Consider the following 72089-nt stretch of genomic DNA (forward strand, 5'->3'; position numbering starts at 1 on the left):
ATAATTATATTCCATAAGTGAAATAAAGATAATTTAAGATAGGTAGAGAAAAATTGTCATTACCTTAGGTCTATGCTAAGGATGTACTATAATGTCCATTAGAAAATAATCCCAAATGGAACCTCTAAGATTCAGGATAAAGGGCAATGAAATAGGGAAATGCAGGTGTAAATCTAAATGAATAGTGGTTATATAAAACCATATTAGTGTCTCTAGTTTAAAATTGCATAAGCTTGAACTACACTGCAAAGGACCTAAGGCTATGGCCCAGAGAGTAAAGAATCTGCCTGTAATGTAGGACATGCAGGTTAAATCTCTGGGTCAGGAAGATCCCCTGGAAATATTGCTTGGGAAATCCTATGGACAGAGGAGACTGGGGAACTACAGTACACGTGATCACAAAAGAGTTGGATGTGACAGCAAAAACAACAAGAAGGCTATTAAAATGTCTAAGAAGAGGTAAAATAATTATTTATCTTAGTCATTACTAGGTCAAGAATGCATGTTGAAATTTTTAGTTATTTAGAATAACTGCTAAAATAATAAAATATTATGTAGTTATGAAGCTAATGTGAAGAAAGCAATGGCACCCCACTCTAGTACTCTTGCCTGGAAAATCCCATGGACGGAGGAGCCTGGTGGGCTGCATGCAGTCCATGGGGTCGCAAAGAATCGGATACGACTGAGCGACTTCCCTTTCACTTTTCACTTTCATGCATTGGAGAAGGAAATGGCAACCCACTCCAGTGCTCTTGCCTGGAGAATCCCAGGGACAGAGGAGCCTAGTGGGCTGCCGTCTATGGGGTCGCACAGAGTCAGACATGACTGAAGCGACTTAGCAGTAGCAGAAGCTAATGAAGGAATTAATTAATGGAATGATAATAATTTAGTGGATAATTCTTTTTCCTTAATTTATTTATTTGTTTATTCATGTTTGGCTGTGCTAGGTCTTCCTTGCTGAGTGCAGGCTCTAGAGCTGAGGCTCATTAGTTGTGGCACACAGGCCTAGCTGCCCTGCATGTGGAATCTTCCCAGACCAGAGACTAAACCAGTGTCAGGCAGATTCTTAACTACTGGACCACCAGGGAAGTCCAAACAGCTAATTCTTAATTAACAGATAATACTCCACAAAATCAATGAAGTAGAAGATTTCATATCAGAATCATTCTTAGACAAAGACAATCAATCTGAGGGTTGCAGGAGTTAAAGCAAGAATTTCAGCCTTATCCTTTCTGGGTATTCAGGGACCCATAAAGTATTGAGGGTGGATATTGGAGTATGAGAATGAATAATTCTAATCTCAAAAATGGAAGTAAGCTCAAATGCCTCCAAGTCAGAGTTTTCTTGTATTCTCCTTTTCCTATCAACTACTTTCACTTGCAGACTAATTTTATTTACTTCTGTCAATTGGTCATTTATTTAAAAACTACTTCAGCTCGCTTGACTTCTTCACAGTTCTTAACAGATTCATTTATCTCAGATGAATATATATAGTTTAGTAGCCCATAATGTAATTTTCTCAGCCTCTTTTTCTAGAAAAAGAACCATGTGGTTTTGTGTGAGGAAGCCACACTAAGGAACTTCATCTTTGTGTAATCTAACTCCCCATTTATTTCAGCTTCAAGTAATGGCCTAATATAAATTTTCAAGGTCCTTTTTGCTCTATTTCTCTCCCTTAACATGTGTTTCTGTAAGAACTAGTTTATTATCTTCATGAGGAACTGATGGTAACTGATTCTTCAAATCATTTTAATAGCTGAGGCTCCAAATATACTTACTATCTTAATTTCTACTTTCAGTGAATTTTCTGCACTAGGATTTTACAGTCTCCAGATATAATTCCTGTGATTGTCTTATTACTGACTACTCTATTTAGGTTGAATGCCTCATCATTGTTCTCTCAAGAGAAAATGTGCGTATCTCACCCTAAGTTTGTTGTAAAGAATATGCTCCACTTCCAAAAGGCCATTATCTTGGGAAAGAGTAGTTTATAATGTTGATAATAGTAATAAACATGGCAGACACTGCAGGTAAAAGCTGAAGGACTCTACAGACCTATATATACTGGAGCAAGAGGTTAGAGGAAGAGACATACAACAGATCATCTAAAGGCTCTGAGAACAAGCTGAGAAGTTAGGACATTTAAAAGCAGCCATATATGTGAGGGCAGAGAAGCCAATGGCACCCCACTCCAGTACTCTTGCTTGGAAAATCCCATGGACGGAGAAGCATGTTAGGCTGCAATCCATGGGGTCGCTAAGAGTCAGACACGACTGAGTGACTTCACTTTCACTTTTCACTTTCATGCATTGGATAAGGAAATGGCAACCCACTCCAGTGTTCTTGCCTGGAGAATCCCAGGGACAGGGGAGCCTGGTGGGCTGCCTTCTCTGGGGTCGCACAGAGTCGGACACGACTGAAGTGACTTAGCATAGCATATATGTGAGGGAATAAAAATCTACACAGAGACTCAGGCAAGATGCAAGTTCAAAAAGGCCTGAGAACCCTGTTTGAGAAAAGCACATTAGGAACTTGTTCAGAAACCAGTGATCTTTAACAAACAGCCACTCTTATCTACTGATCTTGGACTTAAGCTGCAACATACAGCTCTTTAAGGATACCTGGCAACCCCTTAGAAATTTATTTTTCATAGCATTGGTGAAAGGTATATCTTCTGGATCACCTCCCACATGTGTATGAGAGGGCCTTGAATGACAAATCCACTTTAATGTTCTTATCTCCTTAAGCCATTGATATTCCTTCCTCTACATTAAACCAAGGCAGGCCCAGCATTCAAGCTCACTTAGCATGGACTGTTTGTCGAATCTTTGTGTTGTACACCCCAAACTAATATATTGTATGTCAGTTATATCTCAGTGTAAACAAGATCTGTTGAAACTAATAAACTAAATCAGCAAAGTTACAGGATACAAATCAACACACAAAAATCAACTGGGTTTATATACACTAAAAATGAGCTAGTGAATTATGAAAAAATTAAACAATCCCATTTATAATAGCATCAAAAACTAATAAAACACTTAATGATAAACTTAACCAAGGAGGTGAAAAACTTGTACACTGACAACAAATCATTAATGGAAGAAATTAAGAAAGACACAAATGAATGAAAAGACAATCTATGTTTATGGATTGGAAGATTTAATATTGTGGAAATGTCCAAATATTGGGCTTCCCAGGTGGCGCTAATGGTAAAGAACCCACCTGCCGATGCAGGGGACATAAGAGACATGGGTTCAATCTCTGGGTCGGGAAGATACCCTGGGGAGAAGGGAATGGCAACCCACTCCGGCATTCTTACCTGAAAAATCTCCATGGACAGAGGAGCCTGGCGGGCTTTAAGCCATATAGGGTCACAGAGTTGAACACTACTGAAGCAACTTAACATGCACACACAGATGTCCATATTATTCAAACTAATCTGCAGATACAATGCAATTTCTATCAAAACCCGAATGGCCTTTCTTTTTAACAAAAAAATAAATAAACTGAATACTAAAATATGCATAGAACTGCAAGATATCCTGAATAATGTAAGCAATTTTGAGCAAGAAGAACCAGCCTGAAGGTATCACACTCTTTGATTTCAAAACATATTACAAGGCTACAATAGTCAAAATAATATGATACTGGCATATGCAGCAACACAGAGAAGCCTGGAAGACACAATAAGAGAAAGAAGCCAGACAGAAGGACAAATACACATGATTCCACTTACATGAGGTAATGAAAAGAGTCAAATTCATAGAAACAGAGAACAGAATAGTGGTTACCAGAGACTGAGAATGGAGGAAATGGGGAGCTGCTGCTCAATCAGTATAAAATTTTAGTTCTGCAATACAAATAAGTTCTAGAAATCTATTGTAGAGCATTGTCACTATACTTTAAAATTTTTTAAGAGTGTGGATATCATGTTGTGTTCTTATCACAATAAAAATAAATAAAAATGTTCAGAGTGGTTAAAAAAAAAGACAAGTTACTACACCCTATACTGTGATTAACTGAATTTCTATTACTATAGTTCTGTATGGTTAGAATGTATGGAGAAGAGAGGAAAAACCACATGCATACTACCAAAATTCTGACTCCAAAATAGTGTCCACTTTGTCACTATCTATTTCTGTCAACCCTTTAGAAAAAATGACTTCAGAAAACAGATTTTATCAGTTCTTTTTACTTCTGTTAAGTGACACTCCCATAACCATGTCTAAACCATTGCAGATTTTTTTTATCTCTTCAATGAATGAATGCATGCATGAATGTACAAATGGAGCCTGGAGAGGAATAGCATTCTAAAATTGAGTAACTTTTAAGAACCAACCAAGATCTTGGGGAATGGAAAGAAGAGAGGAGTAAGATAGAGAGAGGGGATTAAGTGATACAAATTACTATGTATAAAATAAATAGACTACAAGGATATATAGTAGAGCACAGGGAGTATAGCTGATATTTTATAATAACTATAAATGAAATCTAACCCTTAAAAATTGTGAATCACTATGCTATATACCTGAAGCCTATATAATATTGTAAATCAACTATACCTCAATGAAAAAATAAATGCAAAGAATGTATTTTTATAAAAGAGGAAGAAAAGAATCAACTATGAACAGCTTCAACACCAATGTGAGAGTTGTTGTTGTTACTGTTAAAGCACTAAGTCGTGTCCTACTCTTTACAAACTCATGAAATGCAGCACGCCAGGCTTCTCTGCCCTTCACCATCTCCCAGAATGTGTTCACACTCATGTCCATTGAGTTGATGATGCCATCCAATCATTTCATTCTCTGTCGCCCTGTTCTCCTCTTGTCTTCAATCTTTCCCAGTATCTTTTCTAATGAGTTGGCTTTTCGCATCATGTGGCCAAAATGTTGGAGCTTCAGCTTCAGCATCAGTCCTTCCAATGAATAATCAGGATTGATTTCTCATAGGATCGACTACTATGTAGGAAAGGAAAACTGAATTGAATAGATTTATTTAAAAATGATTATAATCTTTCCAATTTATCGACTGAGTGGGGTAATCTAATGAGAAAAAGTACAGAGTATCTAGAAAAGTAGCAGCACAAAGCTAAATGATATGACAACAGAATATTGTCATGACAACAGAATGATATGACAAGCTATTTAGCATTCAAATCTAATTTTTTTAAACTTTTTACTTGGTATAACCAATTAACAAAGTTGTGATAGTTGCAGGTAAACAGCCAAGGGACTCAGTCATACACATACATGTATCCATTCTCCCCTAAACTCCCTCCCATCCAGGCTGCCACATAACTTTGGGCAGAGTTCCCTGTGCTATAGAGTAGGTCCTTGTTGGCTATCCGCTGGAGTTTGAGATGGACAAATCTAATTTTAATTGATCCAAATTGGGTGGACATTCTCTTCCTTTCCTTCTTCAACCTGCTGAACAAGAGATGTCAAACGTCAGTTGTTTCGAGTGCCTGATTCTGTTAAGTGTTAGATCTATAAACTTGAATAATATTCACAATCCCTAGAAGATTAATTCTCATCATCTGAAAAAATGTAAAACTAAACTGAATAGAAATATGTCCTGAGAACAGTTCAATGTATAAACATATAAAAGTATTAACATATACCTAGCAACTACTACTAATAATAATAATTAGAATAAAAAACATGTATGTTGGGGCTCACAGGACAGAGGGTGATATTTAGAGTAAGCTTGGAAATTAAATTTTAACTAAAGAACCTGCACCCTGATATGGCACAATGCCGAAATTTTCAGAAATGCTACATAGTCATTATCAATGAACCTGTCTTCTTTGTTCACACCTTTATGCATCAGTTGAATACGCTCTTATCAGTTCAATAGTTTATACGTGTGTGGCTGAAACATCACACTGTACAGTACAGAATATTTCCAACCACAGACTTGTTGCTGCTCAAAACAACAGTTAACACTTACACTAGTCTTGATGTGACTATACAGTTCCGGGGAAGAGTTGGAAGGGTCATGGAAAACATGAAAACAGCATGGTTGATTAAAAGAACAAGCAGCAGCTGCAAAATATATTAGGAGTCAAAGCAGTGTACCTGGCCAAGGAGTAGAAGATGAAGTTTAAAGAGGAGAGAAAGAGACCAAAAGTGAGGTGCACAACCCTGGATGTGCGTGATCACTGTTACTTTAACATCATTGTTTGTGTTGTTATCATTCAGGCAGGCAAGTGTGATCACAGGAAATCACACTAGATTCAAAATCATGACAGTCTTTACCCACTAAAAGAGTAGGGTGAAAGAATAAATACCCAAACAAAAGAAAAATAAATAAATAAGTAAAGATGATAATCATAAAGCATTGACTGGCCTGTGGATACTCTAACCACATTTTATATGAGATCTATTTTAACCTAAAAATTCATTTTAATATAATAGAATGCATGCTGCTGCTGCTGCTGCTGCTGCTAAGTCACTTCAGTTGTGTCCGACTCTGTGCGACCCCATAGACGGTAGCCCACCAGGCTTCCCTGTCCCTGGGATTCTTCAAGCAAGAACACTGGAGTGGGTTGCCATTTCCTTCTCCAATGCATGAAAGTGAAAAGTGAAAGGGAAGTTGCTCAGTCGTGTCCAACTCTTAGCGACCCCATGGACTGCAGCCTACCAGGCTCCTCTGTTGGTGGGATTTTCTAGGCAAAAGTACTGGAGTGGGGTGCCATTGCCTTCTCCAAATAGAATGCACAGAGGTAGCATATTCTATAGATGGAAATACTGGAAAATAAAGACACATCAGGAACACCTAAATTGCCATGGGGAAGGGTCTCAATAATACCAAACAAAAGTTATTCTCGTTGCTATTAAATACAATTTTTAAAAAATATTTACCTTAGTAAAAATCTTTATTGTCTGTGTCAATTTCCTCAGCACCACTGAAAAGTGATTGCACTCAATGGAAAGTTTTCAGAACAGGCAACTCACACTAGAAGAAAAGAAAGCTATCATATGACAAAAATTATTCCTGAGATAAAAAGTGAATCACACAACCATGGTTTTGCAGAATATATTAAGAGAATCAACCTATTCTTAGAAATCAGTTGCAAGACTGTGTAGTTAAATGTCAGTTTTAGCAAGAACACAATCTAAAATTTAAAGCTTATTTTACAAATAGAAGTCAAATTTCTAAATTAAAAACATGTTATTCTAATCCAGAGTGACATGAGACATAGCCAACATGAATCACACATAACATCCAACAGAGTCAGAAAATAAAGACAAATCAAAAGACAAACAGTGATTGTTCTCTTACAGACAGTGCTTTCTCATCATTTCTTTAAAGGAAGTATAATGTGTAAAGTCCATGATATCATATGTAAAGCCTGTGAAGAGAAAAGAATTTTAAGATTAATACTTTTTATTAATAAGCATTACATATGAATACATAAATGAATTAGTTCCCAGTGAGGTCATTTGAAAATCAAGTATAATAATATTTGTTCAGCAAAATGTAAAATGGGAAATCTATAATTAGCTTAGTTCAGGCCCTGGAGCCAAACAGATAAAAATGTTTTACTTTACAAAGATATGGATTTTGGCATTGTGGATAAGGGATAAGACACTTGTATCTCTCATGTCAGTATATCAAATAAAGTATTCTCAATTCTTTTTTTGCCAAACATGTTTTCAATACAACACCCCTTCCCACCATTCCTGAACCCTTCTACACATGGTTCCATATTGATAATTTATCTTAGTGATCTTACCCACGTGTCACAATAAAGAAGCTGACATGCAGATTAGACAAGATAGGTTTAATGAATCTCTTCACAAAATAACTGTGTTAACAAGTCACACTTGTGATTGGGTACAAGAAATATCTCTCCCAAAACACTGTGGTCCTTTGTCCTTGGGAGACCTGCTTTCTTCCACCCTGTGTCAGTCACTACCCTTTTTGTCCCCCTCCACTTCCCCTGCTCTGCTCCTAACTCAGGTGCTGTTTCCCACAAAATATATGTCAATTTTCACGCCAACCAAATCCGGTCCAATTCAGTCAGTGGGAGCAAGTGGCTCGACATTTGAAAGGTGGGAAGTGGTGAGAAGCCTGGTGTTCTTGCATCTCTCTCTCTGCTTCAGGCTACATCTCCCACCATGGCTACATCTCCCACCATGGTTACACCAAATGGATTTAACTCCTGCCAAACAGCAACTGCCTCTGCTTCCCAGCCTCCACCAGACACCATCCCACCAACTGGAATTGTGGTCCTGGTTCCCACTAAATGGCTTTGGAGACCCACCTGCTCCCTCATCTCCTCCAGCCCTGGGAATGGTCCCCACTTTCTGTTTTGCTCATCTCTGGGCTGTCTTCTTTCTCCCTGTCTTTTCAGATCTATAACTGCTTTGGAAATATTTTCCTGTATTAAATTCCCTCCATTTAATGATCTGGCCTGGGCTTAGTGTACCTTACTGGACCCTTACCAGTGCTGCTCCCTTCTTCAAATAAGATCCAAACTAATCGACACATCCTTGCTTGCCTGACTAGTCCTCCAGTCTCATTTCCTATCCCTCTTCTCTTCATTCACTCAGCTCTGGTCACAATGCCTTCTTGCTGTTCCTCAAACAAACCATGCCATCTTGCATCTGAAAGCCTTTGCATTGTTTTCATGGCTCCTCCCCAAAATGTTTTGGAGGCTTGCTCCTTCATTTCGTTTATATTTTGTGCAGGTTTCATTCCTGGAAAATCCTCATGGAGCCCTGTACCTATAGTTGTCCTCACTGGGGCAGTGAACTTGCACCGATTTATTTTCCAATCATGACCATCCCCTCAAATCAGACATCCTGTGTCCCACACCTTCTGTTTGAGCTCTATATTTAAAAAATATATATTTATGTATTTATTTGGCTGTATCAGGTCTTTTTTGCAGCACAAGTCATCTTTGTTGTATCATTCAGGGTCTTTGATCGTGGTGCACCAGCTCTCTAGTCATGACACACATGCTCCAGAGTGTGCAGACCGAGGAACGCCATGGCATGTAGGACCTTTGCTCCCTGACCAGACACTGAACCCAGCCCCCTGCAAGACCCTCAGGGAAGTCTGGTTGAGCTTTATATTTGACTAGACAATATTCTTATATAGTTGGAGAAGGGAATGCAACCCACTCCAGTATTCTTGCCTTGAAAATCCCATGGACAGAGGAGCCTGACAAGCTACAGTCCATGGGGTCACAAAGAGTCCGACATGACTGAGTGACTGCGCACATTCTTATATAGTATCTATATTTGTTTGCTATTGCTACAGCAACGAATCACTACAATCTTAGTAAGTAAATGAAAACAACAAAAATTTATTCATAGTTTTGGAGGCTAGAAATCTAAATGAGGGCCAGTGTTAAGATTTCATCAGGACTGGTTTCATCTGCAAGCTTAAAGTCTCATCCTTGTCTCACCCAGCTTTTGTGGCTGCCAGCATTTCTTGAATCGTGGCCACATCACTCCAGTCTCTGTTTCTGCAGCCACATCACTTTCCCCCCTCTCAATGATCACCTGTCAAGGCGCACTCTACTTCCATCCTGAAAGGACACTTGTGATTACATTTAGGACACATCTGGATAATCGAGAATAATCTTCCTATCTCAGGATTCTTAATTTGCAAGCTTAGAGGTGTGGGAACATGGACATTAGCATTATCAGTTGGGCATACATTATCACAAGTAATAGAATTAGCTTCAAAATCATGATTGCTTTTATTTGGAAGAGGAAGGAAGGAGGAAGAAGAGACAGAAAAAAAATGTGAAATAATATGAGGCTGGAAAAGTCTTTAATGAAAGTTAGAATTATATTAGGATGGAGAAATCATTAATGCAAGTCATATATATGATGATATAAATGTTACAATCATATTCTAAATGATATATTTATTCCCCAGAGATTTCTTTTCAAGTGAGTGCATTGAGCAACATATTTTTTAGAAGAAAATACTGGGAAAGAAAATGCATTAACAGGAAAAGCTCCCAAATACTTGGCATACTTTCCACTTCTATTAAAAAAAATAAAATTTTTTGAAAACTTAAATTATTCCCCCTTAGGGAACTAAATTGTAATTGGACAAGAAAGTTATAAGAACAGATATATAGATATTCATGCTAAGCAAAACAGAAAACTAGACTAAGCAAACATGGTAAAAATAATTCTTAAAATAATAAGTGAATGAGACAGGCATGAGTTACAGAACATGTGGAAGGAAACAATCCATTCCTAGCAACCAGCTCTAAAACCTCTGTATTTAAATGGAAGTTTTTGGAAGATTATAGAAAGCTAAGAATTTAAAGCAATAAGATTTTAAAATCCATGTTTGTTATGGGATAAAACCTTAAGAGATGAATAAGAAAACTAACAGACAATAAAAAGGGTTAAAGACAGCACCAGTTCAGGGATTGTGTTAAGTACAAGATACGGTCACACTACTTCTTCTCTCTCTCTCTCTCTGTAGATTTATTTAGAGAGAAACACATTCCACAGACAGAGAGTAGCCATCTCAGAAGGCAAGAGGCCCCAAAATATGGGGTGATTAATTTTTATGGACCGGGTAATTTCAGTGCTTCCCTGATGGCTCAGCAGATAAAGAATCTGCCTGCAAAGCAAGAGACCTGAGTTTGATCCCTAGGTCAGGAAGACCCCCTGAAGGAGGAAATAGCAACGCATTCCAGTTTTTTTGCCTGAAAAAAACCCATGGACAGGGGAATCTGGTGGGCTACCGTCCAAATAGTCATAAAGAGTCAGACACAACTGAATGACCAAGCACACACAATGAATAGGAGAATTTTTCCAACATTTTGGGGAAGGGGCAGGGATTTCCAGGACTTGGTCCAGTGCTCACTTTGTTTCCTTTTATGGTCAGCTTCAGAACTGTCATGGTGCCTGTGGGTATGCCCTTTAGCTTATGCTAATGAATTATAATGAGCATATAAAGAGGCTCAAGGTCTACTGAAAGTTAAATCTTCCGCCATCTTGGACCTAGTTGGTTCTAACTACATTTTCTTTTTCCAGTAATAGACCTAGATATAGATGCCAAATCCCTTATATGTTTTATTTTTGGTTGAAAATACACACACACACACGCATGTATCTTTCTGGGGAAAGCCTCATTCAGTGATCAAATTGCTTTACTAAGAAGAAGGACCAGAAACTATAAAACTCCTAGAGGAGAACATAGGCAAAACACTCTCTGACATACATCACAGCAGGATCCTCTATGACCCACCTCCCAGAATATTGGAAATAAAAGCAAAAAGAAACAAATGGGACCTAATTAACCTTAAAAGCTTCTGCACATCAAAGGAAACTATTAGCAAGGTGAAAAGACAGCCTTCAGAATGGGAGAAAATAATAGCAAATGAAGCAACTGACAAACAACTAATCTCAAAAATATACAAGCAACTCCTACAGCTCAACTCCAGAAAAATAAATGACCCAATCAAAAAATGGGCCAAAGAACTAAATAGACATTTCTCCAAAGAAGACATACAGATGGCTAACAAACACACGAAAAGATGCTCAACATCACTCATTATCAGAGAAATGCAAATCAAAACCACTATGAGGTACCATTTCACACCAGTCAGAATGGCTGCGATCCAAAAGTCTACAAATAATAAATGCTGGAGAGGGTGTGGAGAAAAGGGAACCCTCTTACACTGTTGGTGGAAATGCAAACTAGTACAGCCACTATGGAGAACAGTGTGAGATTCCTTAAAAAACTGGAAATAGAACTGCCTTATGATCCAGCAATCCCACTGCTGGGCATACACACTGAGGAAACCAGAAGGGAAAGAGACACGTGTACCCCAATGTTCATCGCAGCACTGTTTATAATAGCCAGGACATGGAAGCAACCTAGATGTCCATCAGCAGATGAATGGATAAGAAAGCAGTGGTACATATACACAATGGAGTATTACTCAGCCATTAAAAAGAATACATTTGAATCAGTTCTAATGAGGTGGATGAAACTGGAGCCTATTATACAGAGTGAAGTAAGCCAGAAGGAAAAACACCAATACAGTATACTAACGCATATATATGGAATTTAGAAAGATGGTAACAATAACCCGGTGTACGAGACAGCAGAAGAGACACTGATGTATAGAACAGTCTTAAGGACTCTGTGGGAGAGGGAGAGGGTGGGAAGATTTGGGAGAATGGCATTGAAACATGTAAAATATCATGTAAGAAACGAATTGCCAGTCCAGGTTCAATGCAGGATACTGGATGCTTGGGGCTAGTGCACTGGGACGACCCAGAGGGATGGTACGGGGAGGGAGGAAGGAGGAGGGTTCACGATGGGGAACACATGTATACCTGTGGCGGATTCATTTTGATATTTGGCAAAACTAATACAATTATGTAAAGTTTAAAAATAAAATAAAATTAAAAAAAAAAAAAGAAAAGCATTCACATTAAAAAAAAAAAAAAGAAGAAGGAAAGTAGAGTCTTTCTTTCATTTCTTTCATAAATTTTTGAAGAAGCCATACTAAAAATCAAAAACAACTAGATGCCCAAGAATGATATGGGTCATGGTGATCCATTAAATCACAATGGTCAGAATATAAATAATCTCAAAAACTGAGGGCCTGGTACAGAGTAAAGTCGTGTTGCTGGAATTGATTGAGTAAGGTGAAATAGAAACACTATTGCTTAGAAAAGTGCTGACAACAGTGAGGCATCATGGGTACCTCCAAGAAGGGGTCAAGCATCTGATGTAATTAATCTACCAGGAGTAGGAAGGGAGAAATGCCCAGTGCTCTGTGGTCTCCTCCACCAGGAAACAATGGAGTCAACTTTAAGAATCAAAAGTCTGGTACGTAGTAGAAGCCTATGCAATCAGAAGCAGTCCTATACTTTGTGCTAATCTGTGATAACACTGCACCAAAACCCGACTGAATTCCATGAAGATGGTGAAAATGAAGTCATCATTTCTGGAAGTATGACTATAAAAGTAAGGCTGCCAAAGGAGCTCTAAGGTGCAAATATAAAACCTTGCCCACCTTAAGAAAAAAAAATCAGTGGAAATTAATATCAATTTTTGTGTGAAATCTGAACATCACATATAATAACATAGATGAATCACACAAATATTACACTGAAAGAAAAAATGTTTTATACAAAACATAACAAAACAGAATTTGAAATAATTCTTGAAAAAGAATATACAAAATATACTAGAGAAATATCAGAATAGTGGTTGACTTTAAAGAGTGGGTAGGGATCTATTGGAATGAACTTGAGGGAATCTTCTGGGAAAGAGTAATAATCTTCACCTTTTTAGAAAATAATTTAATTTATTCATTTGTTTATTTTTGGCTGCACTGAGTCTTTGTTGCTACGAGCAGACTTTCTCTAGTTGCAGCGAGCAGGGGCTACTTTCTGGTTGCGGTGCAAGGCTTCTCATTGCGGTGGCTTCTCTTGTCGTGGAGCACAGGCTGTAGGGCAAGCAGGCTCAGCAGTTGTGAGCCTTATGGACTTAGTTGCCCTATGGCATGTGGAATCTTCCCAGACCAGCAATCGAACCTGTGTCCCCTACACTGGTAGGATTCTTAACCCCTGGACCACCAGTGAAGACCAATACTCTGCATCTTGATCAGAATTTGCAGCAGACTGTATGATAAACTTATTGAATAGTAACACTAAAATCTGTGCACTTACTGTATGCAAATTATAATTCAAAAGAACAAGAGAATTGTAAACAAATATTGAACTCTAGTGAGTGATATACATGCTATAGTACTCAGGAGGGAAGTGTGCTGATATCTGGAAATTTTGAAATGTATAAAAAATAAGGTGTATCAAGGTGGATAAAAGCATAGGAGACAGATAGGTAATGGAGGAAATATACTCAAATATTAATGGTACAATCTGGGTGATGAATATATCTATGCTTGCTATAAAATTCTATCACCAGTTCTGTTAGTAAATTTTCACAATGTAACAATATGAATGGTAGTGCTTAATTTATTCTGTGGTTCAACAGCTTTTCAGGTTCTTCTTCAAAGGATAATGTTAATATATAGTTCAGGGATATTTGGGGGAAATGTCTATAAATTATGTATGATATTTGCCTGTTTATACTAATAATTCAGTTATATTATTCACTGACTTCTAAACAAGATGAGCTGTAACACGGCATGTCAATGCTTCAGATATTGCCCTTCAACAGTAGGTAATAAAACCATGTATTGTAGCACATGGGCTGCGTTGTTGTAAGTAATTATATAACTTTAAGGGAATCAAGTTGAAGGCATAGGCAGAGCACTCTCTGACATAAATCACAGAAAGATATTTTTGATCCACCTCCTAGAATAATAAAAATAAAAATAAATGGGACCTAATTAAACTTAAAAGCTTTTACAAAGCAAAGGAAGCCATAAAGAAGATGAAAGACAACCCACGGAATGGGCGAAAATATTTGCAATGAAGTGACACACAAGGGATTTATCTCCAAAATATACAAACAGCTCATGCAGCTCAATATCAAAAGAACAAACAACCCAATCAAAAAAATGGGTGGAAGATTTAAACAGGTCTGCCAAAAAAAAAAAAAACACATGAAAAGATGCTCAACATGATGAATTATCAGTTATTCAATTCAATTGTGTCCAACTCTTTTCAAACCCATGGACTGTAGTGCGCCAGGCTTCTCTGTCCTTCACTATCTCTTGAAGTTTGCTCAAACTTATGTCCATTGAGTGGATGATGCCATCCAACCATGTCATCCTCTGTAGCCCCCACTCCTCCTGCCCTCATTCTTTCCCAGCACTAATTATTAGAGAAATGCAAATCAAAACACCAATGAGATATTACTTCACACCAATCAGAATAGCCATCACTAAAAATGTTACAAACAATAAGTGCTGGAGAGGGTGTGGAGAAAAGCGAACCCTCCTATACTGCTGCTGGGAAGGTAAATTGGTGCAGCCACTACGGAGGGTAGTCTGGAGTTTCCTTAAAAAACTAAATATAGAACTACCATCTGCTCCTACAATGTCACTCCTTGCCATATATCAGAGAAAACCATAACTCAAAAAGGAAACTTTAAAAAAAATCCTCATGGAACTACATACCAGAGTACAAAGCTAATAAACTCTGAAAAGTTGCTCTGATCTGCTTTTTTGCTTAGAATGACCATCTAGGAAAGAAATTTTTTGCTTAAAATGACCATCTAGGAAGGGAAATTTTTTTGCTTAGAATGACCATCTAGAAAGGGAAATATTTAAAGAATAAAAGCATAGTCAAGTAAGTATGGAGGAGTGGAAGAAACCGACAAAAGGAGTTTTGACTTATTGAGGGATGCGGAAGTCATTCTGGCTTATGCATAAGTTAACTTGAATTTTATATTAAAGTGAAAGTGTTAGTTGTTCAGACATGTCCGACTCTTTGTGACCCTATGAATTGCAGCCTTCCGGGCTCCTCTGTCCATGGAATTATCCAAGCAAGAATACTGCAATGGGTTGCCATTCCCTGTCCAGGAGATCTTCCAGACTCTGGGATCGAACCCAGGTCTCCCACATTGCAGGCAGATTCTTTGCCATCTGAGCCACCAGGGAAACTAACACCCTATTGGTGGCCTATCAAACATACACTGTACATCTGCTTTAATTATTAAAGAAAAGGACACATTGATCAAAAGTAAAGAATGTCCATGTTAAAAATAAAGATTAAATGCTCCCTTCTGGGGATGCCAATGCTGATCCTCCTTTGATAATAAGACTCTCTTCCTAGGTGCCACAGCCACACTGACCCTCTGCATACATGCTACTCTTTTTTCTTTTTTTGTGAATCCTTGAAGGAACGCTGGGCTTCCCTGGTGGCTCAGAGGGTAAAGCGTCTGCCTGCAATGCTGGAGACCCGGGTTTGATCCCTGGGTTGGAAAGATCCCCTGGAGAAGGAAATGGCAACCCACTCTGGTACTCTTGCCTGGAAAATCCCATGGATGGAAAAGCCTGGTAGGCTACAGTCCATGGGGTCACAAAGAGCCGGACACAACTGAGCAACTTCACTTTCACTTTGAAGGAATGTATCCCTGACTTGCTTGTTGTTCTTTGTTCTAACAAGATATGAAACGATGCTGAAAATCCTGCTTCTCCAGAGAAGTTATTGGAGAGTCTGCCATCCAGATTATAGTCCTCAGTTTGCCTCAAATAAAGCTCTTTTCTGCTCCTATTAGAGATTGTTTATTGGTTATTTTCATCAATGGAAATGCTTGGATTAAGAACAAATACAGCACAGTTGGACCTCTGCACCATAGGTTTTGCATCTTCCAATTCAACTAATCATGAATTTTTAAAAAGCTAGAAATTTCTGAAAAGCAAATCTTGAATTTGCCACACCCAGGCGACTATCTACATAGTACTTACATTGTATTAACAACAACTTATATAGTATTTACATTGTATTAGGTATAAATAACCTAGATAGGACTTATATGTACATTTGTTATATGTAAATAATACACCAAGGTTATTTTTTGTACATAAGCCATACATTTATATGGAGAAGGCAATGGCACCCCAGTCCAGTACTCTTGCTTGGAAAATCCCATGGGTGGAGGAGCCTGGTAGGCTGCAGTCCATGGGGTCGCTTGGAGTCGGACACGACTGAGTGACTTCACTTTCACTTTTCACTTGCATGCATTGGAGAAGGAAATGGCAACCCACTCCAGTGTTCTTGCCTGGAGAATCCCAGGGACAGGGGAGCCTGGTGGGCTACCGTCTATGGGGTCGCACAGAGTCGGACACGACTGAAGCAACTTAGCAGCTATACAAATATTGTAAAATATATGCTAATATTTTATATGAGGACCTTGACACATCTACACAGTTTGGCACCCACCAAGGGTCCTGGGAGCAATCTCCTGTAGATATCAAGGGACGATTATATCTAATTCTGTCATTATCACGTTGCTTCTGCTCTAGTGAAATAAGAACTTTAGTAAAGCATAACTTTTGCTCTTTGCATATAATTTTAGACCAAATCTTATTAAATAAACATAAAAGGGAGCTTATTGTGTCTGTATGTGTAAAAGGTATAGAGGGTTTTAAGACTAAGAGAAGATGAACCACAGCTTGTCATCACTGTTGTTTTAATAATTCTAAAGGCTTTGATACAATTAAAATGAAATAAATACTAATCATTTATTTTTTAAAAATACTATGCAACAGAATAACTTAAAGGAATGAACATTTCACAATTGAGACTTTAAAGCAAAATCCTTTTAAACCACATTGTCACCTGTGGGTCTAATTAGCTATCTCAGAGTCACCATGTTACCAAATAAATTGGACTTTTGGGTAGTAATCAAGCTGAAAACTAATTTTGAAAAAATTATGGAACAATTCTATTTCTTGTGCAGTTATACTAATCTCTACATCTGGTCGTGTTCTATCACTTAACAATATATTTTGACAATTTTATAGACAAAAAAAGCAATACATATATCAGTGACAATAGTGTAAGTTTACATAAGACAACTGTTTAATGTCCAACACAGTCTAACCTTGTCTCATTAACTTTATCTCATAGCGTAATTCAGAAAATATTTAAGGCAATGTCTCCTAAAGTGCATTGGCATATATATTCTAAGTATTACCACAGTGTTATTTCATGAAAAGTCATATAAATGAAAGTATATACACTCAACAAAATTATAGTACATTTATAAAATAGCATTGCAGTATATTTTGAGAACATTCCATTTTTACTAAAGGTGTTCATTTACATATTTTCTCTATAGACCAAGATAGTGACCATTGGCGATTCTATCAAGGTGTAGAATTAGATAAGTGTAATGCTCATCTTTTCTGTGAATTTACAGAATAAATAAGGTGATTCTATTTTTTATTTCTTATTGGAGTATAATTGCTTTACAACAATAGGTCACCACAGAGCATTGAGTAGAGTTCCCTGTGCTGGATAGTAGGTTCTCATTAGTTATCTATTTTATATATGGCAGTGTATATAGGTCAATCCCAATCTCCCAATCCATCCCACTCCCCCTTTCCACCCATCTTGGGGTCCACAGATTTGTTCTCTACCTCTGTGTCTCTAGCTTTGATAATAGGTTTTGCAAGTAGGTTCATCTGGACCATTTTTCTAGATTCCACCCACATATATGTATCAAAAAATAAGGTGATTCTTACAAATGTAAGTCTGTTTAATTTCACAGCTTTCACTTAGATAAACTTCTCTTGATTTGTAAGATAGACAGTTATGTCTTAATACAGGTGTAGGAAGAGAAAACCTAAAACAGAAGAAATGGCATAGTCTTCGTGAAATTGTATAACAAGTAAATACCAGAGAAAAGAAATATAAAACTTTCATTTCATATATAAACACTTAAAACACAATGTACATATAATATAATTGAATCAAATTGAATTTCTATCAGTAGCACAGATAACTAAGATTTTTACAAATTTAAAAGTTATTGATAGATTACTACTACTGCTAAGCCACTTGAGTCCTGTCCAACTCTGTGCAACCCCATAGACGGCAGCCCACCAGGCTCCCCCGTCCCTGGGATTCTCCAGGCGAAAACACTGGAGTGGGTTGCCATTTCCTTCTCCAATGCATGAAAGTGAAAAGTGAAAGGGAAGTCACTCAGTCGTGTCCGACTCTTAGTGACCCCATGGACTGCAGCCTTCCAGGCTCCTCCATCCATGGGATTTTCCAGGCAAGAGTACTGGAGCGGGGTGCCATTGCCTTCTCTGTATTGATAGATTACAGAACCTTAAATATTTCATAAAAACTCAAGTAAGGATGTAAGCGTCTGAGAGGATGGAGAGCAGGCTGATTATCATTGCTTATAGAAGTAGACAGACAACTTAAAAGAGTGAAAAGCCTATGAATAACAAGTATCATCACATTTTTCTGGTGAGGAAAATAAACATTTTTAGTGTCCATAGTGTTTAGGCAGATGGTGGGTAGAATGTAAAAATGCAGGGAGATTTTAAAGCTATATTAATGACCTGGAAGTTGGGTCTTATCGAGCACTATGGTTAGTGAAGAAGTAAGATTTTAATCCATGATCTGTGTTATGAGCTGAATTGTGTCCCATTAAAAATGCATACATTGGGATTCTACCCTCCATTACCCTAGAATATGAGTGTAGATAAGGTATTTCAAGAATTATTTCAGTTAAAAGAGGTCATTAGGGTGGGCCCTAGTCCAATATTGCTGCTGTCCTTACAAGGGGAAATTTGCACATAAACAGGTATAGGGGGAAGACCACCTGTAGACCCACAGAGTAGACAGTCAAGGAGAGAGGCCTCAGAAGAAACCAAAGTGCCAACACCTTGGCCTTGGACTTCTATCCTCTGCATTCAAGAAAATAAATTTCTGCTGTTTAAGCTACTCCATCTGCAGTGCTTTGTTATGAGAGCCCTAGCAAACAGATGATGTGTAAGAAAAATTCTCAGGAGAGGACTTATTAAGGAACTGAGTTATGTTATCTGCTTCTGGAGGCTACAATTCTGAACATGGGATTGGATTTAAGTTACTGTCTCTTTTCCCAATTACCTAAATGTCCATGAAATTGTGTCTCGGGCACCCTTTATTTCTATTATTATGGGCAATTGCAGCAATTAAACCGAGGGCAAAGAAGATTGCATTATGTCAGATAGATACTTACATATCATAAGGCAGAAGTGAATCATTTTCCCACAGCCAGTGCCTGCCAGTTTCATTATAGTAGACTCCAATCCAAAAGAAAGACTTTAAGGAGAAGAAATGCTAGTGATAAACAAATACATGCAAATACAAAGTTCTCGTTATTATCTTTTCATCAACTGCATGAGAGTCCTCTTTAAAAAATTCAACACCGTGTTTATCTTTATTCAATTCATCCTGTCCACAAACTCATTATCATATGCTATATTCCAAAATCATTTTGAGATTTAGCTAATGATACAGCAAGAAACAAAACAAAATTCCCAGTTCTTATGGGAGACATGGAAAATAAATAAATATGAGTAAAAAGATAGTGTGGGTTTGGTGAATAAGGGAGTAAGGTTTTTAAAGGAATGGCAGCAAGGTCTATAAGCAAGACCTTTATAGATGTCTTGAAGATTAATTTTACCCCCAATGTCCAACTCCTGTCTCTTCAGGTGCAGAATGGAGAAAACATCCTCTATCAGAAGAATTCTTACAGTGGATGCTTTAACCCGATGCTGATGTCCATTGGCAGAGTGAGGGAAAGCTCCTCCATCTCCTTGCATCCTGTTCTAGATTGTGAGGCACTGCTCACACATTGCCATTAACTTTCGGGCCACAAAGGCTATACTATCTGGTTGTTGGGCTATATACCAGGTTCTTTTTCCTCTGATTGGGATAGTTCTTGTAATAACTGTCTCCTTCAAAATTCATTCAACATGCATATTTTCTAAATGTCTTTTTTTGAGGGGGTAGAATTCACCTGGGCTAGGAAGCTCCCCTGGAGAAGGGCATGGCAACCCCCTCCAGTATTCTTGCCTAGAGAATCCCATGGACAGAGAAGCCTGGTGGGTTACAGTCCATGGAGTCACAAAGAGTCAGACACAACTGAGCGATTAACATGTTCACATAACATAAAATATATGATTTGAACTATATTTAACTGTACAGTTAATGATGGCACTAAGTACATTCACATTGTTATGAGACTCTCAACCTTCATCTGTCTCCAGAGTTTTGCACCTTCCTAAACCAAAGCAATCAATACAAAGAAATACAGGAAAACAAAGAATGGGAAAGACTAGAGATCTCTTCAAGAAAATTAGAGATACCAAGGGAACATTTCATGCAAGATGGGCTCGATAAAGGACAGAAATGGTATGGACCTAACAGAAGCACAAGATATTAAGAAGAGATGGCAAGAATACACAGAAGAACTGTACAAAAAAGAGCTTCATGACCCAGATAATCACGATGGTGTGAACACTCACCTAGAGCCAGACACGCTGGAATGTGAAGTTAAGTGGGCCTTAGAAAGCATCACTACGAACAAAGCTAGTGGAGGTGATGGAATTCCAGTTGAGCTATTTCAAATCCTGAAAGATGATGCTGTGAAAGTGCTGCACTCAATATGCCAGCAAATTTGGAAAACTCTTCAGTGGCCACAGGACTGGAAAAGTTCGGTTTTCATTCCAATCCCAAAGAAAGGCAATGCCAAAGAATGCTCAAACTACCACACAATTGCACTCATCTCACACGCTAGTAAAGTAATGCTCAAAATTCTCCAAGCCAGGCTTCAGCAATACATGAACTGTGAACTTCCAGATGTTCAAGTTGGTTTTAGAAAAGGCAGAGGAACCAGAGATCATATTGCCAACATCCGCTGGATCATGGAAAAAGCAAGAGAGTTCCAGAAAAACATCTATTTCTGCTTTATTGCCTATGCCAAAGCCTTTGACTGTGTGGATCACAATAAACTGTGGAAAATTCTGAAAGAGATGGGAATACCAGACCACCTGACCTGCCTCTAGAGAAACCTGTATGGCAGGTCAGGAAGCAACAGTTAGAACTGGACATGGAACAACAGACTGGTCCAAATAGGGAAAGGAGTACGTCAAGGATGTATATTGTCACCCTGATTATTTAACATATATGCAGAGTACATCATGAGAAACACTGGGCTGGAAGAAGCACAAGCTGGAATCAAGATTGCTGGGAGAAATATCAATAACCTCAGATATGCAAATGACACCACTTTTATGGCAGAAAGTGAAGAGGAACTAAAAAGCCTCTTGATGAAAGTGAAGGAGGAGAATGAAAAAGTTGGCTTAAAGCTCAACATTCAGAAAACTAAGATCATGGCATCTGGTCCCATCACTTCATGGGAAATAGATGGGGAAATAGTGGAAACAGTGTCAGACTTTATTTTGGGAGGCTCCAAAATCACTGCAGATGGTGATTGCAGCCATGAAATTAAAAGACGCTTACTCTTTGGAAGGAAAGTTATGACTAACCTAGACAGCATATTCAAAATCAGAGTCATTACTTTGCCAACAAAGGTCTGTCTAGTCAAGGCTATGGTTTTTCCTGTGGTCATGTATAGATGTGAGAGCTGGACTGTGAAGAAGGCTGAGTGCCAGAGAATTGATGCTTTAGAACTGTGGTGTTGGAGAAGACTCTTAAGAGTCTCTTGGACTGCAAGGAGATCCAACCAGTCCATTCTAAAGGAAATCAGTCCTGGGTGTTCTTTGGAAGGAATGATGCTAAAGCTGAAAGTCTGGTACTTTGGCCACCTCATGCGAAGAGTTGACTCATTGGAAAATACTCTGATGCTGGGAGGGATTGGGGGCAGGAGGAGAAGGGGACGACAGAGGATGAGATGGCTGGATGGCATCACCAGCTCGATGGATGTGAGTTTAAGTGAACTCCGGGAGTTGGTGATGGACAGGGAGGCCTGGCATGCTGCACTTCATGGGGTTGCAAAGAGTCAGACAAGACTGAGCGACTGAACTGAACTGAAACCAAAACTCTGTCCCCACTACACAATAACTCCCCTTCACCCCTCCCCCGCAATGTACTCCCCTGCCGCTAGCATCTACTAATGTACTTTCTGACTCTGAGTTTGACTATTCTAGGTGCCTTGTGTAAGGCGATTCTAACAGTATCTGTCTGTACATGAAGGTCTTTCTACTTATTATTTCAAAACATCTCTCCCCTTTACATAAGAGCCTGGTCCAGTGGCACATTTTGCATATGAAAATGTAAACAAAAGATAAACTAGTCATACCCTTCAGCCATTTGTCTAGTGCCGAGGTCAGGTAAGTGCAAATAATTCTCAGCTTAATCCACTCAATCGACTTCACATATTTCAGATACCATTATGATGCTCTGTTTCACAACTTACCATCTCCTCCTTGTTTATCTTGATGAGACTGGAATTTAGAGATGAGCAGGCACTTTGACTCTCTATCCAAGTTAACATTCCCTTGGAAAAGTAGTAACAGCTGCATCTGAACCAAACCCAATTCTCTGGACAAGAATGACACTGAGGTCCAAGACACAGGTTCTCTATGATTGCATTGGGGAAAAAAAAAAAATCACAAAGCCTGACTTTATTATTTCTTAGATACGCCTTGTGAACAGAAGTACACCTTTGTCATGAGAGTAACATTTCATAAACACAAAAATTACTCAAAATAAAATTATGAATTGGAATGAAAATTTTTCTTTTTCTCTCACTTCTGAGACGTGTTGTACCCTTCATACAGTATATGATACTGGTGACCTAGAATCTATTCATGTTCTTATCTCCATACTTTGATATTACAGCATTTCAGGGCTAGAATGTCTTCACATTACATCTCCATTAGATTAATGTTTGTTAATATTTTGCCCCTGTAATATAAACTCTACTTCTCCAAAATTTGTTCTCATTACAAGTATTTCTATTCCCCTACAAACATATGAAGTCTTACAACAATTTCTTAAAACATCCCAGCAAACCTTACCCCTGTCTTCCTGTATTTCAGTTAATTATACACAAACCTCAGTTTCACAAGACTGTAAGTTATTTGATGGCCGGAATTATGTCTTATATTTTCTATTACACATCCTAGAGTAACTTGCCCAGAGAAATCTCTGTGTGTGTGGATAGACAGTGATAGTGTTAGTCTCTTAGTCATGTCCGACTCTTTGCGACCCCGTGAGCTGTATCGCCCACCAGACTTCTCTGTCCATGGAATTCTTCAAGGCAAGAATACTGGAGTGGGTACCCATTCACTTCTCCAGGGACCCAGGGATAGAACCTGGGTCTCTGACCAGCACAATAATACTTTTAAATCAGTTTAAGAAATCAGTCTGTAAAACCTACCTTTCTGCTGGATTTTGAGAGGTGATTTTTTGGAAGATGCTGCAAAAACAGTCAAATATCATGAGCAGTTCTTATTTTAAATTGAAACCTCAAAAATGAGATACTCAAAGACTATATTTCATAAAAATAAATCAGCAATTTTCAAGAAAATAAAAAAGGAAGAATTTTGGTAAGCTAAAATTATTCTCAGCCTGTTTTGGCTTATCATATTCTATGAAATGAAACAGCGCTCCTGAGGGGAACACAATTTGGAAGTTTCTGTATTTACTTACAGTTTGCAGTAACAACAGCTACCACCATGGCCATGGCCATTAGGAGAAGGCACAAGACACCCAGGATTTTAGAAATGAGCCTCCATGGAAGAGGCAAGACATCTCCTGAGAGGACTGAAAACACAAGCAGAATCAAAATTAGATGAAGCAAGATGACTGGATGAATAAACACAATGCTGAAAGAGTAATTTACAGTTAAGAACACATCAAATACATGTCAATTCTTGATTCTCACAACAGGCCTGCAAAATATTTCCAAACAGTTTTAGATAATACTGAAATAGAAGTTTTAAAAAATCTCATTTTTTTCCACAGGTTTTTTGTGTAATATAACACAATCAATTCACAGCAAAACAGAGTCCCTAATTCACTAATGCTGCCTCCAAAACTTACCATCATTTTCTCCCCACCCCAAAAAAAGAAAAGAAAGATAAGCTGAGCAAGAAAACTGCAGAATGTCAATTGATTCATTTAGGCACTGAGCAGTTTTCCAACATGAAAAGTTAAAAGAGGCTACAATTCAGATTAGGAAGTCAACAAATACTGTTTGTTTATTCTTCTGTCATATATCAAGGTTCATAGTGTTTCATGCAAGTATAGAACCAATGATGGTGTTATGGTAAGAATAAGAAGTTAGGGACTTCTCTGATGGCCCAGCAGTTAAGACTTTGCCTCCTAATACAGGGGCTGTGGGTTTGAGACCTGGTTGGGGAGTTAAGATCCCACATACCTCATGTCTAAAAAGCCAAAACATAAAGCAGAAATAATATTGTAACAAATTCCATAAAGACTTTAAAAATGGTCCACATCAGGAAAAAAAAAAAAAAATCTTTAAGAAAAAAAAAAAGCTGCCAGCATCCTTGATGGACCTATATTTCACCAGTTGGAAGATCAAAAGCTATACAAGGCAGGCTTATTTTTGTCATTCAACTCGGGGACATTTAATATGTAAAAAAAAAAATAATTTTTGAGTATCACCTTTATCTTTCATATCAACTTCCTTCCTCCCACTGAATTTCTTCCCCAATATGATTGTCACGCATCTCTTACAGTCTCTTCATTAGTTATCACCACCATGCCTTAATCACCCAACTTAGACCTAGTGATGGGTCACCTGAGTGATTGCCCTGATGCCAACTGCTCATTTTCCATGTTATACACCTTGTGCACTGTTACAGATATCTGATGAAGGAAGTCAAACAGCTTGCCACTAATTCACATCAGGATCCCAAACTTCACCTGGATTCTCAGTGGCACTTGACAATGATTTACCCAATCTATTTTGTGCTCCAAATTTAAAAGAAATACATTTATGTTCTGCTTATGTAAATAGTTACATCAAAGATTATGGCACAAAGTATGCAACTCTAGCCCAGAGATCAATCAGTCAAAAATATTTATTTCTCACACTATACAACTTCTGGCTTCCAATCAAGGTATCTAACTCAATCCTCTCAAACAGCCACAGCTAGTCATTGTCCTTCATTTACCATTGTTGTCTCAAGGGAATTACTTTCCAACGCTTTTCTATTCAAATCATATTCTTCCTCTAAAGTCTAAATAAACTCCCACTTTAGCAGTGAAATTTCTAAACTATCCAAGGTATCTTTTAAATTATTTACAGCATTTAACATTTGGCCTTTAGCGTTATCTGCACTAAATTAACATTTACATTTTTGCTTGTACATTTTCATTTTCTAACTAAGTTTAGAAACTGTTGTATTTTTGTATCTCCCAGTGCATAGCATGTCAGTATACAATTTTAGGCATTCTCTACATGTTTACTGAATCCTCTGTTTTAATGTAGCTTACCTTCATCATTGACATCTTCTGCTATATTTTTGTGCTGTCTTTTACAAGGTTTCTGGTGTTTCAGCTTCTTCTTGGTTAATGGCAATTCATTAGGATCCAATTTATGCTTAATATTTTTTGGTGTATGCCTCTGCTGAAAATCCTGGTTTAGAGTAGTAATACTATAAATTATGGGTTCTTCATCCATCTTTATATAGGAAAAAAACTGTAAGGGATAAAGTGCTCAAATATCAGTATATCCTTCTATAATTTGGGAAGGCATATTATAATATAGAAAAATGAAATCTGAGTTGCAGGAAATTCCCCAACAGTCCAGTGGTTAGGACTCTTAACTTGCACTCTGAGGTCACAGGTTCAATCCCTAGTCAGGGAACTAAGATCCTGCAAGCCACGTGACATGGCCAAAATAAAATAAAATGAAATAAAATCTGAGTTTATAAATAGATACATCTATTACACTTCCCGGAAGCATGTTCTCAACAGTTTGAAGCCCTGAGTACAGGAAAAAAATGTCACCGAGAACATAAAAGTAAAGGAAATAGAACCCTACAAAAGTTAAGCTGTCTTAATTCTTAACCAGTTCTTATATAAAAAGTAATCATTGCTTTTAGTACAGAATTTAAAATTTAAAAATTCTAGGTCTGCAATGAAGTCACCCAAAAACCCAAGCCTGTTTCTAACATAGTTCCAGTTTGCCTCATGGAACTGAATAGTAAAAGACAGAGCTGGTGTTCTGCTATTATTAGGATTTGAAATATGTTTATTAGCTGTGATTCTCGGAGGCATTGCACAATTTACGGTTAGAACACAAAGTTAACCATTTCACTTTTCCTAAGTGACTCTATGATTAACAACATGACTTATGAACAATATCTTTTGTATTATTTTGTAACTGAAATAAGACACCCCATAAGTGGACCTAATAGCTTGTTTCTACATTTTATATAAATTCTCTTTATTGTTAAAAAAATAAACAAAATAGGTTAAGTATCCAAATAGCTAAACTTCAAAAGTGTGAAGAATTTTGTTGTGAACACGGGCTATCAGATTCATCGCTGGCAAAACACTAAACGGGATGAAGTCCCTTACTTGTCAGGGTTCTAAATACCTTCAGTTTAAACTTCTCAGAGAAACTTTATTTAAAAAAGATTACTGGACATACATCAAAGACTTGAACATAGTCAAATAAAGCAAAATACAATATGTTGAAGCAGAAAAAAAATATTATACTTTATGTTTAAATTTATTTAAAATGTTTAAAACCAGAAACTGCACAAAGAAGAACTGTCTAGTGGTCACATCTTTCAGGAATTAGAGGAGGAGGGATTAGAAAAGAGCCAGAAACAGGAAAACATACCTGAAATGAGGAGGGAATTCCTTGTGCTACAAATTAGTTTGTGTAAGTCTGAGGAAGCAGGACCTGGTAAGTTGGCACAGAATCAGAAACTGGGCCTCAGTAGAAAAACTACTTATTGTGCAAGGTTTTATAATTAACCAACAGGAAGCTTTATTCTTTTTTTTTTCTTTCTGCATTTGTCCTTAGCACCCACAATATTGCTGATATAATCTTATTTCTTGTAACTTAGGCCAAAGTTATAAAAAAATATTACCTGCATTTTATTCTCAGCCATACTAAATAATAATGTTTGTGAACTGAAAAGAAAACATCACTCCTCTATATTATTTACTATACTGCATTATAATTTTGTGTTTGTGTATCAGTCATTCCACTGGACTAAAGTCCTGAGAGAGACCATATATTTTGATAATTTTACCTCTAGGTAATTTTATGTTTATGAGAACATAGTAGACATAGAATTCATCTATAGTGGATAAAGAAATTCCTTGCAATTTCTTCATTCAGGCTACATAGACGACTTTGCACTGACATCTTTCCCATCATTTCTCTTCACACATTCATACACAGAGAGAAATTTAAAAAGGTAGGAACAATTTGCAAGTTAGAGGGGAAGATTACCTTTAAATAAATCTCAAGGAAATCACAGTATTGGCTCTCTCAATGACAATATGATAATAAAATGAAGTTTATTATATCAAAAAGTATCACAAAATCCTAAAATAAACAAAGGGAGAGTGCGCTATTTTTTATGTCAATATATGCTCTAGGATTCTTGCCTGAAGAGTCCCATGGACAGAGGAGCCTGGCAGGCTACAGTCCATGGGCTCACATAGAGTCGGACACGGCCTAGGGACTAACCACCACCACCACTGTGCTCCTTAATGGACAGAACACGGGGAAAGAAAAACACTAGGAAATAAGGCACTTCATGGAAGCATGCCAAAATTCCTCAAACTACTCTGCTTATGACAAAATTGACAATATACCCCAAAATTTATGTTTTGGCTCAATGAAGACGGGTAGATAGTATGCAGTCAAGTGCTATATACAGCAATTAATGATTAAATAATCAAGGCACATGTAACACGTGCATGCCTGTTGACAAAGCTAAATTTAAGCTACAAAATAACTAGGGTAAATTACATAAAAAAATACTTTCTGTATGCTTATCTCTCTGAAGTGAGACAAGCCTTTTTTAGGCTATTAGTTCTTTTTTTTAATTTTATTTACTTATTTATTTTTGGCTGCAGTGGATCTTTGTTGCTGCACACAGGCTTTCTCTAGTTGTGGTGAGCAGAGGCTACTCTTGCTGTGGTGCTCAGGACTCTTATTGCAGTGGCTTCTCGTTGCTGAGCACAGACTCTAGGGTAACCGGGCTTCACTAGCTGTGGCTCATGGGCTCTAGAGCGCAGGCTCAGTAGTTGTGGCCCATTGGCTTAGATGCTCCCATGCATGTGGGATCATGCCAGACCAGGGATCGAACTCGTGTCCCCTGAATTGGCACACGGATTCTTAACCAATAGACCACCAGGGAAGCCCTGTTACCAGTCTTTTCCCCGTGCTCAGCCATTGGCCCAGGATTCAGTATCTAATCTCCCTATACTGAAGAAATATCTTTAGGTCTTTGGAGTCTTTCTTATTAAACTGTTAATAAATCAGTTGAGTAACTAGCCACAACAAAAACCAGCATAAGGTAACAGGAAAAACTTTGGTGAACGTCAGGCTTCCCAGTCAAGACTTGCAGAATTTCTGAGCTTCTAGAACAATTTAGTAATAATTAAGTGGCTGCCCAAGAAAAGTGGGGGGTGGCAGTGCAGTAGGAGGGAAATCCAAGAGGGAGGGCATATGTGTGTGTATATAGTCGAAGAATTGATCCTTTTGAACTGCGGTGTTGGAGAAGACACTTGAGAATCCCTTGGACTCCAAGGAGATCCAACCAGTCAATCCTAAAGGAAATCAGTCTTGAATATTCATTGGAAGGACTGGATGCTGAAGCTGAAACTCCAATATTTTGGCCACCTGATGAGAAGAACTGACTCATTGGAAAAGTCCCTGATGCTGGGAAAGATTGAAGGCAGGAGAAGAAGGGGACAACAGAAGATGAGATGGTTGGATGGCATCACTGACTCGATGGACATGAGTTTGAGAAAGCTCTGGGAGTTGGTGATGGACAGGGAAGCCTGGAGTGCTGCAGTCCATGGGGTTGCAAAGAGTCGGACACGACTGAGCAACTGAACTGAAATGAACTGATAGCTGATTCACTTTATTGTACAGCAGAAACTAACACAACATTGTGAAGCAATTATCCTCTAACAAAAAAATTAAAATAATTGCAATTTTTTTTAAAAAAAGCTTTGAAAGTCTGACTGAGTAGATGGATGAACTGGAAAAACCACAGGTCAGAGACCACAAACACCACCTTAAACTCACATTGTTATCCTTCTTCAGATCAGAGTTACACAATCCTAATGAAAGGAAGGTCACAGTAACCACAGGTTAAAGTTGAAACATCACGCTAATTTAGACCCTAAATGGGCTGGCTTTGTCTCATTTCACCAAATTTCAATTCATCACTTTGTTCAACTAATATTGTATGTTCAATTATTTAGGTTACATAGTTCTGGTTCTGTGATATGTGTTCCACATATATAAATTTTTAGGTTAGTGATGCACTTTTCTCTTATATATCTTAATAGGTGTATATATCACATTACTTCCTTACTGATATGGAAATAGGATCATGTGCTTATTTCAATTTCTGAACTTCTGAAAAGTTCAAGAGTTTGGACTTTTACTACTTGCTTCTCTTTATTTGTATATAGAAAATTTAAAGGAGAGAGGGTTCCCTCTAAAGAGAAACTGTTATTCATTTAACAGTTATTGAGTGCCTAATGCTATACTACCTGATAAAGAGTAGACACACAGTGGGCTTCCCTGGTGGCTCAATCTGCCTGCAATGCAGGAGACCTAGGTTCCATCCTTGGGTTGGGAAGATCCCTGGAGGAGGGCATGGCAACCCACTCCAGTACTCTTGCCTGGATAATTCTATGGACAGGGGAGCCTGGCAGGTTACAGTCCATGGGATCACCAAGAGTCAGACATGACTGAGAGACTTACACATACACACACACACATTAAATATTTAAGTGACAAAATTATGGAATAATTAAAAAACAGACATGGTCTCTGTTGGTCTCATGATCTCCATGGTCTCTGGACTCATGGAGATTATACTCTTCCTAATAAGAGAAATTTTAAAATCTAAGTAAAAAGGCAAATTTAAAAAATGCAAGTTCCAGACTTCCCTGGTGGTGTAGCAGATAAAAATCTGCTTGCCAGTGCAGGGGACATGGGTTCAGTCCCTGGTCCAGGAAGATCCCGCACGCCACAGCACAACCAAACCAGTGCATCACAACTACTCAGCCCAGGCTCCTAGAGTCTGTGCTCTGCAGCAAGAGAAGCCCAAGAACCACAACAAAGAGCAGGCGCGGATCGCTGCAATTAGGGGAAGCCTGCACAAAGCTATGAAGCCAAAGATACAATAAAAAACACAAGTTCCAATTCCTGTTACAAATGAAACAAAAAAGGGTTTGAGATTCAGAGCAATAGTGAAGGGGGCCTATAATCTCTAACATGGTGATCACAGATTATAAAATTTAAGCGAAAACAAAGTATAGGAATGAGCTGGACATACAGAGTGAAGGAAGGAGCAATTCAACAGAACATGCGAGCATGAACACAGCCCTCAAATAGGAAACTGCTTAGTGTAGTTCCCCAAAGAAATAAAGGACTGGTGCAGTTCAAGATTAATTAGTGAGAGGGCAATTGACAAGTAGCGGTTGAGCCTGCAGAGATAAGCCGAGGACTACTGTATATGTGTGTGTGTGTGTGTGTGTGTGTGTGTGTGTGTGTATATGTATATATATATACATAAAATCTCTTTAGATCTGAACATTATAAACAAACTGAGGACTGTATTTTCCTAGCTTCAGAGGTTCTTTTTTTTTTTTTCTTTTTTCTGCTTGCCTTTTTTCTAAGGAAGTACCAAAACGTAGTTCTAGTCTTTCATTCTTGAAAGCTTGCATGCATGCATGCTAAGTCACCTCAGTCATGTCCAAGTCTTTGTGACCCCATGGACTGTAGCCCACCAGGCTCCTCTGTCCATGTGATTCTCCAGGCAAGAATACTAGAGTGGGTTGCCCTGTGCTCCTCCAGGAGAGCTTCCTGACACAGGGATCAAAGCTGAGTCTCTTATGCTTCCAGCACTGGCAGGAGGGTTCTTTACCACTAGCGCCACCTGGCAAGCCCCCAGTGAAAGGTTAGTCTCCTAAACATGAGGAGTAGAGCACATTTGGAAAAAGATGCCCGAAAGTGTTCAGTTCCTGCCTCATCTTCCTCTATCACCTACCACAGGAGGAAGTTCTTCATTAATTGGTAACACTGAAGCAATGAGACCAAAGTCAGTTTTGAGAGACATTTAAAGGAATTTATCATTGATACCTACTTTTTGGATTGTAATGATGGTCTGTTAACAAAACTTCACCTTTTCCAGAGGCAAATACTCTCAGAGGTAGAAAAACAGAGACAAAGCATACAGCATTTTGCTTCCCTGCGCTGCCCCCCACCCCCATAAAATCTTTACTTGGGCTTCGCTCTTTTTTTCAACTTTTTAGGTAACTCAGACAAAACAAACAGGGGATCAGGTCTCTAGCTGTATTACAGATGTGGCATTCTTCACAAATTGAAGATCCGTGGCCAACCTTCGCCAAGTCTGTCGGCATCACTTTTTCCAAGACCATCTGCTCACTTCATATCTGTGTCACATGTGGTAATTCTCACAGTATTCAAACTTGCTTATTATTATTCTGTTTATCATAGTGACCTGCGATTGGTGATCTTGCAAAGATTATAGCTCACTGAAGGCTCAGGTGATGGCTAGCATTTTTTACTAATATAATATTTTTAATTAAAGTGTACAGATTTGAACAAAATGTCATTCTACTCAGTAGGCTACAGTATAATACAAACATAGCTTTTATATGCCCTCAGAAACCAAAAGAAACTTGTGACTCACTTTATTGTAACATTCATTTTATTGCTGTCGTCTAGAACCAAACCCACAATATGCCACAATAAAATTACAGGTATGCCTGTAATTGCATTCCTAGATTCCCATCACTGTTAGCTCTTTGAACAGAGACATTTCCATGTATCTGAAATAAGAGTGTTAGTGTTTTTCTTAGATTCTGGAAGGGACACTGGAAGATCAGAATAACAATTTAAAATGTGTAAGCAACCTCCCTACTTTGGAAGATATTAAAAGACAATCAATGATCAGGATCATCTCATATTTCTGTCTAGTTCTAAGATTCTGTACTCTTCATTTGTAGAAGGGTGATACATTCTTATTAATAACAAATGGGAAAAAGATCATTGCTGCTGGTGGCAACTGAAGCTAATGAAATTGTCTGGCCCGCCACCTTGTGGCCATTAAGTGAAATAACATAATTTTTTTTTTTTTTCCCCCAAAACCTAGTTGTGACTGAGTAGAAGTCAGGTCTTGAGGGGGTGTCTTGCTCATCAAAGTCTTTCAATCCGATCCAAACAGCAACAGGGTTACTGCGGAAAGACAGGTGGCTTGTTTTCTTAAAGATGTGCGAGAAGCCTTGTAACGCCTACTCATATGTAGCAGAAATCTAGTTCATGGTATTGTCTTATTAGATTCTGCAGCCCTGCAAGGATTAATGGAGAAGGAAATACAGATCTGGCAAGAATTATTCTAGGACTAGGAAAATGATGCTTGAACTTTGGTGTTGGAGAAGACTCTTGAGAGTCGCTTGGACTGCAAGGAAATCAAAGCAGCCAATCTTAAGGGAAATCAGTCTTGAATATTCATTGGAAGGACTGATGCTGAAGCTGAAGCTCCAATACTTTGGCCATCTGATGAAAAGAACTGATTCATTGGAAAAAACCTTGATGCTGGAAAAGATTGAAGGCAGAAGGAGAAGGGGATAGCAGAGGATGAGATGGTTGGATGGCATCACAGACTCAATGGATACGAGTTTGAGCAACCTCTGGGAGTTGGTGATGGACAGGGAAGCCTGGCGTGCTGCAGTCCATGGGGTTGTAAAGAGTCGGACACAACTGTGCGACTAAACTGAGCTGAAGGAAAATGAAGTAAAGTCAGAAGAAAAGCCATTTTCAGAACTGGTACCAATGAGTTTGTTAGACAAAAAGCATCCAGTTAAGTTGTTCAGAACCCTGGCTGCAGAGATTCCTTGAGAGGTTTGTGTAAACGTAAAGATGCCAAGACCCCGCTATGTCCTGATGCTAAAGTGGGGCCCTGGTTGGTATCAGTGGTTTTTTAAAATGTACCACTGATGCCACGCAGCTGAACCTGGAAATACATACCTTAAACCCATTCAGTGGGATGTTGGTAGTTGTTTTTTTTTTTTTTTCATTTTATTTATATGTATTTTTGGCTGCATCAGGTCCTCATCGCTGTCCCTGGGCTTCTCTAGCTGTGGTGCACTGGCTTCTAACTGTGGTGGCTTCTCTCGTTACAGAGCACGGACTCTAGGGCATGAAGGCTTCAGCAGCTGCGGCTCCTGGGCTCTAGAGCACAGGCTCAATAGTTGGGGCATAAGGGCTTAGTTGCTCTGAGGCATGTGAAATCTTCCTGGACCAGGGATCAAACCCATGACCCCTGCATTGGCAAATGGACTCTTAACCATTAGACCACCAGGGAAGTCTCAGATGGTTGGAAATTTTAATTGAGTGTGGTTATAAAATACAGGTTATTCTGTTCAAGAACAAAACTCCCTACCTTACAGCAAGTCACATGCAGATGATAACACAGCAATATTATCCAAATCTTTAGAATGATTATATGAAAAGAAACCCCAAATCTTTCTAGAATGGGCTCAATAAAATTCATATATCCCAAACGGTAGTCTGGTTTTCATTCCTTTTTTCCATTCCTTTTTAAGTCTAGGTGCATTTTAGTGTGGCCATTCCTATGTTGTGAGTTTCTGTCATTGTTTGGCAAGTATTAATATTCTCCCTAGTAAGTCTCAAGATTCCATCTGTTTAGGTAAAGCCTTGCTTAAAATTCAGTTTCTTTTATTTACCCCTCAGAAGTTCACATGACTAACTTTGAAGGGGTGAGTAGAAATCTCCTACATTTAGCCACCAATCCAGGCAAGTCAGATGCTAGTGATTTTCCTTTATGTTCTTTTTCCATAGCAATACATTTAAATCCGATTTTTTTTAATCATTGTAATCAGATAACTGCTTTACAATGTTGTGTTTCTGCAGTACATGAATCAAAGGTAAGTATACATACATCCGCTCACTCTTGAGCCTCCCTCTCCCCAGCCCACCCCTCTAGGTCATCACAGAGCACCAGGCTGAGCTTCCTATGCTACACAGCAACTTCCCACTAGCTATATATTTTACACATGGTAGTGTATATGATTAATTGTACTGTATGTTCTCATCAGTAATAAAGTTTTGAACCAGGATAATGGCCACCTAGGATAGAGACTAAATTTTACCAATTCTATTTGCGAGTGGCTGTGTTACTCAATTCCAGCCAGTAGAGGTCAGTGGTGCTGTCCTTAGTACCTGTAGGGAGCTTTCCTTCAGAGAGCTGGCCAGTATGCTGTCCTCTTCTGGGTCTCTTCCTCCATCTGATTACAAGAAGTAGATCTTGTGTCTGACTTTCAGGATGAGGATTACACCCAACTGATGTGGAAGAGAGGGCAGAAGTAGCCTGGGCCTCAAGAGGCACTTTGTTGTGACCCACACAGTCAAAGGCTTTAGCATAGTCAATGAAACAGAAGTCAATGCTTTTTTGGAATTCCTTTGCTTTTTCTATGATCCAATGGCCGTTGGCAATTTGATTTCTGGTTCCTCTGCCTTTTCTAAATCCATCTTTAACATCTGGAAGTTCTCGGTTCACATACTGTTGAACCCTAGCTTGAAGGATTTTGAGCATTACCTTGCCAGCATGTGAAATGAGCCCAATTGTGAGGTAGTCTGAACATTCTTTAGAATTGCCTTTCTTTGGGATTGGAATGAAAACTGACCTTTTCCAGTCCTGGGGCCACTGCTGAGTATTCCAAATTTGCCGTCATATTGAATGAAGCACTTTAAAAGCATCATCTTTTAGGATTTAAACAGCTTAGCCAGAATTCCATCACCCCCACTAGCTTTGTTAGAAGTAATGCTTCTAAGGCCTACTTGATTTCAAAATCCAGGATGTCTGGCTCAAGGTGAGTGACCACACCATCATGGTTATCCTGGTCATTAAGACCTTTTTTGTGTAGTTCTTCTGTGTGCATTCTGTGTATTCTTTCGTGATGTGAAAAGCCGACTCATTGGCAAAAGACCCTGATGCGGGGAAAGATTGACAGCAAGAGAAGAAGGGGGTGATGGAAGATGAGATGGTTGGAGCGCACCACAGACTCCGGCAGATAGTGAAGGCCAGGGAAGCCTGGCATGCTGCAGTCCATGGGGTCACAAAGTGTTGAACACAACTTGGTGACTGAACAACAGGAGGCAGAGTCATTATGTCAAACCTGGACATTTTTACACAAGAATGGAGTCGATGTCTTGTGCATGTATTTTAATTATACAAATATTTGTGTATTTTAAACATATGTGCTTTAAATATTTTTTAAATACTTATATATTTCCAATATTTTCACATATTCATGCTGGTTCTAGCCTGACAAAGCTCTGAAATGTTCTAGCTACTCTGTCCCACATCTAGGTTTTACCTGCACCCGAGGAAAAGGAGACCAGGCAAGATCATCTTCAAAGATGATGATCAGCTATTTCCATCAAGAAAATCAATCCTCAAGGAGAGTTTACTAACCAAAAGAAGGAGAGCCTTCTCAGCTGTATTTCCCATCAAGTCTGAAAACTGTTTTTAGAGACACCCAGCTCAACATATGCTACACTTCCCCTGACTCATGCCATATCCTGTATTTTCCAAATAGATGCAGGATTTATTATAATAAATGTCCTGCAATATTCAGTCAGTTCAGTCACTCAGTTGTGCCCGACTCTTTGTGACCCCATGGACTCCAGGCTTCCCTGTCCATCACCAACTGCCAGAGCTTACTCAAATTCATGTCCATCGAGTCAGTGATGCCATCCAACTATCTCATCCTCTGTTGTCCCCTTCTCCTCCTGCCTTCGATCTTTCCCAGCATCAGCGTCTTTTCCAATGAGTCAGTTCTTTGCATCAGGTGGCCAAAGTATTAGAGTTTCAGTTTTGCATCAGTCTTTCCAATGAATATCACCAGTGAACAAAAAAATAAAAACCTAGATTATTCTGGCTAGTTAGCCTGTCACTGCCATTTTAGTCTTAAATGAAACTTACTCCTAATATGCAACAATGTCATTTAATTTGCAAAGGATTTCAGTCACAACCTCTGATGTAATTATATCTAACAGGAAGGAAATTTACCACTTCCTTTATACAAAAAATAAATTGGCCCACCCATGTCACAGAGCTAGTTTAGTGGCAAACCTGGGATTTGAGGCCTACGCCCAGCCTCCAAATCTTTCTAGTAAGCTCCAAGGTGTTCCCAATGGTCCTTGAATGGCCCATTTGAAACTTGTGCTTTTATGGATAATTTGGTTCTTCATGACCTAATCCCTGAACTGAAACCTTTAAGCCTATCAGAAGCTATCATTCTTTCACTTTTTTTTGAGCATCAGCTCTAGGCCAGGCACTGTTCTGACCAGAGTGTATGAACCATTGAACAAAATAAAACTTCTGCCTTTTGGAGCTTACAATCTAGTAAGAGTGGACCATGAACTTCAGAAAATGTTAGGATCTGTGTTCAGCAAACAGGACTAAAGTAGATCAACGTGGGAATTAGTGAGAGCTGCGAGTGGGTGAAGGTTGCTCAAATATTTAAAAAGGTGCTCTGGGTAGCCTGAAGTGATAGCTGAGCCAAGACTTGAAGGAGGTAGGGAATCAGAGCACCTAAAACACAGTTTTTTTCTTTGAATGGCAAGCAATGCAAAACCAAGCTTTGATTGAGTGATATAAGGCAACACAGGCCCCAGGAGATGAGTACAAACCGTTGTGTTCCATACCTCCAACCCAGGAGCTCAGGATCACTTTTTGCAAGCTTCAGGCGCTAAACACATCTAAATGGAAGTCTTGAGGATCTTAAATACACTGCTGTGTTGAAAACAGAACTGTCAAAACTGATGGTCCACACTGCAAAATATACACGCAGAGTGACGAGGGTTGTCTCTTAGTCACTGTTGAAATATGCACAGGCCTGCATGGTGGCACATGGAAATGTCATTTGACTCCTTCTGGAGTAATCGCTTCCTGTTACTTCAAAATGAAAATAATCTGTTTGCCTGTATTTACAAACTATTAAAGTGTCCTTAACCGCAAGAATAAAAGTAAAAAGAAAATATATGGTAAAGTAAACAGACTGAGATCACAGGCTAAGAACATCTTACAGCTTTGGGAACAAGGACTGTTTTTTGTTTGGGGGATGGGGAAGGTTAAAACACAAGAAAAACAAGCTCTGTGGCCCTGATTACCCACCGGAGAGCATGCCACAGGCTGGAGCTGACCAGATTGCAGGCCTAGCTCTGTAAACAAAGGGGCGAGTGAGGAGCTGGACAGGAGGCAGGGCCAGGAAGTTAACAGTTACTTGGGGCTGCAGTAGAGTGACCAGCTGGACTCAGCCACTTAAGGACAAAGTAGACCAGTTTCTCAAAATAATTGGTTTCATGCAGTAAAAACAAAATGAGGATGAATGCTTGGAGCTTATTCAAATAAGAGTAAAAATAGATCCAAAAGAAAACACAGCTAGAAATAGTTGAATACAAGTTTTGTATTGAGTTAAAAACTGGACACAATCAGTTTATCAACTAGTTTATTTTTCTGGAAATGACTGGTGTGTTATTACAGCTGACGTGGGGCTGTATTCATGGGCAAGAGCACCCCCAACTCACACACAAGACCTCAAATCACACCATACCTATTATATTGGGTGGTTACCGACACAGTCACCATAAAGAATTATGTGGTTAATATGTGGAACATTTTCACAGCAACTTGGGATAACTGACAATATTATGTCCAAAGGGTGAATGCAACAAGGCAGAGACCTGGGCCCTACCCAGCTCTGGAGAATGCCATACATACCAGCAGGGTAGAGCGCCCCCCGGAGTTTGAGCATGGCGGTGCATTTGTCTGCCTAGTCACCGCTATTCACGTTTGTTGTTCTTTCGCACTTTTAACCTGATTTCACAATACAGTCCTACGAACCTTCTTAGGTTCATAGAAAGCACCAGGCTTTCCAGGGAAAAAAAAATTTTATGTTGGGGAAAAAGTGGAATAAAGCAGAACCACCTGATTTCTTTCAGAAAGGAATTTCCACTCATCTGTTTTTTGCTGTCTCTTAACTTGTATCCCAACTGCCCACCTACATATGGGTTCCTGACTGAAGGTTCTAACCTAAGGTTGGAAGGGGCACCAAGCTTGTGCCAAGCCCAAAAGCCATCGAGGTGCCTTTTGCTGCTCTGGGAGACGGTGGCCTCTTACAGACCAGGACGTGACAGCAAGAACAGGCTGGCTTAGGACTTACAGGGAAGCCAGGTTAACAGAGCAGTGCCTCTGCAGTTTCGGTCTGCAGCAGAGTCACAAGGAGCCAGTTAACAATACAGCTGCCTACGCTGAGCTTCTGAGTCAGCTAAACCTGGGACAAGGCCTAGACATCCGCATTTTAACAAGCACCCCCCAATCTCCACTCCGCTATCTTCTGATGTAGGCGTCTTCCACCTTCAGCTCTGAGGAGCATGTAAAGCAGTGACAAGGCATTTATCTATGGAGGAAAAAACCACGCACATTCCGCCAACAGACACCCTGTGCACCCCGCCCCCAACTCCCTTCGCCTTTGGCCTTTGGACAGTGACTCCTGGGTGGTGAGGGGTGGAGTACACGTCTGACCACATCTGGGCGACGCCTCACAAGGCCACATCCTCCCAAAGTTTACTGCTCGGAGTCCACACACTGTCTACTCTAATACCTACTAAATAAAGGCAACATTTCTAACTCATTTTAAGGTATGCAATTCTTTTATTTCCTTGGTCTGACAGCAGAAACTTCATTATACAAGAGCCTGCATCTTGACAGAGCTGACCCTCAGACTTCCCCCACGGGAAGGACCCTTTTCATTCACGGAGATGAACTGAAGTGTCTTGAGATGAATTGAAATGTCCCATCTGGGTGCAAATTCCTGCTTCCCACCCAGATCATAACCCTAACGTGAAAATAATCAGAATCAAATGGAATCCCCAAGAACTATGAAAAGTCACCCTTCTCAAATTTTTCTAACTAGCAGCCGCGGGAAATTAAGACCCAAGGAGGGGGTGCCACTGGCCCTCACCATGCATCTCTGTGCATTGAGAAAGTGGAGGACAGCAGGCCGGGAGCAAGAGTTCTGGATAAGCGGGAGGTGCAGACAAGCCATCTTACCCCATACCTGCCCCTTCTGTACGTTTAACTCCGTTAACTCATGGAGTGAAGTCTGGGAAATGTCAAGACGAGTGGTTTTAGCCTGTTACTGAAATGGGTGATGCTCATTCAAGTCCAAGGTAGGTGTGGGGAAAACGGGCACCAAAGAGCAAAGCAGGTTAGACAGAGATGCTCAGTACTCATTCAGTTCCAGTTCTATGCTATGGAGACTATCTTTGCAATCCTGATGTCCCTCACGCCTGGCCTCTACTCTCCAGCAGAAGGGGAGCTCCATCTAAGTGTCTACAGCCACCACAGGGGTGGTGGGCTGGGTACTGTGATGCTTGTGAGATGACCACTGGGATGTGGGAGGGATGTGGGAGACAGGAGAGGTCAGGGGCTATAATACTTCAATTCCAGTGGGTCTCTTTTGGTCCCTGGGAATGGTCCACTACCAGCCAGTAATCCTGCAACATTCTCAACCCCTTTCCCCACCTGTCTTGTGCAAATGTCAAAAATAGAATCTCTGCCCAAAGCAAAGGAGAGCAGGAAGTTATTGTCGGTTCATGGTCTCTGGCCCCAGCTTGCCCACTCCGGTTCTTCCATGGAAATCAGATTTTGCAGCAGTGTTTGTTGTGAGACTAAAGTATCCCTATTTTTTTTTTCTATCAAAGCCAACCCAACAGCTCTGTCCTGACATGCTTTCTCCCAGGGCCGAGAAAGCAGCAAAAAATGTCAATCGAGCGTGTGAAAATATGGTGATGGTGTGTGTGGTGTCGTGTTTCCAGGTGTTCCTCCTCTGTCTCCTTCACGGGGGGAGCCCTCCCTCTGTCTCTCTCTCCCCAAGCCCCACACTTGCCCCTCCCCCTGCCCCGAGTCCGGTCGCTCCCACTGGCCGGTTTCCGCCACTCACTTCCCGTAGACACTCTCGTCACTGTAGGCCACATACAGAAAGTAGTCTTCCTCATGGTTGTCCTGGGCGAAGAGGGGAGAGAATGGTTTAGAAACATAATCAAGTTCGTCATCCCTAGGGTCTGGAGTCTCACACAACCTTGTAGGGTAGGCATAGGAGGTACCCTGCATCCCCCTTCAAAAGGGGATAGCGTGACTCCCCTGGTGGTCCAGTGCTTAGGACTCTGAGCTTTCAGTGCAGGGGTCACCAGTTTGATCCCTGGTCAGGGAACTTGGATCCTGCATGCCACTGGGCAGGGCCAAAAAAACAGGGATCAAAGAAGCAGCAGAAGTGGCTGGGATTCAACTTTGAACTCTTAAGTTCACAAAAACCTTCATGGAGAACATCATACACATCAGAGATATGAAGCTCATTCCGGCAAAAACGACGACACAACATGACTATATATTGTTGTTGACTGCTGTTCAGTCACTAAGTCGTGTCCAACTCTTCTGTGACCCCATGGACTGTAGCCCACTACGCTCCCTTGTCCGTGGGATTTCCCGACAAGAATACTGGAGTGGGTTGCCATTTATTCCTCCAGGAGATCTTCCTGACCCAAGGATTGAACACGTGTCTCCTGCATTGGCAGGCAGGTTCTTTACCGCTGAGCCACCAGGGAAACCCATTAACTATATATATTTGAAACTGAAAGTCGCTCAGCATGTCAGACACTTTATGACCCCATGGACTATACAGTCCATGGAATTCTCTAGGCCAGAATAATGGAGTGGGTAGCCTATCCCTTCTCCAGCGGATCTTTCCGACCCTGGAATCGAAGGGATAATTATATATATTGGGATATAAAAATATATATATTGGGATATAAAATTATATATATTGGGATATAAAATTATATATATTGGGATATATATATATGGATATAAACCAGGGAATGTATGCTGTGGAATAAAAACTAGAAATTATTAGAAAAGTTCACTAATAGGATAGAATTATAAGACAGTATTGTGTGAAACCCTTTGAGGAATAATGATGCAGTTACAATCTAAGGTGATAAATCATGATCAAGTTCTCTACTATAGTTTATCATCATATTTTTACAGTTTGCCAAAAATTAAACCAAATAAAATCATTCAAGTTACTCCCTCCAACTGAGTTGATTTGTGAAGACAAATGAATCCACTGAAACACTGCCTGGTCTTTAAATTTGATTTGATTTGGTATATCTGTGGTCAGAAAGCACTTCCTGCTGTTTCAATAAGGACACTCCAATGTTAAAACACTACGGCAGGGCAAGACTGAGAAAATAATTCAAAGGGACTGAATCCCGTGTGCCGCTCAATTGCTGAGGGACAAGAGACACCTGATTTCCCAGAGCCTGACACGGCCATGTGAGAGCATCCTGATAAATGACACCTCTACCACCTGCCCCACTTCCCGGGTATGTGGAAGATAACACCTGGGACGGAGGCTAGAGAAAGCCAGGCGGTACAGCCTTATCGCCAGGACCATTACCTCATACAGCTGGCCCATGGTCGCACTAGTGGGAGGTATGGTGTTGTTGACAAAGAAGAATAAGGCGTCCTCAGGTCTCAGGTGGATTCTCTTCCGGATTAAGAAGTAGAACTGGCCAACTGGATGGGGGGTGCGGGGGTGGCGTTTAGAAAACAAAGACGAAGCAGAAGAAGACAAGAGGTTAGCAGGAGGGTAGTAAGATCCGGAAAACAATTCTACTGCACCTGTTTCCCAAAGCACCAGACAGGCATTATCATCTGAGCAGAGCCTAACACTGTCCTGCAGCTTCAGAAACAAAAAATGACATGGCAAGAAGCCTGTGTGTTCCCTGACGTGCCATGGAGTTTAATTCCTCAATCCGTCTCCACTTTACTCAATTTCAGACCTAATGCTAACATTCCCATGGTCTAAATCTGATTTGAAACACACTTTTCAGAATTCTTTGGGGTCCAGCGGTTAGGACTCTGGTGCTTTCAATGCCAGGGCCCAGGTTCTATCCCTGGTAGGGGGAACTAAGATCCCAAAGCCACATAATATGGGGAGAAAAACACACACACACACCAGACACTTTCATGTCCATTTCCGCCTAAGACAAACTTGCGATGGAAGATATCTATTGGACTCCAGTAATCTTAGTACAATCCCTCATCCCAATGTCGGGGCAATGAGTGGCGTTCAGTGCTTTATTTTTCACTGAGTACACTGAAAGGTTTCTGCTGCTGCTGCTGAGTCGCTTCAGTCGTGTCCGACTCTGCGACCCCATAGACGGCGGCCCACCAGGCTCCCCCGTCCCTGGGATTCTCCAGGCAAGAACACTGGAGTGGGTTGCCATTTCCTTCTCCAATGCATGAAAGTGAAAAGTGAAAGGGAAGTCACTCAGTCATGTCCGACTCTTAGCAACCTCATGGACTGCAGCCTACCAGGCTCTTCTGCCCATGGTTTCTAGAAGGCTGATATTCAAACCTAATCACTCTGGAGCAAACACAGCTACCAATATCTTTCCAAGTGTCTCCTGGATGCAGTGGTTATTTCATTAAACATCAACATGAAGAATTAATGTATCTTTTGGAAATCCAAACAGTATCTACAAGATGTATGAACAAGAAAACCATAACTTGAAGAGGTCAAGGTATTCAGCTGAGAATCTCTATAATGTTATCTTCCCAACAAATTAGTCTGGTTTTCCTTATGGTGTAAATTGGTATCACAATAACAAACCTGAATTTTAAGCGGCTTATATAATACGCATCTGGTCTTTTCTTTCAAGCTCTCACACTCTGCTGCCTCTAAATCAAACAAGGCCCTACAACAATGGGAAAAGCTTAAGGAAATCAGTGATGGGAAAGAACAATTACATCACCATCGCTGAATCACCCAATTCTCTGGGGCATCCCACTCACTTTCCTCTGTTCTACCTCCCCTCAAGCCCACGATTGCATGCACACAGGAAGGACTGGGAAGGAGGGAGGAAGGGTCTGCTACTGTAGGAGGAAGGGTCTGCTGTGGGAGAAGGGTCAGGGGAGGGACAGAGCATTACCAGTGAGGTCAGAGGGCACGAGGTACTTCCTCTTGTCCAGGTCAGGCACCCTGGCCTTGGGAGCCTTCTCCACGATCACCTGGGAGGAGAGACAAAGGGTGGGAATGAAAACTGCAGAATCCAACCTAGTATGTTGCCTTCTACACCCTACAATTGCCCTTATCTGAAGTGAGTTTCTCTAGGCTCAATACAACTTTTCCATCTCTTATTCTCTCTTACCCTTTACAAAATGTATGGGGAAACAAACTTTCTTAATAAGGTTATAATTTTATTACTGAAACAACAAGAGGATAAGGAAGGGATATTATGAAAAGTAAAGAGGATCTTGATTTTAATTACAAGTTACCTATAAGACGTGTGTACGTGCATGCTAAGTCGCTTCAGTCATTTCCAACTCTTTGCAACCCTATGGACTATAGCCCACCAGGCTCCTCTCTCCTTAGGTCTCTAGGCAAGAATACTGGAGTGGGTTGTCATGCCCTCCTCCAGGGGATCTTCCTGACCCAGGGATGAAACTAGAGTCTCTTATGGCTTGTGCATTGGTAGGCAGGTACTTTGTTATAGGATATATACTTTCTGGCATTTAGTTGAAGCACCAAGAAAATTGTCTGGATTTTCTCAAGTGGTCCTGAGTACCTACTAGGTTTATTCTTTCTCATAAATGATATTTATCTGTAAAGGTACAGATAATGTGGTTTAAATTTTGTACTTCATCAAAATTTTTGAGAATGATTGCAAAAAAAATGCATTCAAGGCACTATTAAGTAAAAAAAGTGTAAAAGTAGTGCTTATATTAATAGAATGTCAGTACAATAACCCATAATAACCCGTACTGATTATCTGTTAGGATTTTAAGGGATTTTCAGTGTCTACATTAAATATTTCTACAATACTTTCAAGTTTAGAAGGGTCATTTATTTCTGTAATGAAAAGGAAAAAAGATCAAAAGTGAGGAGATATACGTATACCTATGTTGAGGTTTGACAGAAAACAAAATTCTGTAAAGCAATTATCCTTCAATAAAAAAATAATTTAAAAAAAGGAAAAAAGATACATAAAAGTTATACATGTAGATGTATAAAACAGGAAATATTTTATAAATAAAATTTCAAGCAATAATTTAAATAATGTACTTAAATTTAAATATTACAAAAACACATTCAGTATTTATATACTATATAAGTGATGTAATATGTAATTTGATTTAAATTATAAATACTTTGAATTGATTATAAAACCATCAGTTTTAGATTTTTAGTCTAGAAAATATAATCATTTTAGGTAGAAGATAAGGGAAGTACAGAAAAGTTAAAGCATAAATAAACACTGGGTACAGGTCACATAAATTCTCTTAACTTCAGCATTCCAAGGAGTAAAATATGTATGTATGTTTAGTCACTCAGTTGTGTCCGAGCCTTTGTGACCCCATGGACTATAGACCACCAGGCTCCTCTGTCCACGGGATTCTCCAGGCAAGAACACTGGAGTGGGTTGCCATGCCCTCCTCCAGGGGATCTTCCCGACCCAGGGATCAAACCTGGGTCTCCCACATTTCAAGCAGATCCTTTACCATTTGAGCCGCCAGGGAAACCTGATAAAAAGGAACACGGTAACCTTCAAACACATCTTTTACAGACACATGGAATGGACTCAACAAACTCACTGCTACTGCTAAGTCACTTCAGTCGTGTTGGACTCTGTGCGACCCCATAGACGGCAGCCCGCCAGGCTCTCCCATCCCTGGGATTCTCCAGGCAAGAACACTGGAGCGGGGTGCCATTGCCTTCTCCAAATAATCCATAAATCCATAAAACTTTTATGTGAAAAGGCTTTGTAAACTGTAAAGATCTAAACATAACGATTTGGAGAAATCTGAAGCTTTTAAATTTAAGGGGATAGGTTAACATAGTGGAAAAACCTGCTTATTTTTGCAGAGAAAGAGAATTCTGCACCAGGAAGACCAGAAGAACATTATCACAAATAAGTCACAGGCACAAAATGTAAACTGTGAGGAACAGAGTAGTAACTAACAAAGTGATGTTATCATAACTAGACTTATCATGGTGTCTTGAAATGTGCATAAAAAACACTATGTTGTGTAACAGGAATTAACAGTGTTGTAGGTTAATTATACTTTGAGAGTAAATCCTAAGAGTTCTTATCACACATTTTTTTTTCTATTTCTTTAATTTTGTATCTGTATGAGACTGTATGGACAGTCACTAAATTTATTGTGACCATCATTCCATAAGGTATGTAAGTCAAATCATGATGCTGTACACTTTATAGGTATTCAGTGCCATATGTCAATTATATTTCTATAAAACCAAAAGAAAAAATTTAAAAAAAAATAAAAATTAAACCTGGAGTACTGATATATGAATCAGAAATGAAAACAAAGTCAGAAGAGCATAGGAATAGACCAGTGAAGACCCAACAATGAGGCAGCAGGTAAATAAAATTAAAAGGGAAGGAGGGAGCATAGCATTGTGTTATGCAGGAACTCTGAGACCTGGCAGCTCCAGCCCCAATTAATAAGAGATGGAAACCACAAGAAAGGAGCAGGAAAAGAGAGCAACAAAGACAAGTGCAATTGAATCAGGGTACGTGACTGCTTTAATAACAGAACAGTCCAGTGAGAAAGGGCTTTGGAAATCATTTAACCCTCTTTTCTGTCAACACAACACTTCAGCACAGTGAGATGCAGAGTTCTGCTCAGAACTAACACCAAATCTCAGGATTCAGAGGGCAAAGCTCCTTCTTTTTTTTTTTTTTTTGTCATCAGAAAGAAAGCCACACACTGAGCAGCTGGAAGGAGTTTGGCCACTGGTTAAAATCCAACTGGAGAAATCATGAGATCTGAGTGAGTCATAAGAGCTTACAAATTATCAAATAAGTAAAATATTTAACAGCAAACAATGAGAAAAAAATAGAGGGATTAGCTGAAATTCTGGGTGAATGCATGGAAACAACTGAAATGGGAAGGGCTGTTTTGAGGAAATACAGGAGAATTTTAACTAGATTTTGGAACAGGTACAATTCTGAGCTTGTAGCTTATACAGAACTATTATTGGAACAGAGCTTTAATCTTGGAGTTCTGAAAAAAACGGTCATCATTTTGCTTACTGGAATGTTTTTCTGGCATCATACTGCCATCTGAACTGGTGAGGGCAGCAACAGTTGACTTCTCTATTTCCAATACCTGACAGCACAATGCACGCTTAAATCATTCTTAAATCACGAACTGCCTCGGACCTTGAGAAACACTATGGCCTGGAGGATCCAACAGCCAGGATCAGAATCCCAGCTCAGGCACACATCAGCCACTTGCAGGAAGTTACTCCATTTCTTCAGATCCTTCTTCTGTAGAAAGGGATTATAATGGTGTGAGGACTAAGTGAATGACTACAGACAGGGCACTGAAGATATTCCCAGGGATGTGGTAAGCTATCAATCAAAGTTAGTTGTCACTTGAAAATATTATAAGAGGATAGGATGGGCGTCACCAAGACTTGGTGGGAAACTTTTAAAGCAGTCATCCAAGGTCCAGAGACCAGGAAAGAAATTTGCGAAGCATCCTTTAGTGGGTAATAGGGCTAGTTCTCCTTTTTAGCTGAAAACACCTTTGTATGTAATTCCCCTAATGCAACAGCCCTCATGTCTCCCTTAGATTATAGAAAAAGTACTCCAAGAGGTTTATACGGCCCAGGTCGCTTCTGGCAGCTGTAAGAACATAAGTTAGATGGAAGACTGGAAAGGAATTCACCATCAGATAACTGCAATTCCTTTACACGTAAATTACCTGTAATATTTATCCTAAAGTCCCTGCCCTAAGATAAACAACACAGTCTTAGGGTCTTTAATCCTCCCATCTCCAAAACTCAAGGATTGCTGTTCCCTCTATCACACTTTAAAAGCCTTCTGCCCTCAAATCCAGCTACGCAGCCCACAATAGCGAAAACCAGGCAAGAGGCGGGGGAAGGGTAACAGGAAAAACGCCCGGATGCAGAAAGACACCTTGGTATTTCTTCCCTGTTCCTTCTCTCCGCCTGCACTAAGTTAAAGAACATAAACCTGAGTCCAAAAACCCGAGAAGAAGGTCTCAGTCCTTGCTGATTGTGTTCAGGTACAATGTGTTCAGAATAAACACCGGCCCACACGCCCTGGAGCCAAGAATGATGAGGCAACCGGGTTGCTGCGCAGAGAACGTGACCTTGTTTTCTGGGCCAGGACTCTTGTGGCATCCCCTTTCCTTCCTAATTCTCACAGAATAAAACAAAAGATGCAATGGCTTCCGAATATTTCCCTCCCAAACCCAGGGCTACAAAGGGCCAAAGTCCTCCCGATTAACGGAGAACCACCTAAGGGTGGAAATTGATGGGAGCAAATCCCCCTGTTCATTCCTGAACAGTTCCATGCTATCTTAAGGCAGCATATGGGTGGTCCCGACCTCATCATTCTCTCCCCAAAAAGCTACATTTTGAGTACATCCCAGCCAACACATCCGCTGAACGCTGCTGAGTCACTCAATCGTAGGATCCGTTCTAAAACTGCGGTCAGCTCTAAAAGACGGGGACAGGCTCTAGGGATACGAGTTCTTAAAGGTCCGCAGTCCGAACGTCCATTCCACTGGCTCTCCCCGCGGTGAAGGGCGTGCAGGTTGAGTAATGTTAGGGGCCACCCTTCTGTGCCTTTGGGCAGCCATCGCGACTCCCCCGCCCCCATCCCCATCCCCCCCCCCCCCTGCCCCCCTAGGACACTCACAGGGACCCGGTCCGGATATTTCTTTCGGATCTTTTCTCCTTCCTTTTTCCGATACTCAAAGGGATGGTCCTCCTTATACTGGAACTTCATGATGAACCGCAGGATTTCTAAAATCCCCGGACGGGGCCTGCCTCTCTCGCGGACGAAGGCGTCTCTCCCGTCTTTTGATGATGATCCCTTTGGGCAATTCGCAATGAGTCTCAGATTCGCTTCCAAGAGGCCAGCCCACGTCGCAGCGCCGCTCGGCAGAGCTTTCAGAAAGGAGGGACTCGGGGCCTGGGTTCCAAGACAGGGTAGGGCCAGGTAAAGAATTCCCGGTGGCTTTTACCGAGAGCTGCGAGCACAAAAACAACCCGACGGCCCGCTGATCCTGTGACGTCAGGAAGCCCCGCCCCCGCGAACCTTGGACCGCGGGATGGGGGTGGGCAGGCGCCGTCCATTTCAGTGGTTTCTCTTTCTAGTTTCAGTTTCCCCGAATATAGTCCATTTAGAACACGAGGAACTTTCACATTTTATTTTATTGTGAAAGTGACATTAGAGGTGTTTTTAAAACAACAGCAAAAAATAATGTTCTAAAGAGGTATTCTACCCTCTCCGCCATTTCTTGGTTGGGCCCCAAAACAAATACAGATGGTAAAAATCCAGCTTTTTTTCAGCCTGTTGGGATCTGGTGTCTGGAAAGAGGTGGGATGGGAGTCCTGGAACTTCTTTGGCCCATTCAGGGGTGCCCCGGGCTTGTATTTCGCCCTTTGCTCGTTCATTGATTACACTGGTGCCTCGGATGCTGGGCTGGCTGCCTCGGATGCTGGGCTGGCTGCCTCCGCCCCGTGACCTCTCGTTCACCACGTTGGCGTCATGTTTGGGTTTTTGCAGCAAATCTGCCCCTAGAATATAAACAGAGCATGACTCAGGGAACTGAAGAGATGTAGCCGGTGAAGGGCAGGAGGTGTGATCAAGGTCCAGGGAAGTGACGTCAGTCGTTACTACTAAGGACTTTGCATAGGTTACAGCTATGGAAATGAATGACAGATCTCAGAAGTTAGGTCTGTCTTCGGAAAAGAAAATATCGTGCGATTCAGGCGATTAACTCGGTAGTCCTCAATTTTTCCCCTGATGCAAAAATTCACGGGAGGAGGGTACTCCTTTCCAGCCATGAATACAAAGCGCCACCTGAAGGGCTGGTGGAAGACTGGAGGTAACAGTGTCGCCTCCCTCTTGCCCTCCACTTTCCCTGCTAAGACAGAGGAATAAGGCCTTTCCAACCACTGCTAACAAGTGATTATAGGGACCTGTAAGGGAAGAGCAGCAGAAACTGTAATATTAAAAAAGAATGAAGATACAGGATGAGGGGCTGCTGTGCCCTAAAGAAGTCCAGGAAGTTCTGAAAAATGACAACAGTGGGTCACTTGTCATCTTTCATCAAGGTCTCAGGGTCTCTGATTGAAAAAAAAAAAAACATGAAAAGAAACAAGGAAAATGAATTGCATAGCCCTACATTTTTTAATTTTTAGGATTTTTTTTTCTATGTGGGCCATTTTAAAAGTCTTCATTGAATGTGTCACAATATTGCTTCTCTTTTATGTTTTCGTTTTTTGTTCACAAGGCATGTGGGATCTAAGCTCCCCAACCAGGGACTGAACTGGCACCCCTGCATTGCAAGGTGGTCTTCACCACTGGACCGCCAGGGAAGTCCCTAACCTTTGTTTTTAATGCTAATCATTTTTCTCCATGGCATTTTTCAAGCCTTATTATGTATGGAAATCCAGGAATTCTTGTATCGCATTATATTTTTGTAATGTTTAGTCCTTGTTTTCAAAGTGGTTATTTTAGCTGATTTGAGCTTTGACCCAAATATAGCTAAATCTCTCAAAGGAATACTTTAAAATCAATGGAGAAGAGTGTTATTTTCCCATCAAATCTACTGGAAACAATCATAGCTAGTTTAAAAATGATTTTAACTTTTATTTTGAAAATACCTATTCATGGTAGCAGATTACATAACACAGATACTCAGGAGATGAAATTTCATTAACCTTTATGCCTTAAGGCCTTTCTAAATGCAAATACTTTTTCACAGACTAGCCACTCTGTCAACCCTTTACAGCTTGCTACATATACTTGTAGCAGAACATTTAGAATATTATACAGAAGGTAATTTTGTAAGGAGATCAGTCCTGGGTGTTCTTTGGACGGCATGATGCTGAAGCTGAAACTCCAGTACTTTGGCCACCTCATGCGAAGGGTTGATTCATTGGAAAAGACTCTGATGCTGGGAGGGATTGGGGGCAGGAGGAAAAGGGGACGACAGAGGATGAGATGGCTGGATGGCATCACTGACTCGATGGACGTGAGTTTGAGTGAACTCTGGGAGTTGGTGATGGACAGGGAGTCCTGGTGTGCTGCGATTCGTGGGGTTGCAAAGAGTCGGACACGACTGAGCGACTGAACTGAACTGAACTGAATTTTGTAAGGGCTTCCCTGGTAGCTCAACAGTGAACAATCTGCCTGCAATGCAGAAGACATGGGTTCCATCCCTGGGTTGGGAAGATCTCCTGGAGAAGAAAATGGCAACCCACTCCAGTATTGCCTGGAACATGCCAGGGATAGAGGAGTCTTGCAGGCTGCAATCCATGGGGTCACAAAGAGTCAGGCACGACTGAGCAACTAAACAACAACAACTTTCAAAGTCAATTGGTGGTTTTGTGGAGAACTAGACATACTCTAACAATACAATACAGCAAAATTTAGTTCACATGTGTCGTGACAGGGCTTCCCAGATGGCTCTAGCGGTAAAGAACCCACCTGCCAATGCAGAAGATGTAAGTGACATGGGTTCAACCCCTGGGTCAGGAAGAGCCCCTGGAGGAGAGCATGGCAACCCCCTTCAGTATTCTTGCTTGGAGAATCCCATGGACAGAGGAGCCTGGTGGGTTATAGTCCATGGGATCACAAGGAGTCAGACATGACTGCAGCAACTTGACATGGGTGCACACACATGTCATGACAAGTAATATTTTTCTATTTATTCCAATATATTACTTCTTAGTTACTCTATTATTGTTGTTGAGTCTCTGTCAGGTCAGACTCTTTTATGACGCTATGGACAGTAACCTGCCAAGCTCCTCTGTCCATAGAATTCTTTAGGCAAGAATACTGAAATGGGTAGCCATTCGCTTCTCCAGGTTGTATCTTCCTTTCTCCAGGATATCTTCCCCACCCAGGGATCAAACCCAGGTCTCCTGCACTACAGGCAGATTCTTTATAGTTAGAGTCGTCAGGGCAGCCCAGAGGGCAGAACATTTGTTAATCAGATGAGAAGCAGTCACAAAACCACCTGAGACAAGATTAAAGGGACCAGAGAGGCTCATTAAGATTAAGAGACTGGGCTACCTAAGACCCTGCACACACCCTAATCTTGTCAGCAATCCCATCCTTTTGAAACTTTGCAGAAGAAAGAAGAATGCAAGACTTACTTGCATTGATCCTTATTACATACCCCTGCTTGACTTGGCCAAAAGCAAAGAGGAAGCCTCAAGGAGCCTCTTGATGAGGGTGAAAGAGGAGAGTGGAAAAGCTAGCTTAAAACTCAACATTTAAAAAACAAAGATCATGGCATCCGGTCCCATCACTTCATGGCAAATAGAAGGGGAAAAACTAGAAACAGTGACAGGTTTTATTTTCTTGGTCTCCAAAATCACTGCAGACAGTGACTGCAGCCACAAAATTAAAAGACATTTGCTCCTTGGAAGAAAAGCTATGACAAACCTAGACAGCTACCCATTCCAGTACTCTTGCCTGGAGAATTCCATGGACACAGGAGCCTGGTAGGCTACAGTCCATGGGGTCTCAAAGAGTCAGACACAACTGAGCAACTAACTTCATACTTCATTTTTGCTGTTCATCCCAGGCTTCCCTGTTCTTCACTATCTCGCAGTTTGCTCAAACTCATGTCCATTGAGTCGATGCTGCCATCCAACCATCTTATCCTCTGTCACCCCCATCTCCTCCTGCCCTCAATCTTTCCCAGCATCAGGGTCTTTTCCATTGAGTCGGCTCTTCGCATCAGGTGGCCAAAGTACTGGGGCTTAAGCTTAATCAGTCTTTGCAATGAATATTCAGAATTGATTTCCTTTAGGATTGACTGGTTTGATCTCCTTGCTGTCCAAGGGACTCTCAAAAGTCTTCTCCAACACCATAGTTCGAAAGCATTAATTCTTCAGCCCGAAGCCATCTTTTATGGTCCGACTCCCCAATCTGTACATGACTACTGGAAAGACCATTGCTTTGACTACATGGACCTTTACTGTACACCTGAAACTAACACAACATTGTATATCGACTATACTTCAAAAAAAAAAAAAAAAAGGAATATAAATTTATGCATAGTATTTGAAGTAAAGTAGATTTTAAAAGTCAGCTAAAATGTAGGGATTTTACATGTGTGTGGTGGAAAGGTGCTTCTCTTCACAAGCCTTGTAGAGCTATTTGACTTTGCAATCTGTCTGAAAGTATATATTTGAGTAAAAGGAATAAAAATTAATCTAAAGAACTAACAGCAAAAGGTTTTTTGGTTTGGTGTTTAAAGTCTGAGGAAATTGAGTGCAAAGCCAGCTCAGGAACTCAGTTTTCTGCCAGTCATATCACTTCTCTGTAACAGCTTTAGCCTCAAAAGCTGACCAAACGGAGCACATTGTTTGGAAAATTAAAAGGGCCCTTGTAGGCATTCAGAAGGTTATGGTTACCTACTAATTGTTTGACCCCTCATGAACTTTTGTCCACTTTGAATTGGATTTGCATTTATCTACTTTGGTGTTCACTGAGTTTGAATTTACACCCCTTTTGGAGAGAGAGAGAAGAGAGGACCTAACTCCACCCGCCATAGTAATCAGATTAACGTTGGAAGGAAAATCAAGTCCTAAGTCTAGTGCAGGAGGGGTGTACCACACAAATCCTGTATAGGCAAGTTTGCTATATAAACTGGGACCAAGAAAGGTCCAGGCACTCAGAACACTGATATCATTTGCGGAACAGCACAGTAAGAACCAAAGGGTAGCATAAACACTTAGTCTGTGTTCTACCTGGAAACTGAAACACAATGAAGAGGCATTAAATTTAGTCTGCCTTGTTTCATAACTTTGCCTATAACCAAGCTCTTACAAAAGGTATTAGAGTGTTGTCTTTGGCGTGGCTGAATAGCCATAGTGGTCTCCCTGAATTCTACATCTCACTTCTCCCATTCATCCTCTAGTGACAGTAATCTTACAGGTTACATGATCTTTTTCCCCCTCTTCAAAAACTTTCAATAGCTTTTCATACAATGCAGGATAAAAACCAAACTCCTTAAACTCATATGGTAAGTATCTCCTTTGCCTCTCCTTTCTGTTTGTCCATCCCTGTTTCCTTTAGACCTTGATCATAAAGATGAGACCATTAGACAACATTAATAACTTAGCTCATTAATAACTTAGCTCCTGATTTCTGCTTTCCTAAATATATGTAACACCTTACTGAATCTATTGATTGCTTTCTTGGAGTAGAAGTAAGAACGAAGAATTAAGTTGTTAAATAACTGACCCTCTCTCCCTAGCTTCCTCTTTAGTAAATTTGCAGGTGGATCTTTCAAGCACAAGTGGATGACACAGGCAAGAGAACGTCCAAGCACAGGTGGACCATGGGAGCAAGACAGTGTCCCGAGGAAGAGACATCAGCAGGTTTGCATGCAGTGGAAAGATGATGAAGAATCTGACCTCCTGCCTTAATGACTAACTAAGATTGTTTCTCCTTGTTCCATTTAAAAATTGGCATGACGAAGCAGGATCATCAGAGTTGGTGTCTGGACATAAGTCCACCATCTCCTCAGATTGCTGACTTTTCTTCTTTATCAAAGCTTGCCCTTCAATTTATTGGCTATTGAGCAGCAAGCAGCCAAGCCTGCACACAGTTAAAATATGTAATTTGGTGTTTGTTTAGTTGTTCAGTTGTGTCTGACTCTTTGCGACCCCCTGGACTATAGCCCACTAGGTTCCTCTGTTCGTGGAGTTTCCCAGGCAAGTGTACTGCAGTGGATTGCCATTTCTTCCTCCAAGGGATCTTCCCAACCCAGGGATTGAACCTGCATCTTACCGCTGAACCATTGGGAAAGCCTCATACTATGTAATACTTACTTGTCATCAAAAGATCCCAGCCTATCTTTTCAGAATCTTTCTTTTTCTATTACTCTTGGGATTTTTAACACTCTCCATGATTCGCATTCCCATCTTTCCCATCTTTGCTCATAGACAGAAAATGGACTTATCATGCATATTTGATGTTTACATTCTATAATCTTTCAGGTTTCAACTCAGACATGACTGCTTCATGACACCCTTTCCAAGTTCTAAAGTTCTGAGCAATTCTCAGGTGGAAAATAGTGCAATTCTGGCTTAACAGAGGTGAAGGTTCCAACAGATGGGTATTGGCCAACATTATTCAGACACAGCTTGTAAATTATCTTCTACAAATGTATCTTGGACAATCCATAAATCACTGAAATTGTTTTCCCTGTCAGTCTGTTCAAGGGCGGACTTCCCATCCTGTCTTCTTTATTACCTTCCAGCCAATCTGCTCAGCTGATGAAAAGAAAACAAAACTCTGCTGTTCCCAGACTTTGCAGTTTTTCTCCCCTGCCTCTTAAATTTGTTACATAAATTTCATTTTTGCTTTAGTTCCATGCTCTCATATACATGTAAACTCCTAATGTTTAACTAATCAGACCCTTTGATAGTCTTCTCAGCCAGACCCTATAAATCCCGACTTAGACTTGGACCAGAAACAAACCACTACAAGGTTTCTTGTGCTGTTCTATTTGCCTCTAAACCACAGAGGAAACCAGTCATCACAACCCAGTCAATCTTCTCTCAGACTCATCTTCCCGCAGAAAGGAGCTCCTGTATTATTCTTGTGTAAACTAGTCCACATCTGGTCCATTTCTCTCAGACTGGGAGCTTCATGCTCTCAGTGTCTTCTCCTTCTGCTATGTAGATTTTTTTTTTTTTATAATGAACCTTGTTTTTTAATTGTTGACTCATTTTTTTTTAATTTACTTATTTTTAACTGAAGGACAATTGCTTTACTGCATTGGTTTATGCCATACATCAACATGAATTAGCCATGGGTATACGTATGTCTCCTCCCTCTTGAATCTTACTCCCACCTCCCATCCCTTCCTACTCCTCTAGGTTGTGATAGAACCCCAGTTTGGATTTCCTGAGGCATACAGCAAATGTCCATGGGCTATCTGTTTTATATATGGTAGTGTATATGCTTCCATGCTACTCTCTCCATTCATATAGATACTGACACTTCCTTTCAGATATCCATGCCCCACTGGACATGTTTCAGTTTTGGCAAATAAAAAATGATTTTTTTAAAGTGTGGGGTTTTTTTTCCCCCACTTAGTGTAATCACCCTCAGTTCAGTTCACTCAGTCGTGTCTGAATCTTTGCAACCCCATGGACTGCAGCACGCCAGGCTTCCCTGTAAATCACCAACTCCCGGAGCTTACTCAAACTCATGTCCATCGAGTCAGTGATGCCATCCAACCATATCATCCTCTGTCGTCCCCTTCTCCTCCTGCCCTCAATCTTTCCCAGCATCAGGGTCTTTTCAAGTGAGTCAGTCCTTCGTATCAGGTGGGCACAGTATTGGAGTTTCAGCTTCAGTATCACTCCTTCCAATGAATATTCAAGACTGATTTCCTTTAGGATTGACTGGTTTGGGAAACACCTTAGAAAACCCAAATTAAGCTCTCTCTATATATACAGATTAAGCTATAGAGTTTGGATAATGAAGCTTCATAGGCAGGCTGCAGGATGTTACCAGGGTCTCCTGCACTGCAGGCAGATTCTTTACCATCTATGCCAGCAGAGAAACCCATGAGGATAGTTAAAAGGAGTGAAACAAAATTAAACCAGTGGTGAAAGTGATTGAGCTGATGAGCAGATGTCTTAGACTGAGTAAAGAAGTGAAGCCAAATAGCTGCTAATGGCTTGTGACAAAATGGGAGTGGGGACAGGGGCGGGAGACTCCATGTGGCTAAGGACAGGGCAAGGGGGGAGGCAAAGTGAGGCAGATAGATCTCTTTAGAACAAGATCCTTACAGGCAGGGTTTCTTTCCAGATCTCCTTGTACCTGAGGACATTTTAACTTCTTTAAGGCTGTAGCATCCTGAAGGTTGAAAGGATCTAGAGTACTTTATGGAATATGTGACACTGAAGAGATTCATTTGGCAGTGCAAAACAAGGCCCCCTTGGGTGTTATTAACAATTCATGCATTTAACAATTTCCAGAGGCAGTGTCTTAAATGACTCAGAATAAAGTAGATCACCAGCAGATTATACTCACTTAGAACATTTTCCCTCCTGGCTCAGTGAGCGTTCCAAGAAGGGGTTTAATGAGGTGGTGCATTAATCAGCCACCCCTGGGTCTGTATTGCTCCCTGAAATGGAGCTAATTGACTAATAAACAAATTTTCTAAAATATTCCTTACCTCTACACAGGATATATTAAGACGGATCACATGTCTCCAGCTGTTTACCTCAACCAACAAATATTTATTGATGAAATAAAGCTACGTGAGGGGTGACTTAGCAATAATTCAGCAAGCTGACTGGCAAAAGGACAAATCAGAATATAATTCTCAGCAACATCATAGGAGGCAAATGAAAATAAACTGTCAAAAGTAATAGTAACAAATGCATGTGTATAATAATTTACAAATCTTGTCATTTCTAGACAGTTTATTTGATTTTCACAACTATCATCAGTGGTGTTATTATCCTTTCTTTTACAAATGAGAGACTGTTCTTGAAAGAGTTCGGTAACTTTCCTAAGGTCACTGGCAAGTAGTTTTTCCCCAAATGTACTTCATTTCCTAAATTTTCCAATAACAGGAAATTTTGGAGGTAGTGTGTTATGTGGACAGGTTAGCAATGCAACAGCAGGATGGTGCCCTGGGAAGGACTCCAAGCAGTTAGTGCTCCAAAGATTGGAGAAGTACGCATTTGCCAGGCTAGAACACTGGAGTGGGTTGCCATTTCCTCCTGCAGGGGATCTTCCTGACCCAGGGATCGAACCCACGTCTCTTGCATTGGCAGGTGGATTCTTGACCACTGAGCCACCAGGGAAGCTTTAGGTGCCAATAGGAGAATGCATTTCTACCATCGCTCCACCAGGTGGCAGTGAAGGTCACCACAAGAAACAAGTGTTGTCACTATAGAGACAGGACTTGAAAGCAGTCAAAGCAGGAAGGAGGAAAGAGGCAAAACAATGCTATCTTTTAGAGTTACAAAAGCATACGTGTGCATATGTGTGCATGCCTCCATGTGCGTGCATGTGTTTGCAGGGCAGAGGAACTAAAAAATGAATGGAACTGTTACTGCATTCTATTCAGTTTCCCGTTCTGTTAGTGGGTAGAAGAATGAAAGACCTCAATATTTGCACTTCAGTACTTTACTGTGCCCTCTTAGCCCATGCCCGCAATCCCACCCCTGGATTTTGGATGTCCAGTGAGGTACTACATGATGTCCCAAATTATCACTGTGATTTAGCATAAAAGTGAATGTTCTCATGAGAGGAAGGCTGTGTGAATTCAGTGCATTAACAGCTCTGGCTGTGCCTATACGAGTGTCTTTCTCCACAAGTGTACACAACCTGTTTGCTGCTAGGGAAACTTGCAGCGTCCTCTAGGGAAAAGAACTTGATAGGTGAAGGAATCCAAGCTGCCTCTGGTGCTTTCCAGTTTAGTAGTAATCAGCATCACTACAGGTTAATTGCAAATTTTTTACCCCTGGATAAAGAAGAGTTCTCAACAAGAGCATCCCATAGCAGAAAATAGATGCACCTGGAAATGAAGAGTTAGAATCTATCTTTCCCACAGAATGATGTTTAGATGCCATCCTAACCCTTCTGAAAGTTAGGAAAAATTTTTCCATTTGTCTGGGCATATTTACCAACCCTGAGGACACCTCCACTCCATTAATAAAACCAGATTTTGGGGGGTGGGAGGGATGTTCAAGAAGTAGGGGATATATATATATATATGTGTGTGTGTGTATATATATATGGCTGATTCATGTAGTTTTACAGCAGAAGCCAACACATTATAAAGCAATTATCCTCCAATTAAAAATAAATTAAAAAGGAACTTCTAAGGTACTATGACTACTATACTTCAGCAGATGAGACATTAAATTACAGAGAATTTAAATCACTTATAAATGTAATGTTTTCCCTATAAATCACTTATAAATGTAATGTGAATTACTTATAAATGCAAATTAGTGTGCTAATTTTAAGTTGTGTTGCAATGACATATTATAAGAGAAAATATGTGTAATATAGTAACTGTTACTACTAGCAACTAGTGGCCATGTCTGTTTATAATTACATTTCTCTTGCTGGGTCTATAGGCTTATCTCAAATTTAACATAAACAAAAGTTTTAGCAATTTGATTTGTTACAGCTAAATAAAATACAACGGTTAAAAAAAACAAAAAAGGTCCCCATCAATCAGAAGAGTGTTGTACTCCGGGAGACTCTTTCTCCATCGGGGGCAGCTGCTTTTCTTCTGGCACTGATGGTAGATCAGGTGCTTTCTGCCCGCACCTTGAAACAGTGAAGCGAGTCATGCGAAGTGCTTCCTCATACCCTGGGAGGGTGTCCAGAGAGGAGGGCAGCTGGCCCAGGGAGCTGGGGGAGTGAGCCACAGCCAGGATCCTTCGAGCCGCAGGGCCGAACACTGACTGCAGGGCTAGGCAGGAAAGAACCGGAGTTCAAGTACATGTGGCATCTTCAGAAACCAGAGACTTACAGCACATGCAGTTCCCCTTGATTTATATTATTTTATGAAAAGGGTGTCTAGCCTCTGTCCCTTTTCTTTATTTACTCATTGGCTGCACTGGGTCTTCGCTGTTGCCCACAGGTTTTCTCCAGTTGTGGTGAAGAGGGGCTACTCTCTAGTTGGTGCGTGGGTTTCTCATTGCAGTGGATTCCCTTATTTCAGAGCACAGGCTCAGTAGCTGAGGAAGATAGGATTAGTTGTCCCACAGCATGTAGGATCCTCCTGGACCAGGAACTGAACCCGTGCCTCCTGCATTGGCAGGCAGATTCTTTACCACTGAGTCCCCAGGGAAGCCAAATCCCCCTTCATTTTCAACAAGTGTCAAAACTCATTGTCACTCTTGGCAACAGATGTTATAAAAGTCCTGTGAAGCTTGTGTAGAAACCAACTTCCCTCTTTGCTTTCTCAAATAATCTAAAATGTGTCCCCACATGTCATAACCCCTTTCTTTCCCCTTTACTAATTTAAAACCCTTTATGCCAACCCACTGAAGTTGCAGATCCCTTAGAAGTAATTGTTTCTGCCTATTTATGTTTCCCCGTAGACTGACAGTGAGAAAAGAAGCAGGAAAAGGTGAACAATGTGCTATAGCTCTCTCTTTTTTCAAAATAAATATTACAGCATATTTCCACCTGCTGTTCTGCCCAGTAGGTCACTCTCCAATTTTAGGAAAGAATATAATCCAAAGAAGAGAACAGAGGGAGATAAAGGAAAGTGTCTTATAACTATCAGGTGTTGGGCCTAATATTTAACAGAGTAAGACCTGGTGAATAAAGAATTTAAAGTATCCCATGACTAATTTTTCTAAAGATAAAAAATATAGTAAAGAGAAAATATAAGTTTGGCTTTCACAAAATCTAAGATGTTTTCAAAAAAGGGATATGTGCAGTGCTTAAAATAGTTTTATCAAAGTAATTGTTTATCAACTTGTAAATTTTTCCTATAAGACGTTTCCAATATCGTCTCTAACATTTCATTTCTTCCTTCATTCCATCATCAGACCATAAGTACAGCATCCGTGAGGGGCAAGGTCACCACACCATCAGGCATCTGGAAATTAAAGCTGCCCCAAGATTTAGAATCTTTAACACTATTCCCTCTTGGTACAGTGGGCTTCCCTGGTAGCTCAGCTGGTAAAGAATCCACCTGCAATGCGGAAGACCTGGGTTTGATCCCTGGGTTGGGAAGATTCCCTGGAGAAGGGAAAGGCTACCCCCGCCAGTATTCTTGCCTGGAGAATTCCATGGACTGTATAGTCCATGGGATCGCAGAGTCAGATACAACTGAATGACTTTTTATTTCTTGGTACAATGGATAAGAATCAACCTGACAATGCAGGGAACAAGGGTTCCATTCCTGGTCCCCGAAGATTTCACATGTCACGGAGCAACTAAACCCCTGTATCACAACTGCCGAACCCTGCTTGCTCTAGAGCCCATGCTCCCCAACCAGAGAAGCCATCACCATGTGAAGCCCTCATACCGAAACCAGAAAGTAGCCCCTTCCCCGGGGCAACTAGAGAAAGCCCGAATGCAGCAACGAAGACCCAGTGCAAGCAAAAATAATACGTGAATAAATAAATAAATCTAATACTGTTTGATCAATGTTTTTAAACCTTCGCACCAGGTGTTCTTTTAAACCCGGCTTCACTTCCCGTGTTACATGTCCATATACTCACAAGTGACCGTACTCTGGAGAGTGCTGTCATGGTCAAAAGCGATGACCGTCACTTCATAGGGTGGCTGGCCCTCCTCTCCCCCATTTTGCTGGCGATCCAGACAGCAGCGGAAGCACACAGAAGTCAGGCCGCACAGGAGAAGCAGTGCCCCGATGACCACCAGCAGCCTGCAAGGACCCCACGGAGTACTGAGAGCTCTGTGCTCCTTGTTTTGTTTTTTAAACCAATTTGCATAATCAGCCTTCAATGTCTGCATTTTAATTCTTGCTTGAATATTTTTTAGAATGCTTTTAAGATTTCAGTTCCAGGCTTTCCTGTCATATATATACTTCCTTATTTTGTCAGCAAGACTAAGTCAGTTCACTTGAACAATTCATGAGAGATTTAAATGCATTTTGGAGGGGCAAATTTTTACTGAAGTAGTCTCCTTTCTGTGGCTATTTCTAGAGTTGACCCTGAGAAAATACACAACAATCTGTTGATGTTAGCCCAGGAGATGGTATTGAAATAGGAAATCCTGCTATATTGTCACATAGGTTAGTGATGAGGAAAAGAGGCTTTACTCCGTGAGATGTTAGGTAAGTAGGCTCAATATCTCAGATTTTTTCCCCTCTGTTGTCAATATATTTAAAAATGAAAAAAAAAAAAAACCACTTAAAAACTAATACCCCTGAGAAACGCTTCCTTTTAAATGTCTTTTTGGGTAACATAGCTGAAACTTACCATATATACCAGAGATGTACCCAGTCTGTGGTCAGGCAGCTATGGAGAAAGAATAATAATTTTATTTTGCAATAAAAATATAATCAATGCCTGTTATACTTTCAGAATCAGAAATATGAGTTACAAAAATGTATGATACCTTTATAATAAAAGCGTTACAGGTTATGTTAACTTCAATGTAACCAGCTAAATCTATCATGAAATGGGATGCCTTTAGTAGTGGTTTATTCATCGTGCATGCTGTTGCTTCAGTTGTGTCCGACTTTTTTGCAACCCTATGGACTGTAACCCGCCAGGCTCCCCTGTCCATGGGATTCTCCAAGCAAGAACACTGAAGTGGGTTGCCATGCCCTCCCCCAGGGGATCTTCCTGACCCAGGGATCGAACCTGAGTCTCTTACATCTCCTGCATTAGCAGGCAGGTTCTTTACCACTAGTGCCACCTGGGAAGGCCAGAAGCGGTTTATACCATCAGGTAAATCACTATAAGACAGACTAAACTAGTTATCATTAAAGTAATGTTAATAGAACATGTAACCACAATCATTGTAAACAGTTTTGATGACGATTATCAAGAAAGAACTTGCAGAATAAGCTTACAAAGAGTAAAAATGAATGTGACAGTTAAGGTTTGTATATATTTGAAGTCAATAGCTTAAATATAAAGAATATTTCAATTATAAGCATGAACATTTATAATTTGTTTTACAAGCTGTTGCAAAAAGGGCGACTATATAGGTAAACAATAGAGCCCTACTATATAGCACATGGAACTATATTCAGTGACCTGTAATAATCTATAATGGAAAAGAATATGAAAAAGAATATGTATATATATAACTTAATCCTTTTGCTGTACCCTAGAAACTAACACAATATTATAAATCAACTATATTTTGATAAAAAATAAAAAGCAGAAACAAAGGGGAAAAAAAGAAAAAGAGGGGGGTCACAATAAAACCATAAAAACACCCACTATAAAAAGGGCTTTAAATTTTCACATCCAGGATCAAAACTGATAAGCATATCCCCTGAGGCCAAACAAGAAGCAGGGGTGGGGGGGTGGAATGTAAAAACCAACTCCATCATGATGAAAGCTAATTCAATACTCTGAATGAACTAGGGCAATTATCAATTTTCTCTACAGAATGAAGAAAATATGGATTGCATGGGACAAGAAGTGGAATAAGTTTGTAAGTAGGAAGAGAAGGGGAAGGAAAACATTTGTTACTGAAGATAATTATTAATGCATTTAATAATCCTTTCTGATATAGTGATCTGTTGAAATCTATTGAAATCTACTTCTCTATCCTCTCTGCACAGTTGTAGACCATACAGTTTGTTTCATCAATAAACAGTGTCTCTAAGTGTCCTCATATTTCTCATTCGTTCAAAGCCTCTTCCAGTTCTACAGCGTTATGATTCTGATTCTATTAAAAGTAACACTCCTACAGTGGTAGGCGTGTAAAACCTCAAAGAGCATGTGACAAGTAATGAAGGCCATTGCCATTCCCCCTGGGTTTAACAGACTTGGCTGTTGGGAAACTCTTTCCGTGGCTAAATATGTATTTTTCTTCAAGCTAAGTAAGTCTTTTACTCAAACTGTCCCTGCTTCCTTAAAACAGTTTACCTCCAAGAGGAGTGAATCTCTTCCCTTTTTCATCTTGGTGTCCTGTGTCTACACGAGACCTAATTGTGACAGATTTAGATGGAGGGATAATCACCTCAAAGTGAGAGCTAAGTGACACCTGCAATAAATACTGTTGTTACTGTGATTGTTGTGTAGTCTCTAAGTTTTGTCTGACTCAGTTGACACTGCATGGACTGTAGCCCACCAGGCTCCTCTGTCCATGGGATTTCCCAGGCAAGAATACTGGAGTGGGTTGCCATTTCTTTCTCCAGGGAATTTTCCTGGCTCAGGGATCAAACTTGCACATCTCTTGCATCTTCTGTGTTGGCAGGCGGATTCCTTACTATTGAGCCACCAGGAAAGTCCAATAAATATTAACGTGCCCTAAAAAATAGGAAATGCTCTGCATATCTGAAATGGTGGTTCTACTCTAGCAATCACCCAGGTTTATCTGTCTGAGTCTAGTGAATTCTGTCTGCCCCAGTGAGTCACTGAGAAGCATGGGAAAGAAAATCTTTCCCAAATCTCTGTGACTGTATAAACTGAGATTACTTCCTATCAAAAAAGTTTTGATAGGAAGATTGGCTTTGGAAAAAAGTGCTGTCAGCAGTATTATTTTGAGTGTTTAGGATGACTGGAATGCTTACTTGTTTTTGGAGAACCCGTCTGTGAGATCAGTGGGTGGAGGCCCATTTAAGTAGAAATAGGGAAATCACAGCTATCTGATGACATTTGACCCTGTTTGGGGTGTTGATGTTTTTGTCTGTCTCGCCTTCCTTCCACTGAGCATTCTCAGATACTTACTGTTCAGGACTGACACAGTTCTCCTCACATCTTGCCCGAGGAAGCTGTAGGAAGGGAAATAATCTCAGACAGGGAAATGGTCTCATTTGCTCTGCTCAGCAGCCTATGTGTCACCCTCATGACTGTGCCGTCAGGTTAGCGGGTGAGAGCGTAGTAAATACAAGGACAAGGTCATAGGGTCAATCATGGTTAGGACTGTTTTCATCTCTCCTGTGCCTGATCTTTATTAAATTCAAAGTGGGAAAGCCTGCAAGAGCAAATGTCTACTCTGATTTGGTTCTTCTTTTTTTCCGTGGTGGGGAGGGAGCATCTTTTATGAATGAGATGCAGTGTTTATACCAATTTGTTCATCTTAGAAACTTTCTCATCTGTCCCCCAGACAGATCCTTCAAATTCTCTCTCATTTACAAGTTGAATTCAACCCCAGTGTTCTTTTTTTATTTCCTCTGTACATCAATAACTCACTGGCAATACTTCAATCTAAAATTAAGAGTTAAAAAAAAAGCAACTCAGTGCCTTAGTGGTGGTAATTCTGTATTTAATTCTGTGTAGTACTATTTACTATCTGAGTAAAACATTTTGAAAACATGACTTAAGATTAAGCTAGATATGTCATTCAGCTTGTTCAGAGGGCAAATATTAAAACAAAAGCAAAAACTCACCATACAAGAGAAGAAGGGGGGAAGGGAGTGGAAGAACTATTTATTGAATAGCTACTCTCTGCCAGCCAGATTGCTAAGAATTTTTAAGATTTCATAACATTTCAGCACAGTAACCATGCCAGTGGGTACTTTACTTTGAAATGTTAAGGGTCTAAGGCATAGACATTTAAGTAACATGACAACTGCACATACCTATAGATTTGGCCAGAATTCCAAACCAAATTCTATCATGTGTTCATGTTGAATGAATTACTGGAACCAGAGACAGACTGCTCTAACTCCTTGACATTGCTGTCAGATCCCTTCTACTCCCAGGAAAGAAATCTTCCACCGCCTCTTCTAGGTATGTTTCAGTTGACTTTCTCCTTCTAAGACTCTCTAGGTAAATTTTTGTTCTAAAAACTGTTTCACTCTTCCAGTAACTTGGATGATTTGATATTATAGGAAATCAACAATAAATGCCCCAAAATTTCTCTAAGGAGATGGAAATTTGTACTTATTGAGAATTGGGAGCAGGGGGACACTCAGACTCATGACTTTGGGTGAAAAGGACTTATAAAAGAACTAACAGCTGACTTCTGCAAAAAACACTTGAGAAACTCCTGGTTTCACTAAAGATGACAAAGTATGGGTTTCCTCCATCCATCCACAGGACTTCGTTTTGCTTTCTTTACTAAAGGAAAATAAAAAAGCCTAAGGTGGTTAGTAGATAAAACATCCCTTTTCAAGCCTGTTACAAAAAGAGAAGAAATGAGAAAAGAAATTTGGAAGGGAAGAACAGGAAGAGAAGAGGAAGCAAAAAGAAAATACAAGGAAAAGATATGGGTTCAGGCCCTCAATTAACTGGTGTATAGGAAGCAAACAGACAGCAACCTTCCTGTTAGGAGCTGTACAGAAATTGGAAGCCAACCCATTTCATCATTTGCTTTTCTTCTTAGTAGATTTCATAACTGAATAAACTTCTCTCTGACAATGGTCTGGAATCCCTCAGTCCAATGACCCTTTCTCAATTGAGTTACTTAGAATCTCCTGCTTCTCAATGGAGAGAAATAAAAGGTCCAAATTACCTTTAAAGAGTTTTCTGTCTCTTAACTTATCTCTGACCGGGAGGCACCTAAACTGCTAGAGTGGTATTAAGGCTGATGTGGGACATACCGTTTAGGAGAATTATGTTCTTGGTTTTAATAATTTACTTGAGAACCTTTTTCTTTTTTTGGCCACATGAGTGGCTTACTTTTTGGACCTTAATTCCCCCACTAGGGATTGAACCTGTGCCCCCTGCAGTGGAAGCATGGTGTCCTAACCACCAGACCACCAGGGAAGTCTCAATAATTTACTTGAGATCTTGAGGGCTAGGTGATAAGACACTAAAAGAGAGAAATATACATAACAGACACTTCTAAATTGCCTTCGCTATCCTACTTGTATATATGTCCTTCTTTTCATTGATGTCATTCGTCACAGGTCACTATGTAACCCTATAATACTAAGGGAACATTCTAGTTAATTCTTTTCCCCTCCTACCCCTTTGGTTCGAAAGTATATGTCTTTCCCCCTCATTCAGTTTTCGCCCAGGTTCTTTTGACAGTTGGCTTATCTGAGAAACAAACAAAAGTCTCCTTCCTGCATTTTCACGACTCACCTGGGTGAAATACACCAGGGCGGAGGCCATCAGAGCTGGGGACTGCAGTCCCATCTGGCTGGACTCTTACTTCTCCAGATCAGGCACTGGGCATCCGTCGTCTCCCTTCTGTGCTCTGGGCCATGTCTGACTTCTTGACCTAGAGGACTTAAGGACAGAAACTTCTCTCAGCAATACGCTGGTTTTTCCTCCTCTGTCTCTTTCTCTCCTCTCACTCTCTGTAGTTGTTGTTTTCTGTAATTTTTCTCTCCCCTTTCATCCTAGCTTCTTTCTCTACTTCTGCCCCTGGGCTCAAGGTCTCTACATTTGCTTCCCTGCCCCTCCTTTTCTTCCATTCTACTTTTAGTCCTTTCTAGATGCCTTGTCCACACTGCCTCCAAAAGGACAACTCTCAGGAAGGACACGTAAGTCCTGTGAATTAGGTATTTTTCTAGGCAGTGGTAAGAAACTGGACTTGAAGGGGGATCAAAGGGAGACCAAATAAAGTCTCTTTTCCATCAGAAAAGGAGTAATATTCTTGGCCCTTCACCCAAGCACTCCAGGATGACTGTTGCTGGTTGAAAGTCACCCTGCCAACCTCCATTCACACTGGCTCTCCATGTGATTAGCCCTCCTCTCTTGCTCTTGGAAACCACCCCCCTTTACTATGTTGATAATCAACTCTCCTGGTTCTGGGTCATTTATTTCTAGACACTGGAGTAGGGCTGAGAGGTTGCCAAATGAACTGGAAAGCTATAGCATCTTTGGAAAAGCAAGTTTGGAAATTAGAATTTCTGGATGCTGTCCTTGAAGTTGCCCTCCACACTGACTTCAATTCTTATTGAAATAGTGAAAAATCAAACAGACATTTCTAAAACAAGACTCAAGATCTATATGTCTCTCTGTCTCTCTCATTTAATCTAAAGTCAGAGCCAAAATAAGTACCCATGGAAAGGACATAGAATATTTATAGAGATACACCTCTCTAGGGACAAATGAATGCTGCATAAATGATGTGTGGTTAAGCCAATAATCTTTTAATACAAAATATTAAGAATTTTTTTAAAAGAAATTATTTCATAGGAAAATTGGGCATTTGTTTACAGGGATCTATCTCATAAAAATTGAGAGAAAAAAAAAAAAAGCAACTTTTGTATCCTTCCTAACTCTGAAAATCTGATTTTACTGAGTTATTGAAGGAAGACCATTGGGGGCAGTTGGTTCTAAAAACCCTCACACAGCATAACAATGTGATACAAGAATGGAGAATATAAACTCAATTTTTTTTTTCTTAGCCAAGGAATTCAAACAGTGAGAGAAAAAGTTGGTACAATACTGATGATCCAAAATCATTCATTTTCAGAAATAAATGAGCACTACGTCATTTTTTGTTTGTTTTGGGTTTTTTTTCTTTTTTTTTAATTTTATTTTTAAACTTTACATAATTGTATTAGTTTTGCCAAATATCAAAATGAATCCATCACAGGTATAAATATAACAGTATGTTCCAAATTTCAGCAGAAGAGGGGCCAGGTAGGAGGCATTTTACAGGACAAAGGTGGCAGAATCTTGGCCCTTCACTAAATTATCATATAATTTCTCAGTCCTCAATTTTCCGATTCATGAACTAGGAATGGAATGCCCATGAGACCTACCCTAGATGTTGTTCCATAGAAAAAATACAATCAGAGACATGAAGGCATTTTGATTAGAGTATTTCTATTCAGAGTGTGATGTAGCATCATTAAACTTGCTCTTCTCTTACTCATGTCAGAGACAGTGGGGCATCATGGCTAAGACTCCAGCTACATTGTCTGTGGAGTGAAATACTTACTTGGTCACTTATTAGCTGTGGGATCTTGAGCAAGATATTACATCTCTCTGTTGGCTCAGTTTCATCCTATATAAAATGGATAATAGTAATAATAATAATTGCTGTTATTGTTCATTGTTTAGTTACTGAGTTGTGTCTAACTCTTTGTGACCCCATGAACTGCAGCACACCAGGCTTCCCTACCCTTCACTGTCTCTCGGAGTTTGCTCCAACTCATGTCCATTGAGTTGGTGATGCCATCCAACCATCTCATCCTCTGCTGCCCTCTTCTCCTCTGCCCTCAATCTTTCTCAGCATCAGGATTTTTGCCAATGAGTCAGCTCTTTGCATCAGGTAGCCAAAGTATTGGAGCTTCAGCTCCAGCATCAGTCCTTCCAGTGAATATGCAGGGTTGATTTCCTTTTGTATTGACTGGTTTGATCTCCTTGAAGTCCAAGGGACTCTCAAGAGTCTTCTCCAGAACCGTAATTCAAAAGCATCAAGTTACTTCATACACTTATGGCGGCTCAGATGCTAAAGAATCTGCCTGCAATGCAGGAGACATGGATTCAATCTCTGGGTTGGGAAGATCCCCTGGGGAAGGGAATGGCTACCCACTCCAGTATTCTTGCATGAGAAATCCCATGGACAGAGGAACCTGGTGGGCTACCGTCCATGGGTTTGCAAAGAGTTGGACATGACTGAATGACTAACACTAACTTTTATACATTTAGATTAAATATGTTAATGTGTATGAAATACATATACCGTGAATGTAGTGAAAAACGGCTTAGTCATGTCTGACTCTTTGTGACCCCATGGACTGTATTCCACCAGGCTACATATACAACCCTGATATGAAAAAAATATTTTGTGAGTGTTAGCCAGGATTATTTTGATTTCCACTCAGTTTCAGCAATGACTTTTACCATCAATAGACTGCAAAACGTGTCCTCCTGCTTCATGTATTGTCACCATGACCTTGTTTTAGCTTTCTTGGGATTCCTGTTCTTGAATATTTCCCCTTGCTACCCTGGCCCTCTTCTCTCCCAATCATGCCAGCCGTCACCTGCATGAACAGGTTTTCCTATTAACATGACATTTTTCACCCCCATTGCACTTTCCTGCCTTGTGATTGCCATCATCTCTTTGCCCTCCAGCTTCCTAACAAGTTAGAACAAATGGAATTCTGTTAATGACCTTCTTGTTATTTTTCTTAGAATTACTGCTGCCGCTTCCCCTCCCCCACCCCTCCCTCCACCACTGGGTTAGTGAAAGAGAACTTCTTGTTTATTCAAATGGAAGTAATTATGCCTTGTGGCAGTTTTAACTCTGAGCTCAGTCTCTATCAAAGCATCCATGTAGGGACTGATGAGAGAGGAAAGAGAAGGCAAGTGAGAAGACTGAAGACAATCTGCATTGGAAGGGCAGGTGGCTGAGCCAGAAGGGAATGATCTCATTACAACCCTACACAATTTTGCGGTTCCATTATGCTCGTGAATCATTAGCTTGTACCCAGGTTGTTAAGGACGTGGTGTGGAACCAATGGAGGGGACTGTACACAGGTCTTTTCACCTATGCTTCAGGGAATTGTTATACAATACCTGTAATAAGTGGGGCTAAGGAATTTTTTATGTCTGGTTCCTTTGATTATTCTCCTTTGGACCTTGCCTAGGTCAGGTCAGTGTTGCTGTTGCTGTTGTTGTTTAGTTGCTAAGTTGCAACCCCATGGGCTGTAGCCCGCCATGTGATTTCTCAGGCAAGAATACTTGAGCGGGTTGCCCTTTCCTGCTCCAGGGGATCTTCCCCACACAGGGATTGAACCCTCATCTTCTGCATTGGCAGGTGGATTCTTTACTGCTGAACCACTAGGGAAGCATTCAGCAAAACAGAGACTAAGACTATTACTATTCTGAGGCATCTAGGGTGAGCTATGAAGTGTTCAACGGTGGATCTTCAAAAATATATACTATAACAGGAGAAACCAGTTCTATCTTACAACTACTGGAAGCTCCACCAGGAAGACAAAATATAGCGTCTCTATTTTACAAACCAATATTCCAGTTTAAGTATTGAGTGGCAACTTGAGAGGCACTAAAAGTCAGTGATAGGACTAGACTCAAGGAAGTTTAACAAAATAGGAGGATTAAGACTATCATAGAATTACTGGTTTTATATGCCATGTAACACATTACTACAAATTATGTAAGTAGTGATATAAAATGATATACATTTATTATTTCACAATACCTGTGGCTCAGAAATGTGGGCACAGTTTAGTTAGAGCCTCTCCTTAGGGTCTCATGAGGCTGTGCTCAAGGTGTTTTCTGGCTTGCATTTTCACTGAAAGGCTTAACTGGGAAAGGATTCATTTCTAAGCTCCCCTAGGCAGAATTCATGCACATTTGTCTTTTGAGATAGGCACAATACCTTATGTAAACACATATACATGATCACGTACATTACATCACCTTTACTTCATCCCAAGCCACAGATTCCACCCACGTTTAAGAGGAAGAGATTACAGAGGAATAATGAGAACCACTTTTCTGCCACATAAAGATTGCAGAAATTATCCCCAAGGATCTTTCCAAAACAGGAAAAAGCCAAAAATTCCTCAATGAATCAACGGATAAACAAGACGTGACATACTTATGCAGTGAAATATTATTCAGCCTTAAAAAGGAAGGAAATTCTGACAGTTGCTACAATGTTACTGCTGTTGTGTTCATGCTCTAGTCATGCCTGACTCTGTAACTGCATGGACTGTAACCTGCCAGGTTCCTCTGACCATGGGATCCTCCAGGCAAGAATATTGGAGTGGGTTGCCATTTCCTTCTCCAGGAGATCTTCCTGACTCAAAGACTGAACCCACATCTTTTGCATCTCCTGCACTGCAGGCGAGGTCTTTACCACTGAGTCACCTGGGTATATATGGGTAAAGCCCATATACTAAAACACTGGATGAATCTTAAAGACATTATGCTAAATGAAATAAGACAGATATAAAAGGACAAATATCATAAACTTCCACTTGTATGAGGTTCCTAGAGTAGTCAGATTCATAAAGGCAAAAAATAGGATGGTGGTTTCAGAAACTGGGGGGAAGAAGAAGTGGGGTGTTGTATGAGTCAGGGTTTTCCAGGGAAATGAAACCAATAGAATTTGTTTATATACCTAAAGAGATTTATTATAAGAAATTGACTCATTCAATTATGGAGGCTGCAAGTCTAAATTTGTAGTGTGAGCTGGCAGGGTCTAGACCTAGGCTAGTCAGCAGTGAGTTCCTGTCCAAGTCCAAAGGCTATCTCTTGGAGAATTTTTTTTTTTTCCCTTTTTTGGAGGAAGGCTAGTCCTTTGTTCTATTCAGGCTTTTAACTGATCGGATGAAACCCACTCACATGGAGAGAAATCTGCTTTACTCTACTGATTAAGTGTTAGCTGGTTAGTCGTGTCTGACTCATTGCTACCCCATGGACAGTAGCCCACCAGACTTCTCTGTCCATGGGATTCTCCAGGCAAGAATACTGGTGTGGGTTGAAGAATACTCCTTCTCCAGGAGATCTTATCAACCCAGGAATCGAACCCGGGTTTCCTGCATGGCAGGCAGATTTTTTCCATCTGAGCCACCAGGGAAGCCCATATTGAAATGGTAATTGAAATGGTAATCTCATCCAAAAACACCCATGCAGAAACACTCAGAAGAATGTTGGACCAAATATCTGGGCAGGCTGTGACCCAGTCATGTTGATGCATAAAATCAACCATCACAGGAGTTA

The 72089-nt window shown here is 40.3% G+C and overlaps 3 protein-coding genes across 9 annotated transcripts; all 3 read right to left on the reverse strand.

The window, feature by feature from the left end:
• Window positions 1–5185: 5185 nt before the first annotated feature.
• On the reverse strand, window positions 5186–27418 carry LOC109559669 (killer cell lectin-like receptor subfamily E member 1). Of its 7 annotated transcripts, XM_070790130.1 has the most exons (11): window positions 27268–27418; window positions 25911–26115; window positions 24099–24212; window positions 23827–23865; window positions 22861–23024; window positions 19657–19757; window positions 18167–18267; window positions 7288–7357; window positions 6867–6960; window positions 5953–5968; window positions 5203–5426 (listed from the first exon to the last, which is right to left on the reverse strand). In XM_070790130.1, exons 2-9 carry the CDS (start codon window positions 26095–26097, stop codon window positions 6942–6944), a joined length of 795 nt encoding a protein of 264 aa, XP_070646231.1. In that variant the 5' UTR covers window positions 26098–26115; window positions 27268–27418; the 3' UTR covers window positions 5203–5426; window positions 5953–5968; window positions 6867–6941. The 7 variants fall into 7 exon arrangements, with proteins under 7 accessions (XP_019817124.2, XP_019817123.2, XP_070646231.1 ...); XM_019961565.2 differs by lacking the exon at window positions 5953–5968 and having other exon boundaries at window positions 5186–5429; window positions 19657–19739; XM_019961564.2 differs by lacking the exon at window positions 5953–5968 and having other exon boundaries at window positions 5192–5429; window positions 24099–24203.
• An 11956-nt stretch (window positions 27419–39374) lies between these two features.
• On the reverse strand, window positions 39375–48880 carry GABARAPL1 (GABA type A receptor associated protein like 1). The gene is made up of 4 exons (XM_070790135.1): window positions 48502–48880; window positions 43738–43816; window positions 42201–42319; window positions 39375–40747 (listed from the first exon to the last, which is right to left on the reverse strand). Exons 1-4 carry the CDS (start codon window positions 48589–48591, stop codon window positions 40682–40684), a joined length of 354 nt encoding a protein of 117 aa, XP_070646236.1. The 5' UTR covers window positions 48592–48880; the 3' UTR covers window positions 39375–40681.
• An 8204-nt stretch (window positions 48881–57084) lies between these two features.
• On the reverse strand, window positions 57085–67081 carry TMEM52B (transmembrane protein 52B). Its single transcript, XM_019960141.2, has 5 exons — window positions 66519–67081; window positions 64215–64258; window positions 61782–61820; window positions 61059–61225; window positions 57085–59290 (listed from the first exon to the last, which is right to left on the reverse strand). Exons 1-5 carry the CDS (start codon window positions 66570–66572, stop codon window positions 59046–59048), a joined length of 549 nt encoding a protein of 182 aa, XP_019815700.1. The 5' UTR covers window positions 66573–67081; the 3' UTR covers window positions 57085–59045.
• Window positions 67082–72089: the final 5008 nt, after the last annotated feature.

This window comes from Bos indicus, chromosome 5, assembly GCF_029378745.1.
Source record: "Bos indicus isolate NIAB-ARS_2022 breed Sahiwal x Tharparkar chromosome 5, NIAB-ARS_B.indTharparkar_mat_pri_1.0, whole genome shotgun sequence".
Classification (NCBI taxonomy): domain Eukaryota; kingdom Metazoa; phylum Chordata; class Mammalia; order Artiodactyla; family Bovidae; genus Bos; species Bos indicus.

Coding starts and splice junctions, on each gene's coding strand:
- GABARAPL1 (XM_070790135.1), bottom strand. CDS start 48,591: ATGAAGTTCCAGTATAAGGAGGACCATCCCTTTGAGTATCGGAAAAAG. Junction 43,817..48,501: donor AATATCCGGACCGGGTCCCT/GTGAGTGTCCTA, acceptor CTCTCCTCCCAG/GTGATCGTGGAGAAGGCTCC. Junction 42,320..43,737: donor CGTGCCCTCTGACCTCACTG/GTAATGCTCTGT, acceptor CCCCCCATCCAG/TTGGCCAGTTCTACTTCTTA.
- LOC109559669 (XM_070790129.1), bottom strand. CDS start 26,097: ATGGATGAAGAACCCATAATTTATAGTATTACTACTCTAAACCAGGAT. Junction 23,025..23,826: donor TCTCAAAATCCAGCAGAAAG/GTAGGTTTTACA, acceptor ATGCAATCATAG/AGAACCTGTGTCTTGGACCT. Junction 19,758..22,860: donor AGATAAACAAGGAGGAGATG/GTAAGTTGTGAA, acceptor GTTTATCACTAG/CATTTCTTCTCCTTAAAGTC.
- TMEM52B (XM_019960141.2), bottom strand. CDS start 66,572: ATGGGACTGCAGTCCCCAGCTCTGATGGCCTCCGCCCTGGTGTATTTC. Junction 61,821..64,214: donor AACTGTGTCAGTCCTGAACA/GTAAGTATCTGA, acceptor CTTTCTCCATAG/CTGCCTGACCACAGACTGGG. Junction 61,226..61,781: donor GTACATCTCTGGTATATATG/GTAAGTTTCAGC, acceptor GGGTCCTTGCAG/GCTGCTGGTGGTCATCGGGG.